At 46.6% G+C, this 71,287-nt stretch overlaps 5 protein-coding genes and 1 pseudogene across 5 annotated transcripts in view; 4 read left to right on the plus strand and 2 right to left on the minus strand.

Moving 5' to 3' along the window:
- The first annotated feature begins 3,148 nt into the window (after positions 1-3,148).
- On the plus strand, positions 3,149-3,745 carry LOC136549020 (secreted RxLR effector protein 161-like). Its single transcript, XM_066540335.1, has one exon. It carries the CDS (start codon positions 3,149-3,151, stop codon positions 3,743-3,745), a length of 597 nt encoding a protein of 198 aa, XP_066396432.1.
- A 10,813-nt stretch (positions 3,746-14,558) lies between these two features.
- On the minus strand, positions 14,559-16,490 carry LOC136550253 (uncharacterized; annotated as a pseudogene).
- An 8,663-nt stretch (positions 16,491-25,153) lies between these two features.
- Positions 25,154-29,274, plus strand: LOC136550250 (chitin-inducible gibberellin-responsive protein 1). The gene is made up of 2 exons (XM_066541749.1): positions 25,154-25,314; positions 27,477-29,274. Exon 2 carries the CDS (start codon positions 27,508-27,510, stop codon positions 29,218-29,220), a length of 1,713 nt encoding a protein of 570 aa, XP_066397846.1. The 5' UTR covers positions 25,154-25,314; positions 27,477-27,507; the 3' UTR covers positions 29,221-29,274.
- Positions 29,275-32,695: 3,421 nt separating this feature from the next.
- LOC136550255 (isopentenyl-diphosphate Delta-isomerase I) lies at positions 32,696-35,759 on the plus strand. Its single transcript, XM_066541759.1, has 6 exons — positions 32,696-32,855; positions 33,758-33,813; positions 33,924-34,015; positions 34,676-34,778; positions 34,868-35,005; positions 35,218-35,759. Exons 1-6 carry the CDS (start codon positions 32,788-32,790, stop codon positions 35,472-35,474), a joined length of 714 nt encoding a protein of 237 aa, XP_066397856.1. The 5' UTR covers positions 32,696-32,787; the 3' UTR covers positions 35,475-35,759.
- Positions 35,760-65,043: 29,284 nt separating this feature from the next.
- On the plus strand, positions 65,044-69,402 carry LOC136550252 (uncharacterized). Its single transcript, XM_066541756.1, has 6 exons — positions 65,044-65,285; positions 65,374-66,076; positions 66,296-66,489; positions 67,482-67,518; positions 67,611-67,675; positions 68,339-69,402. Exons 1-6 carry the CDS (start codon positions 65,191-65,193, stop codon positions 68,832-68,834), a joined length of 1,590 nt encoding a protein of 529 aa, XP_066397853.1. The 5' UTR covers positions 65,044-65,190; the 3' UTR covers positions 68,835-69,402.
- A 298-nt stretch (positions 69,403-69,700) lies between these two features.
- The window catches only part of LOC136550254 (uncharacterized), a 2,289-nt gene continuing 702 nt past the window's right edge, over positions 69,701-71,287 (minus strand). Inside the window, exon 2 of the mRNA XM_066541757.1 lies at positions 69,701-70,143. Coding sequence (XP_066397854.1) covers positions 70,086-70,143 — 58 coding nt within the window. The 3' untranslated portion in view covers positions 69,701-70,085. The remainder of the gene's footprint in view (positions 70,144-71,287) is intronic.

A 71,287-nucleotide genomic window follows, 5' to 3' on the forward strand; every position in this document is an offset into this window, starting at 1 on the left:
AACCTGCTAACTTGCCTCCTGAGGATGAGGCTAAGTTTAAGGCTGATGACAACCTCTTTCGAGGTGCAGTGATTAGCGCACTTGATCCAAAATTTCAGAAAAGCTATATCATCCTTCCTACAAGGAAAGAGCTGTGGGATGCACTTGTGGGAAAGTTTGGAGTTACCGATGCTGGTAGCGAGCTGTACCTCATGGAGCAGCTGTATGACTACAAGATGGTTGAGAACCGATCTGTAGTGGAACAGGCTCATGAGATTCAGGCACTAGCTAAGGAACTTGAGCTCTTTCCATGTGTCTTACCTGACAAGTTTGTGGCTGGCGGTATAATCGCCAAGTTACCACCCTCTTGGAAGGACTTTGCTACCTCACTCAAACATAAGAGACAGGAGTTTAATGTTGAAGAGCTCATTGGTACTCTTGATGTTGAGGAGAGAGCGAGAGCAAAAGACGATGGAAAGAGTGTTGAGACCTCTACTGCTACTGTGGTACAGAAGAAAAACTCTGGATTCCGCAAGTATAAAAAGAAGAAAAACCAAAACAAGCAAGAGAACACAACTAAGCCTATTCAAACAGCACAGTTTAAAAAGAAGAACAACAACAAGAGAGATGGAGGTTGCTTTGTTTGTGGCAGTGAACAGCACTGGGCAAGTGAATGCCCTGAGCGCAAGTTCAAGCAGGAAAAGAAATCAGCAAATGTTATCACTACTGATACTGGAGAAGGAGCATCTAGGTATGGTAATTCTTTACCATTTGTTCTTTTAGTATGTAATTCACCTGAGTAGTGGATGGATAGTGGTGCAAATATTCATGTGTGTGCTAATGTTTCTCTATTTTCTTCCTACCAGGTCGAGAGGTCTGGCGCCTTGTTGATGGGAAATGGGTCACGTGCTCATGTTCTTGGTGTTGGTACAATCATTCTGAAGTTTACTTCGGGAAAGACGGTGCCATTGAAGAGCGTGCAGCATGTGCCCTCCATCAAGAAGAATCTTGTTAGTGCGTCTATGCTATGTCGAGATGGCTACAAAATTGTTCTAGAGTCGAATAAATGTGTTGTGTCGAAACATGGTTCTTTTGTTGGTAAAGGATATGATTGCGGAGGCTTGTTCCGCTTATCACTGCATGATGTGTGTAATAAAATGATGAATTATGTTAATATTTCTGATGAGTCGGATTTATGGCATTCACGTTTCTGTCATGCAAGTTTTGGCTGTCTTATGCGGTTAGTAAATCTAAATTTAATTCCTAAATTCAATTTGGTCAAAAAGTCTAAGTGCCATGTATGTGTTGAATCAAAACAACCCCGCAAGCCTCACAAGGCTGCTGAGGCGAGGAATTTAGCACCTCTAGAACTTGTCCATTCCGATTTGTGCGAAATGAATGGAATTTTGACTAAAGGCAGTAAAAGATACTTCCTCACGTTTATAGATGACTCCACTAGGTTTTGCTATGTGTATCTCTTAAAAACAAAAGATGAAGCATTTAATTATTTTAAGACCTATAAAGCTGAAGTTGAGAACCAACTTGAGAGGAAAATAAAGCGGTTAAGGTCCGATCGAGGTGGAGAATATTTCTCTAATGTTTTCGATGAGTTCTGTGTGGAACATGGTATTGTTCATGAGAGGACACCGTCATTCTCACCATAATCCAATGAGATTGCTGAAAGGAAAAACTGCACTCTAACAGAGTTAGTGAATGCCATGTTGAGTACAGCGGGATTATCCAAGGAATGGTGGGGTGAGGCGATTTTGACAGCATGTCATGTCCTGAACAGAGTTCCAACAAAGAACAAAGAGATCACACCATTTGAGGAATGGGAAAAGAGAAGATTAAATCTCTCATATTTGCGCACTTGGGGTTGCTTGGCTAAAGTAAATGTGCCAATCAACAAAAAGCGTAAACTTGAGCCTAAAACTGTTGATTGTATTTTCCTTGGCTATGCCTTTCACAGCATTGGGTATAGGTTCTTAATTATAAAATCTGAAGTTCCTGATATGTATGTTGATACAATCATAGAATCCAGAGACGCTACATTCTTTGAGAATGAATTTCTAATGAAGAATACAACTAGTGAAACAAGTCATGAGACTATAATTCCCCATGAACACGATATGTCTATTCCAATAGATCATGCTGAAGAATCTCATGTACACATCCCTGAGGAGGATGACACTATAGTCACTCGAAAGAGTAAGAGACAGAGGGTTGCAAAATTCTTTGGTGATGACTATTTAGTGTACCTTGTGGAAGACATACCAACCACCATTAGAGAGGCATATTCTTCTCCTGATGCTGACTTGTGAAAGGAAGCAGTAAGGAGTGAGATGGATTCTATTATGTCTAATGGAACTTGGGAGGTCGTTGACCGTCCTTATGGGTGTCAACCTATAGGTTGCAAATGGATTTTCAAGAAAAAGCTTAGGCCTGATGGTACAATTGAGAGGTACAAGGCAAGGCTTGTGGCCAAAGGATATACCCAAAAAGAGGGTGAAGATTTCTTTGACACCTATTCACCAGTTGCTCGATTGACTACAATTCGCACCTTAATTGCCGTGGCTGCCTCTTATGATCTTATCATTCATCAGATGGATGTTAAGACAACTTTCCTGAATGGAGAGTTAGAAGAGGAGATCTATATGGATCAGCCAGAAGGGTTCATTGCGGATGGTCAAGAGAACAAGGTGTGCAGGTTGTTAAAATCATTATATGGCCTAAAACAAGCACCTAAGCAATGGCATGAAAGGTTTAATAATACTTTAACATCTAACGGTTTCTCTATGAATGAAGCTGACACGTGTGTGTATTATCGATATGGTGGGGGTGAAGCTGTTATGCTGTGCCTATATGTTGATGACTCCTGATCTTTGGATCAAATCTCAATGTGATTAAGGAAGTAAAGAAACTTCTGTCGAGCTATTTTGAAATGAAAGATTTGGGAGAAGCTAATGTTATTTTAAACATCAAGCTTATTAGAGAAGGTGATGGTGAGGTAACTCTGTTACAATCTCACTATGTGGAAAAGGTATTAAGTCGCTTTGGTTTTAGTGACTGTGATCCTGCTCCCACGCCTTATGATCCTAGCGTGCTATTAAGGAAAAATCGAAGAATAGCAAGGGATCAACTGACATACTCCCAGATCATTGGCTCACTCATGTACCTTGCAAGTGCGACAAGGCCTGACATCTCATATGCTGTGAGCAAGCTGAGCCGGTTTGTGTCAAACCCGGGAGATGATCACTGGCGTGCTCTTGAGAGAGTGTTGCGTTATCTAAAAGGTACTATGACTTATGGTATTCATTATACTGGACATCCAAAAGTGCTGGAAGGCTATTGTGATGCCAACTGGATTTTTGATGCTGATGAGCTTTATGCCACGAGCAGATATGTGTTTCTGCTTGGAGGTGGCGCTGTTTCCTGGAAGTCTTGCAAGCAGACTATCTTAACGAAGTCTACAATGGAAGCAGAACTCACCGCATTGGACACTGCTGGAGCTGAGGCCGAGTGGCTTCGTGATTTCTTATTGGATTTACCGGTAGTTGAAAAACCGATACCGGCTATTTCAATGAACTGTGACAACCAGACTGTGATCACAAAGGTCAACAGTTCCAGGAATAACATGAAGTCCACAAGGCATGTTAAAAGAAGATTAAAGACTGTTAGAAAGTTGAAAACCTCTGGAGTTATAACGTTGGACTATGTTCACATGTCGAATAATCTGGCAGATCAATTCACTAAGGGACTGTCATGAAATGTGATAGAAAGTGCATCGAGAGAGATGGGTATGAGACCCACGTGAAAGTCTACTGTAGTGGTAACCTGCTCTATGTGATCGGAGATCCCGTGAAGTAGAGTGGTGAAACAAGCTATAAGTAGATTGAGAGAAAAGTTCCCTACGAACCTATCTCTGATGCATATCTTTCTTTCTGTAAGGCAGGATGGTATTTACCTTAATGTATTTTGAGAGTCTTATAAAGATGAGATGTTGTCCTACAGAACATCTTTTGAGAAGTACACCTATATGAGTCAAACTGCTGGTCACAGTCTATGGGACCTGGGTTATCCCTAAACACTCATGAAAGGCATAGAAGTGTGACTTATATGCTTCAAACAGCGGGGGATGCTTGTTGCAACCTAGTACCAGCGAAGGATTTGAGTGAATCTCACCTCACACAAAACTGTCAATTCAAGGCATAGTCCATTGTTTAGTTGTGACTGAGTGAAACTCTTGTTCTAGGTGGATGTTTAACTTAACAGTCTCCATCGAAACACTGGTATATCAAAGAATTGTGATTCTGGAATTATACAGTTACAAACCCTAGAGTTTGGTGGGGACTGTTGGATTTATTATGGGCTAGGCCCATTTATATATTTAATAAATCAATAACTCTATGGCTTGTAATTGTGGGTATTATTATTTGTACCGGATTGAAAGTTAAAAGGATGTTGACTCAACTTAAATGATTGGAATTAATCCGTTTAATTTGAGAAGTTGAGAAACGGACAAAGGCGTGCCACATGCGCGCGCGCCGCCGCCGCCGTCGGCCGGGCCGGGCTTGGGCTCGGGCTCGTGGCGTGGCAGGCAGGCAGGCGGGCGTGGCGTGGCGTTTTAACTTTTTAGCACCCACTAACCACGGGAGTTTCAACTAAAAGCCGGCCTGACTCCTGATCTCCCGGGGTCTCTCTGTCTTCCCAGCGCATGCCTCTCCGATTTCCCTGCGAGTCTTCCAACTCCAGTTAAAAGAGAGAGAACACACGCATTCCGGAAGATGAATTAAGTTGCTTGATGGCTTTCCTCATCTCGTAACTCTACGTGCACGGAGGAGCGAGAGGGCAGGTGCCTCTGAAGCCCTTGTCGTTCGGGACCTTGCACGGAGGATCGGCAATTAGGTTTTTGGGGAGCGTCTACGCGACTGCCCGAAGAGTCACCGTCACCAGTCACCATACGTCGTCTTCTTCCCGATCGCTGACGGAGGGAACACCTTCTTCTTCTACGGCATGTTGAGGGAAGTTGCTGGAACTTCGGAATTGCGGATGGGAGGGTATGATCGTTTCGTCTTCTCTCTGTTTTACGTTCTACATGTTTCAGTAGTTCATCAGTTTGTTTCATATGTTCAGTCATGTCGGTTCATAAGATATCTCATGTCTGTTCCTGCTAGATATATGCTCTACGTATGTGTTTCCCGTTTACAGTCCTATTGTTTCGTATGTAGCTTTATGCTTGCTGCAGATATGAAATATATATCTTTCCATGTGTTTCTCTTTGTTATGTTTCATGATCTTCATATGTTTCACATGATATATGATCTAGCATGTAGTTTTATCATGGATATAATCGATATCATGATTTCAATGATTAATAATTCTTTATATGTCATCATCATGCTGTTAATTTATGGAATTAAAATGACATGGAAATTGCCTATTATCCTAACATTCATGTGCTCTAAAGGGTGACCTTAACAATTGTACTAATTTCATTTTTGTTCAAGGTAAATTTTTTAATGAATCTGGATAACCATGTTCTCTTCCATTCATGTCTTCATTGAAAACAACGCATTTTAAGAGCATCTCCAAGAGCATTTCTAAATCTCATTCTCTAAATCATTATTTGGAGAATCACTCGCATAAAAATCGCTTTTAACATTTCACTCTCCAATAGTCTTTCTAAATCTTATGCGCACTTTAGAGAGTCATTCTCGTCTTCTATTTTTAGCTAGCGAGAAATCTATAATAGGAGACGGCTATATTTAAATACCGATTTATTGAAGCTGGAGTAGTTGTCTATTCCTAGATTTAGGAAGTATTTAGAGAATCTCAGACTTGGGGAAAAAAAGAAGTCCGCACACGTACGGCGATCTCATCTTTCTGCGAGCCACCGTCCCACGACGAATCTGCGAGCGCACGTACGCACGCAGCTGCGAATCTGCGATCGACCAAGCGAATCTGCCCAGTTTTTGTGTCAGGCCCAGGACGAATCTGCATGTAGCCGGCTGTTCCCAGACGCGGGGGTGGGCACTTGGGAAGTTTCATAGCCCTTGTTTAGTTGCCGAATTCCGCGCTGCCGGATTCACTGTGCGCCACTTAGCGCACTATAGTATTTTGTTTGTATTTGGTAATAATTGTTTAATCGTTGACTAATTAGGCTCAAAACGTTTATCTCGCAAATTACAACCTAACTGTGCAATTAATTTTTGATTTCGTCTATATTTAGTACTATATGCATGTACCACAAGTTTGATGTAACGGGGAATCTTTTTTTGCATAGTGTCAAAATTAGGAGTTGGCAGCAACTAAGCCCGTGTTTAGTTGGCTGAAGTTTGGAATTTGGGCCACTGTAGCACTTTCGTTTTTATTTGGCAATTAGTGTTCAATCATTGACTAATTAGGCTCAAAACGTTCGTCTCGCAATTTCCCACCAAACTGTGCAATTAGTTTTTTTTCGTCTATATTTAATGCTCCATGCACGTATCGCAAGATTCGATGTGATGGATACTGTAGCACTTTTTGGAAATCTTTTTGAACTAAACACGGCGTAAAAAAATCAGCGCGGCTGTTTTCTGATCGAGATAGCAGCGTTTGTCCTTTTATTTCCGTGTACTGGTTCTTGTTTCAAGTTTTCTAAGGGGATCTGCATCTGCATGTACTAGCCGGCAGCCCTGCATTAGTTTATCTGTTGCATGAACAACACATGTTTTCCGTGGGCAGAGGCACCAACCACCTCAGTGGTCACCACGTACGCAACCTATGCCGATGCACGTTGTCTGATTGATTGATACTAGTCATCAGTGGTTTGCATTCATTGTGCTCAGCCACTTGTGACACATTTGAGCTACCCTTTTCTTTTCTTCTTCTTTTTTTTTCTTTTTCTTTTAGAAAATAGACTAACCTAAAATAAATAGTTTATAAAGGTTTAGGTCCTGTTTAGAGCTAGTAATTATTAGCTACTATTAGCCTATTAGCTGATATGATCCAACTAATAAGATAATTGTTAGTTGGATATTAGCTAACAATTAGCTAGACATGTTTAGATTTAAAGGAGCTAACTATTAGCATATAACTATTAGCTACATGGATCCAAACACGACCTTAGACAAATATAACTTGCCTAGAGAACACAACGGACGAGGTACCTGTTATTTAAGGAAAATTTGGTTTCTTTAGAGTCCTATTATGTCTAGAGTCTAAAATTGTATCAATGCCTACCTCAAATAAATAAGTTTTGAGCCCCGTTTAGATCCAATGATCTAATAGCTAGATGCTAATAATTATCTCACTGGTGCAGCAAGGCTTTTTCTCCCGGTTGGAAAACTCCTTTAGTCCCGGTTTCCCAACCGGGAGCATCAATCCGGGACTAAAGGTATCCTCCTTTAGTCCTGGCTTGACGCCCGGGACTAAAGGGACCTTTAGTCCTGGTTGGAAACACCAACTGGGAGTAAAGGGGGCCTCCAGGCCTGGCCAGGGACCGCCACGGGGCAGGACATTGAGTCCCGGTTGGCACCAACCGGGACTAAATGTCCCTCTTTTTTTTTCTTTTTCCGGTTTCTATTTTTGGTTTCTTTTTCATTTAATGATTAGTTTTTATATTAAAATACATTTTCGAATACGCTGCTAATAGTAATATATATGTGTACTTCGCACGCGTAAGTTTTTGTTCGAACTTTGTACATAAATAACAAACGAATATACACGTACATGCATATATATGATGATCATATATATACACACGTTATTTTATGTACATATAATATGTGCATACATACATATATATATATATATATATATATATATATATATATATATATATATATATATATATATTACAAAGGTTTGATATATAAATTGTTTATGTCCTTAGCAATTCACTCCTCCAGATTTGGCATCCGCGTTTCGTTCGGGTCGTCATTGTAGAACTCGCCGTTAGGGTTGATGACCTGGTCATTTAGAAATCCTGCTATAGTCTCTCGAATTGCTTTAAGTTGGTCAAGTCGTATGACTCTTTCCCTCAACCATTCAGTCTTCAATAAAAGTTAAAGGAAAAAGTATTAATATATATATATGTATGTATGTGTATTGCTCATGTAATTACTTATACAAATGAGAGCAATAAAGAAATTGTAAATATACGATCGAAATAATATAAAGGAAAAAGTATTTATATACGTACTTTGAGTTGCTCTTCAGGAGTTCTCTTTGAGTACGCCATGATGAACTCACAAACATAGTATCCGCAGTAGTTGTTACCCTGCTCCTGCCTTAGAACCCACTTTTACGACAAAAAAATCAATTAGGGTGAATTGAAATCATCATATGGTGTTAATTGAATATAAATATGTAGTTATAGTACTTATTTTGTGTGCGATTACACCCAGTGGCGCTTTGCAATGTTTCATTTTTTGTTCCTCAATGAACCTTTTCCAAACCCTGCTCCCAATAAAATAAAAAAATAATTTAACCTTTAATAATTGTTGAGAGATCGGCGCCATTATATATATATGTTGTTATAGAGAAACTAAATTAATTACCCTTGTATAATATCTATCATGTCTTGATACTCCGTTTGCGGTTTTCTCAACGAGTCTAAGATTTTCAATCTACTATTGGCCATATCGATGACCATCAATATCCAGTGATTGCTGCATAAACATATATATATATATATATATATATGTGTGTGTGTGTGTGTGTGTGTGTGTGTGTGTGTGAGAGAGAGAGAGAGAGAGAGAGAGAGGTAACTAGCTAGTAAGGAAATATTGATGTCCCATATATATGATCGACATTAATTACTTATAATAACACTCACTTGAAGTTGTAGGGAAAGAGTATCTTCTTCTTGTCGCGTTGGTTCACTAAGAAATTCATGAGATTTCTCTCAGGTTGAGGCTTATAATCCTTTGGGGGTTTAGGGTGTTTGTATACGACATACGGATCAACGAACCCAACATCATTATCCTTTCTCTTTCTAAGTTCTGTCATCTCATATCTGCATACATGAAAATTGTGAATATATATATTGTGAATATATAATAAAGAAATTGTGAATATAGTAGAAAATAATCATACTTATAGACAATAGCAGCTAATGAGACTTTTGTCGAGAGAGTCCAGGTGGCATAGTTGGTGTAATTCTAGAAGCTCGACATAGATAATGTTATTGCCATGGAAGTAATGGTGGTTTCTAATTCTGACAGAAAGATAGATTTGTCCCGCATCAGACGCCGACATGTACCACCCGTTTAGCAGGTACATTTGCGTACCTAGTTCACCTAATTTCTCTGGGTTGTATAGACTTTGGCCTGGTACAAATTTCTTGTAAGGATCCACTTCCGGAGCAGATGGTCCTTCAGCGAGCACTCTGGCAAGGTTCAAATCAGTGTCCTCATAAAACCGAAGAAACGACTCATAGCCGCCTACCTCCTCCACTAAGTTTAAGTTTGAACCATATTCATTAGGAACGACAAGGGGGGGATTGATTGTTGCGATTGTTGTCTAAGTTGTGCAACACCTTTCCCTACTCTCTTCTTTTTTTGCGCCGCCTCATATGACTTAGTGAGAGAGTGGTCATAGTCCGATATCGGTTGTTTCACGGCGCTCTTAAGAGAATCCTATTTTTTTGTTCCAACTTCTTTCTTAGCTGATCTGGAGGTAGGACGAAGTATGATGGCTCCGGGTTCTCCCTCGCTCGTCGTGCCTATTTTGCACCTTCAAAGAAATCTATCACTTCTTTTTGTACTGCATCCTTTAATTCCTGTTCACTTTTCTCATAAGATAGTTTTTGGGGAATAACTAGATGAGTATTTGCTTTTTGCTTCTTTGCCGGCGGGCAGGGCAACGGCTTTGTTTGTGGGGCGGACCTCTTAGGGGATGGCTTCCTTGGAGGCGGGGGAGGCGTTGGAGACCGCCTTAGAGGCAGTGCAGACTTTGGAGGCGGCGGAGGCGTTGGAGACCTCGGCGGAGGAGTTGTGGACTTCCTTGGAGGCGGCGGAGGAGTTGGAGATGGTGGGGATGCAGCAGTGCCTTCGAAGGCGTCATCATTGCCCTGAGCACTATGATGGTCGGGAGAAGCAACAACTGGACTTTGGTTGGCGGAGGCCCTGCTTTGTGAGTACAAAAAATAATGAGATATAAGTAAATGCTTATTATTAGTCATGCCCATAGAAAATTATCAAAAATTTGTTTTGTTAACTTTTGTCCGCACCTAATGTCTGCTGGCGGTGGAGCAGATGCCCCAGAGATAATGATGTAGTGCTTGCGCCATAGTATATATGTCTTCTCTGCTTCTCCTAGAGTCTTCTCTCCATCACCTCCAGGAATGTCAAGAGCTAGATCCTCATAACCTTTGCTCACTTTATCCACTGCGACCCTAGCATATCTAGGTTGTATTGGTGCCCTATAGATTCTTGGTGTCTTGGTAGGGTCTGGAGAAGTAAAAACACCGACAACAACCTTGATTGTGTCATACCCCCTTGGAACATGTAGCTCAATTGATGTCATTGGAGTAGTGACATCATCCACGGGGAAGCATAGCGCTGCATCATCTTGCTTTGGCAGCTCAGTGGAAGCGCAGCTGCTTTTCAACTGACCAGGGGGGCTAATATTAACATTCATTCCTGGCTCTGATGCCTACCTCTGGGCACTCATTGCTATCTGCACTTGCTTTCTGATTTCTTTCTGCATTCTTGCTTCCATTGCTTTTTCTCGCTCCTTTGCTTCAAGCACCATTTCCTCCAACATTGTCACCCGCGCTGCTTGCTCCTCCTTGCTTCTCTGGCGGCTTCGGTAGGTTTTCCTGTCATTAGGGAAACCATGAACCCATGGAGTGTTGCGTCCTAAGCCTCTGGTTCGGCCAGTGTGTTCAGCAGTCCCGATGGCATACGTCAGCTCACCCTTCTCTCTATTGGGCTTGAACACACCAATCTCTTTAGCTTCTATAGCAAAAGCCAATCGGCGTGCTATTGTTTCGAGTTTTTGCCCATACACTGTCAGACCGGTCTGTGGGTCGAGTCTTCCCCCATGATCGAAAAACTAATTCTTCGAGCGTGGGGGCCACTTGGCTGATTCTGGTTCGATCCCCTTGGCAAAAATGTCCGCTTCCATTTTTTGCCACTTCGGAATGGCAGTATCGTAGCCACCTGATCCCATGTCATGGTGGTATACCTTTTTTCGGGTATTCTCTTGGTTCCTTCTCACCCGTGCCTCACCCTCTGCTGATGTCTTGTACTCTACGAAATCATTCTAATAGGGCCTCTATTTTGAGATCGGGTCCGTAGCAGTATTGAAATTCGGCGTTTCGTTCTTCTTGATGTATGTGTTGTATAGGTGTTTCTTCCAAGTCTGGAATTGTGTGGCCATCTTCTTCATAGCCCACGATCGAACTAGCTCCTTCAATTCATCATCGTTGATATCATCATAATCATCCGCTTGCAACGTGAAATGGGAAGGATATCATTCCAGAGCAAATTCTTGTCAACATCAGAGACAAAACTAACATCAGGCTCGTTGATCTTTTTCTTCCATTCACGGATACTGATCAGAATTCTATCCCTTACAAGGTACCCACAGTGTTCCATGAATTTCCTTTTATGTGGACCAAGTGGTTCACCTGTCTCGATGTTGAATTCCGATATTATGTACCGGCCCTCCAATGGTTTCTTTGGTCCTTGAACATTTTTGCTCTTCGCCGTTGTGGTCGCCGATCCAGAGGGCTACATATAAAAATAATAATAAATAAATATCTTTTGTACACAGAAATATATACAATATTCACATATAATATATATTTAGTATATATACCTCGCCTGTATTTTCTTACTCATTTTCAAGAGCTAGGTATTGACTTCCGTCATCAACATCCTGCTCACCAGCATTGGTAATAATATTCATCATTTCTTCCTCCATGTTGTCTCCCGGGGCATCCATATCTAATAAATTTAACAAAATTTAAGTCAAATATATAAACAAGTCATATATATACAATAAGTCATATACAAATTTATCTAAGTCACATATATATAAACAAGTCATATATGTAAACAAGTCATATATGTACAATAAGTCATAAACAAAAGAAATCTAAGTCACATATATAAACAAGTCATATATATAAACAATTCATATATGTAAACAAGTCATATATGTACAATAAGTCATATACAAAATAAATCTAAGTCACATATATAAACAAGTCACATAAACAAGTCATATATATAAATAATTCATATATGTAAACAATCATATATGTCAACAAGTCATATATGTAAACAAGTCATATATGTAAACAAGTCATATAAACAAGTCATATATATAAACAAGTCATATATGTAAACAAGTCATATAAACGACGAATTCATCCTAGCGAGAACGACGAATTCGCCCTAGCGAGAACGACGATTTGCCCTAGCAAGAACGACGATTCGCCCTAGCGAGAACGACGAATTCAATGGGGCGACGTTGCTCCGCATATACAACAACGGGGCGACGTTGCTCCGCATACAACACAATAAGGCGGTGTTGCTCTGCATACAACACAACGAGGTGACGTTGCTCCGCATACAACACAACGAGGTGGCGTTGCTCCACATACAACACAATGAAGCAGCGTTGCTCCGCATACAACACAACGATGGCGTTGCTCTGCATACAACACAACGAGGCGTTCCTCTGCATATATCATATACAAACACATATCGACGTACGTAGGGGTCGACGGTGACGATCGACGTATGTAGGGGTCGGCGGTGATGGGCGTCCAGAGGCGGTGATGACAAGGGCGATGTCGGTGGCTGGGCCGGGTGGCGTCGGTGGCGACGCGAGCGTCGTGGCCGGCTAGGCCGGGGTGGAGTCGTCAGGGCCGCGCGCGCGGCGTCAGTGGTGGCGTGGTGTCGGGTGCCAGGGGTGGCGTGGTGTCAGGGGCGGCGTGGCGTCGGGCGTCAGGGGCGGCGTGCGTCAGGGGCGTGACGCGGCGTCAGGGGCGGCATGGCGTCGGGCCAGGCCGTAGTGTGGCGTCGGGGCCGAGCGTCGGGGTGGTGGGGCATTGGGACGCTGGGCCAGGGTGGTCGGGGGGGCGGCGCGTCGGCGAGCGCGCTTCGTCAGGGCGTGCGACGTCGGGGCGGTGGGGCGCCGGTGTGCGTGTGGGCGCTAGCGAGGTGTGGCGTCGGTGGCGGATCGGACGAGCGGTGGTGGGTCTGTTAGGGCTTGGCTCGGTAGTGGGGAGGAGGAAGAAGAGGGGCCAGGGCGGGCGCAGAGGCTATATAAGGAAGATGACCTTTAGTCCTGGGCGCCACCACCAGCTGGGACTAAAGGCCCTTTAGTTCCGGGCCCTGTTAACGCCCGGGACTAAAGGTCACACCTTTAGTCCCGGCTGGTGGTGGCACCCGGGACCTTTAGTCCCGGCTGGTGGTGGCGCCGCCCGAGACTAACCTTTAGTCCCGGCTGGTGGTGGCGCCCGGGAGTAAAGGTTTTTGGCGAGCAGCCAAACTGCAGTTTCGTTGCCCGCCAATTCATTAGGATTTTAATATATTTCTTTTTACACAAATGATAAAAGGATAGTTAATTGCATAGAAAATAAAATAAAAGACATAAAAATATTTAAAAAAAATATAGATTCTATTTTGCTTTATTGCACACAGGAAAATTATGTGACCTAAAGTTTTAATTTTTTAACAAGTTTTAAAACACAATATAGTGTTTAAATTACTATTTCGATAATGCAAAAATATAGTGTTTAATTAAATTCAGAAAAACTCTTGTGTTTCGACTGGAAATTTGTTTTCACATCATTTGAACGTGACATAATCCCACCATCAAACATAAATTTGTTTTCACATCATTTCAGCGTGACATAATCCCAACATCAAACATAAATTTGTTTTCACATCATTTCAGCGTGACATAATTCAACATCAAACATAAATTCACAATTATTACATAATATCTCTAATACACACTATTGAACATCAATATATATATCAAGCGGGCACAATAATGAACTTCTTCTTGACGTATGTCCCTTGGTTATGATCGCGCCATAACCATAGAGTGTCCTCATCGTTTAGCTAGATGCTAGGGTCTTTGTTCACTGTGAAGGGTGAAATTCGGTCATTCTTTTCATAATCTTCTGACATGTCTGACTTGTCTTCGATTCCGACGATGTTTCTTTTTTTTGAAAGAACTATGTGGTGCTTTGGCTCATCATTGATTAGGTGGTTGTCGTTTTTCCCTCTCTTCGGTTTTGTAGACATGTCCTTAACATAGAACAGCTGAGTCACATCATTCGCAAGGACAAACGGTTCGTCTTTGTACCCAATATTGTTGAGGTCCACTGTTGTCATTCCATACTGGTTGTCGACTGCTACGCCGCCTCCAGTCGTCTTTACCCACTAGCACTTGAACAAAGGTACCTTAAAATGAGATGCATAGTCTAGTTCCCATATCTCCTCTATGCGGCCATAGTATGTTTGCTTGTTCCCACTAGGGTCGGTGGCATCTATGCGGACACCACTATTCTGGTTGGTGCTCCTTTTATCTTATGCTACTGTGTAAAATGTATTCCCTTTTATTTCGTACCCTTTGTATGTGAGGATATGCCACGATGGCTGCCTAGCCAACAAATACAGCTCCTCAACAATACTCTCATCACCCTGACATTCTTTTCGCAACTAGTCGCTGAAAGTTTCCATGTGCTGACACGTAATCCATGCTTCAGACTTCCCTGAGAACTCAGATCGGAGGAGGTTCTTGTATGTCTCGATATACGGATCTACCAAGGAGGAGTTCTATAGAACTATGTAGTGTGCTTTATTGAAATAATCATCACCTTTACCAATATATGTTTTCTTCCCTAGTGTCCCCTTTTCACTTAGTCTCCCCTCATGTCGTGATTCAGGAACACCAATCGGGTTAATATCGGGAATGAAGTCAACACAGAACTCAATGACCTCCTCTGTTCTGTAGCCCTTAGCGATGCTTCCTTCTGGCCGAGCATGGTTGTGAACATATTTCTTCAGGATTCTCATAAACCTCTCAAAGGGGAACATGTTGTGTAGGAACACAGAACCAAGAATAGTAATCTCCTTGACCAGATGAACTAGGAGGTGTGTCATGATATCAAAAAAGGAAGGAGGGAACACCAACTCAAAGCTGACAAGACATTAAACCACATCATTCTATAGTTTCACTAGATCCATTGGATCAATTGCCTTCTGAGAAATTGCATTGAGGAATGCACATAGCTTCACGGTGGCTAGACGTACATTTGGTGGTAGAATTCCTCTTAATACAACTGGAAGCAATTGAGTCATGAGCACGTGGCAGTCATGGGACTTTAAGTGTCTAAATTTCTTCTCTAGCACATTTCTTATACCCTTTATATTCGAGGAGAATCTAGACGGTACCTTAATGCTATCTAGGCATTCAAACAAGCTATCCTTCTCTTCTTTGCTAAGAGTGTAGCTGGCAGGACTTAAGTACTGGCGTCCATCATCTGTCTTCTCTGGATGTAGGTTGTCTCATTCTTTCAAACACCGCAGGTCCTATCGTGCTTCAATTGTGTCCTTAGGCTTCCCATACACGCCCATGAAGCCTAGCAGGTTCACACAAAGATTCTTCATCAGGTGCATCACGTCGATCGCGCTGCGGACCTCTAGGACTTGCCAATAGGGTAGCTCCCAAAATATGGACTTTTTCTTCCACATGGGTGCATGACCGTTGGTGTCCTTCGAAACAGGTTGGCTGCCAGGTCCCTTTCTAAATATTACTTTCACATCATTGACCATATCGAGGACATCCTCACCAGTTCAGTTGCGAGGCTTGGTCTGGTGGTCTGCATTACCTTTAAAATGCTTGTCTTTCTTTCTTACGGGGTGATTTGCAGGAAGAAATCATCGATGCCCAAGGTACACGACCTTGCGACACTTTTTCAAGAATATACCTTTCATGTCACCAAAACAGTGCGTGCATTCATTATATCCCTTGTTTGATTGTCCTGAAAGATTACTTAGAGCTGGACAATCATTGATTGTTATGAACAACAATGCTCGTAGGTCAAAGTGCTCCTGCTTGTGCTCGTCCCACACGCATACACCTGGCTTGTTCCACAAAAGTAGAAGTTCTTCAACTAGTGACCTCAGGTACACATCGATGTCGTTGGTAGGTTGCTTTGGGCCTTGGATGAGCACCGGTATCATAATAAACTTACGCTTCATGTATAACCAGGGAGGAAGGTTGTAGATACATAGAGTAACAGGCCAAGTGCTGTGACTACTGCTCTGCTCCCCGAAAGAATTCATACCATCCATACTTAAAGCAAACCTTAAGTTTCTTGCGTCACTTGCAAACTCAGGGAATTCTCTATCGATTGCTCTCCACTAGGACCCATCAGCAGAGTGTCTCAACATATTGTCTACCTTACGGTCTTTTTTGTGCCGTCGCAACAACTTTACATGGTCTCTATTTCTAAAAAGATGTTTCAAGCATGGTATTATAGGAGCATACCACATAACCTTGGTAGGGATTTTCTTCTTGGGATGTTCGCCCTCAACATCACCAGGGTCATCTCGCCTGATCTTATACCACGACGCGTGACATACAGGGCATGCATCCAACTTCTCATACTCCGTGCCACGGTAGATGATGCAGTCATTAGGACATGCATGTATCTTCTGGATTTCTAATCCTAAAGGGCAGACTACCTGTTTTGCTTCGTACGTAGTGCTGGGTAATTTGTTATCCTTCGGAAGCATCTTCTTTTGGATTTTTAGTAACTCCGCGAATCCCTTGTCATATACATCATTCTTTGCCTTTCATTGCAGCAATTCTAATGTGGTACCTAACTTTTTCTGCCCCGCATCACAAGTTGGGTATAGCAATTTCTTGTGATCCTCTAACACGCGGTCGAACTTGATCTTCTCCTTTTCACTTTCGCATTCTCTTTGTGCGTCACGAATGGCCTGACCAAGATCGTCAGCGGGCTCCTCCTCTGCCCCTACCTCTTCTTCAGCGGGCTTCTCCTCTGCCCCCACCTCTTCTTCAGCGGGCTTCTCCTTTGCCCCCACCTCTTCTTTAGCTTTCCCCATTGCAGTATCATTGAAGGCACCATATTCAGCAAAAATGTCATCATCGCCCCATTGTTCTTCTTCACCTTCTTCCATTACAACTCTGGTTTCTCCGTGCTTCGTCCAACAAATATAGTTTGGCATGAAACCCGACTTGAACAACTGTGAATGAAGAGTCTTTGAGTTAGCATATTCCATCGTATTCTTACATACGGCACATGGGCAACATATGAAACCATCGCGTTTGTTTGCCTCGGCCGCACGTAACAAAGAATGCACGTCGTCCATAAACTCTTGGGAGCGACGATCAGCATTGTACATCCAATGCCGACTCATCTGCATTACATGACATAAATACCGTATTAAAACCTAGAACATAATTAGTTAATTATACAACATGCATACCACCACAAAAGCTATAAATTTAAGAAAGCCTCGCTACAATGTAGATAATTCCAACTACCACTAAAAACACTAAAGCTAAAATGCACTTTAGCAGCACAAGGATTTCGCGATCAATCCCAACTAAAACAGATAGATCCCCCGTTTGTTCAACATCTTTAGGCTTCTTCGGCTGGATCACTGCCTCATTAGCCGCTATATCTGCCTGTTGTGCAAGATATTTTTGCACAAGTTCAACATACTCTTCCTCCCAGTAGAAGCCTGAACATCCAGTGCCATCCCACTGAAATTAAAACAGAAAATTAGAACTTTAATCACAACCATCATGAAAATAGGTATAAACTAACCATAGTCATTAAAAGACGATAAAATAACTCACATTGTGATCCGGACACTTGTAGAAAATGCGACCCTTGTTGGGAACCTCCTTCTTCACTCGGTACTCCATCACAATCTTTGTCTCATCACAACACTTGCCACATGCAATGAGTGGGAGGCCCGGCCTAAGTCGCTTTGGAAACCCATGAGAGGCCGAGGGCCCGGAAGCAGTTGCCATCTACTCTCTATACTCATTTTTTAATACACTATAAATTTCTCATTTTATAAACAAATAAAATTAAAAAAAACTCTAAAATTCTCTATATCTCTAAACAAATGAAAAAACCACAATAAAGAACCATATATATATAGTGAACAAAATGAGATAAGACAATGGTGAAACATGAGAGTATGAAGTTGGTAACCTGTAGAATCGAAGAATCGACGGAGGAATCGAAAAAAATCGATGGAGGAATCGAAGAATGGATGGAGAAAGAGGAAGAACACTGCTTAAATTTGAACTGAAGCTCTCGGGCGGGCTCGGGGAGAAAGAAGATGGCCAGCAGGATTTATAGGGGGACCTTTAGTCCCGATTGGTGGATCCAACCGGGACTAAAGATCACTTTCCAGTCCCGGGCCACGCCACTAGCCGGGACAAGAGCTTTACTCCCGGTTGAAGCCACCAACCGGGAGTAAAGATCGACCTTTAGTCCCGGTTGGTGGCTCCAACCGGGACTAAAGGTCCCCTGCCACAACGGCCTAGCGCAGGAGCCGTTGGGCAGGGACCTTTAGTCCCGGTTGGAGCCACCAACCAGGACTAAAGATCTCTCTAGTTCCGGGCGCAATATTTTCCGGGACTAGAGCCTGGTTTAGCCCTTGGATCAAAGGTGTGTTCTCTACTAGTGTCTCCTTAGATCCAAATAACAAGTCTAGCGAATAGGCTATCTAATTGTTAGCAAAATACCTAACTAATAACTATTTTACTAGCTAGTTGAACCAAACTAACTAATATTAGTTGTGATCTATTAGTTAGCTAACTATTAGTAGCTAATAGTCGAGCTGCATCTCCTTCATACTCTATTTTAGCAATTTTGACTATACGAGAATGATGTTGTGGCCCTTTTACAACCTTGAAATTGCGGGATATTTTACCATCTGAATTATTTTCAGCTTGATGAACAAGCTAGTACAAAAGGTCAATTTGATCTTAGGGGCAAACTGATGATCCATTGTAAACCCTGTATTAAACCTGAATCGATAGCTTCCGATACACTCGTTCATCCCCTCCAACAGACATATATATAAGATAATATAATAATTACTTTGCGGGCCAGCAACAAAAACCATTGTTAGTTAACATTCAAGAAAAAAAGAACCCATTGTTGTGACAGCAGTCACAGCACTAGCGAAAAGCCATGCGCAGGTCAGTCTCAGATCGAGTTGGCAAAATGATTCGCATGTTTACGTTACGTAGTATATATAAATATATCCATTCTCACGTAGTAAGAAGTACTACTAATTTAACAAATAAAAGCACCGAGAAAGCAAATAAAGGGAAGCACTTGAGGTGAGTTTTTTTTCTTCTTCTTCTTCTTACTTTTGGTAGTACGGTGATGAGCCACTTGAGTTCAGGTGAGTTGAGCGCCTCTCGTTCGCACTCGCGCGCGCATCGTCGAATCGGCATCATCAGCCTGGCGCGACGTCGGCGAGTGGCGCCTCCTCGTCGATCTCATCCGGCAACGCATGCACCTGCGCAAGCCGTCCACTACCACTAGGTAGGCTAGCTCCAACCAAGTTTGGGTTTGCGGGGAAGTGCGCATCGGGCCATCAACGCACGGGCGGGCCACTCCCCTGCCGTTCCGTTCCGCCACGGAGTATGCATGACAGAGGGCGATGGTACGTGGCGACGACGACCCGCACTCGTCTAGCTCTTCTAGAAGGCCGCTTTCTTGGCATGTTCAGACTTCAAGTTCAGTTCAGGGCGTGGCAGCCTGGCATTATCATCTATCAGTATCGCATCCTCCATCTCCAATTTCCCCTTTTCTTGCTCCGATCAGAGGATGATGATGTCCTTCCCTGCGCTGGTGGCACAGTCAGAGACGACCGGGTCTTACTTGGTCATTTTGGCTGCCAACTGAATCTTATTAATGCTGAATTGTTGATGGGACTATGTCAAAAGTATCTGATCATTCATATATATCTGGGACTTACGTACTATTCCAACAAGAGACGTCAGTAGTTATCTAACAAGCTTGTTCTCAAGATTGAATTGGCTCCGTGCATTGTATACTAAGCCATCTAAGCTAGTGGGATGTAAAGTACCAAATCCACGCGCAAGACCTTGTGTCTTGACAAGGGCAACTGATCGATTCCGGAGAGAGAGAGAGGGTCGGGACTTTAGCTGATTTGATTCGATAGAAACGGGAGACCAGATTTAACTGGACTTGAGAGCATCTCTACAGAGTCTTTCTAAAATTTACTCTCTAGATTGTTGTTTGAAGAGCTATTTTTATGTAAAATTCGCTCTACCCTTCAACAATTTTGCTATATTTTGCGCGCATTCTAAAGAGCAATTCTTGCTCTTCGCCTTTGGCTAGTCAGAAATCCGGAATAGAAGATGTCTATATTTACAGAGATCAAATCAAAGAAACGGTTGGAGATTATTTTTTCACCAAAATTTCTATTACAATATAAACTATAAAGATATAAATACGTTCTTGAAGTTGCTTTGATACTATTTTTGGGTTCAAACCCCGTATTACTACCGGGTGTTGTTGAAACCAGACTGTATATCATTATTGTCGATTTTTAGGTATAGACCAACAATGATGAATTATTATCTAGCTATGCTGCCTTTTTTTTCCTTTCAAACTGGTACTGATAATTTATCGCTATCGGTGTCGACAAAATCTGGTCGCAGTCCTCCGAAGGGTATCCCACGAAGATAGATTGATCGGCAGATGTGCGCGTAATCAAGAACAAGAAGGCAACAAAGACACAAGAGTTAGACAGGTTCGGACGGTCTGCACGACGTAAGACCCTACTCCTGTGGTCTGTTGTTTTGTATTGGCTATCGTATAATATTGCGTGTGATCAGATGCCTTAGGCTAAGCCTAGGATCCGTATGGAGATATCGACTAGGGGACCCTTGCCCCTCCTTATATACTCTGGAGGGGTAGGGTTACAAAGAAAGTATCATATTTGGTATTATACAATGGCCCTATTCACTCCTCTTATAATCCGTACTTTTCAACTTATTTTTTTAGTCGGAACAGTGTTTTTCACTTAAAACAAATCAGCCGGAACAGTGTTTCGGCTTGTTTTTTCAGCGAAACGAACGGGGCCATGCATATCTAATAAATCACATCTTCTTGTAGCCTTGCGGTGCACGCCGACCAGTGTCGTGCGCCGCACGCCTTGATCTTGTGGGCTGGGCCACCTCTGATGGTGCGGCCCATGTCTTGTCCTATGGGTACCGGGGGTCATACCCCCACAACTAGTCCCCGAGCGCATTGTATCCGCTGAGCAAAACCGTCTTGAGCTTGTCCGAGCAGTCCAACTTGCTACTAATCATCAGGAACAGGTGTCCGACTAGTTTAACTGGGAACCAAGCTGTTGAAGCGAGTGTCCGAGCAGTTGAACAGGCGTCCGAGCAGTTGAACTGTCATCCGAGCTGTTGTCCGAGCAGTGGGAACGACGTCCGAGCAATTCAATTGTGAGCAAACCCAGACTTACTCGAAGTTGAGGTTTGCCAGAAGGATGTAAGGGGCTCATGATAAAAAAAATTGAAGTCTCCATCTTGGATGAAGTGTGCCCACTTAGGTTTCGGGCGTCGAAGTTAGACGCTTAGCGTCCTTGACTTAGTCAGCGCGGAGGAACTTAGTCACCTTGTAGAAGATTAAGTAAAAAATAAGCACATTCATCACGAGGTGAAGTGTGCCTATTTAGTCTCCGAGCCTAATAGTAGGTGAGGTAGTCACGTGATGCCAGGGTCCAAAGTAGTAGTCTTCAGGTGCTGGCCCAGTTCCCAATGTTGCTGGAAACCAGTGTAGAAATAAATACAGTCATCGTGAGATGACATGTACACACGTAGTCCCCGAGCCTGCTGGATGATTTTGAAGATATCTTGTAGCAGGGTCAAAAAAAAATTAATGAAAGCTTGCCAACATCATCTGTCATGTACTTCACAAGACTCCGGACGTGCTATCCAAGATCAGCACCCTGATCCGAACAGCATGGAGCAACTTGATAGCACACTGATGAGACGTAGCAAGATCTGACCACCTAGGGAGTCCCCAACTTAACTGGCAACACTTGCACAAAAAATCCAAACACCGAGGAGTCCCCAGCGTAGTTGATGATGAAACCCATGCGATGAGCAGTCAAACCAACTAATCGGCGGTGAAGTGAATGCCGAGCAAGAGTGAGTGCCGAGCAGTCTAACCAGTTGGTTAGCGGTGAAGTCCGTCCGATAGGTGATCCGACCACCCGGACAATGATCATCTTGTACAGTCCCTGAGCGTAAGCTCGTTGACCGAACCGTGCCCCTGCGAAACAAATGTGTAGAATGGGCAGTACATGATGTAAAAATAAAATATATGAACTTCGGAGAAGAATTAACAATAGTGATGAAATAGCGTATGTAGCTAGGCGACCAGTTGCTGTGAACACTTAGTGTTATTCTGAAGATGTGTTTATATTTAATATAAACCGTTCGATCAGTTAGTTTGTAGCTGAGTCTTCAGGCCTAGCTAGCCTGTTAACCATAACGCGGAACGCGAAGCACGGAGCTTGTGTGCGTGTAGGAAGAGCAGGGCGTCGCTAAGGAGGCGCTGCCGACCACCCTAACGCAGAGGATAGGCGCTCGTGCGCGTGTAGAGAGAAGCCGAAGACAGGGTCGTCTCTGGGAACATCCGAGCATCAACATGACTGTTCAGGGATTTGCTTAGTCAAAAGCGTGTGTCATCTTCAAGATGGTATACATGGAGAAAAAAGTCGTTTGGAGAATAATTATGGAGAAAACAATTCGAAGAAACATTGGGAGATATATGAAATATTTAGAAAAATAATAAAGCATGACTTAGCTTTAGACAGAACGCTTGGTCCGTGGTGTATGGCGTTATCTTGTTGGTGAATTTGTCTCTTAGGGCATCCTGATAGATGGTGGTCGTATCTCTTGGAGTTTTCCGATAGGCTTCCGATAGATCAGAACCGGAAGGTGGTCGGCGCCAAACCAGAGTGGTCAGAGCCGATTCTGTGAGGGAGAGATAGTCGGCGAGCTTCTGGCTGACCTGCTTCCTCAAGTAGCGGGGAAGCAAGTGACATGTTGTTGGTGAAGACGACCTCGGTGGCGGTTCCGACATCACATCTGCTGTTGCAGACGTTGGTGTGGTCGGCGCAGAATCGATCTGCACCGGCTTGAAGATCTCTCTACCTCCGTCAGCATTGATGACCCAAGAGATCGATCCGACCATAAAGATCTGGCCGGGCTCTGGAGAGGACGAAGAGCTTGAAAAGTGTACCATCTTGTCCGTCATGGAAACAGCACGCACACCCCTATCTGGTGCGCCAACTATCGATGAAATCTGGTCGACAGTCCTCCAAGGGGTATCCCACGAAGGTAGATTGATCGATAGGGGTGCGCGTAATCAAGAATAAGAAGGCAACAGAGACACAAGAGTTAGACAGGTTCAGGCCGTCTGCACGACGTAAGACCCTACTCATGTGGTCTGTTGGTTTGTATTGGCTATCGTATGATATTGTGTGTGATCAGATGTTTTAGGCTAAACCTAGGATCCGTATGGGGATATCGACTAGGGGACCTCTGCCCCTCCTTATATACTCTGGAGGGGTAGAATTATAAAAAAAATATCTTATTTGATATTATACAATATATAATAAATCTCATCTTCTTATAGCCTTGCGGTGCTCGCCGACCAGTGCCGTGCGCCGTACGTCTTGATCTTATGGGCTGGGCTACCTCTAATGTTGCGGTGCATGTCTTGTCCTGTGGGTACGAGTACGAGGGTCATACCCCCACAATCGGTTTTGAAGCAACTAGTTGTGATGCCCTCTTCGCTTGTTTTATGAGCCGTACCATTTCAGCGAATGAACAGTATTTTTCTTTCACAATAAATCAATGAACGGTACTTTCAGTCATGGCTCTTCAATGAAGCGAACATGACCCTAGTCGTTAGTGGTCGCTGTGTCATGTAGTAGTAGGGAGGGATAGACCTTTCATGTTGCTAGGTGTTGATAATTGCCTAGCAACACTTTTAGAAACAACCCCACTATGATCGTGTTACTACGATCGTGTAAAACTTGCTACTATTAAACAGAACACTTTTAGAAACAGTTAGATCAGATTTACAAAGTGATAGGAATTAAGAATTCTACTAGGGATATTGGTAACGTGACTCGTTTCTAAAATTTGTTTTTTAGAAATAATTGGTAAGGTCACCAGTTCAAAAAATTATTTTTCAGAAATTTAAAATTGCCCCAAAAATAGTAAATGCCTTTTAACCTTGAAACAACCCCACTAGATAAAAATAAACAGAGTAGCTAAGATGAACTTGCAATTTAGAATCATATACAAGAATTACCCTGTTGGAAAACGTGGGCTTCAAACGTTATACTATCATAGTAGTATCATCATTTGTCCTGTTCGTTTGGTTGATAAGTCATGGCTAAAAGAACTGTTGGCTAATTTGTTGCGAGAGAAAAATATTGTTCATTGGCTGAAAAAATATGGCTTATAAGCCAAACGAGCAGAGCGATTCAAGGGAAGTTTCTATTCTCATTTCACATATCTTGAGCTGACAAGTTCCTATACCAATGACACGGAGAAGAGGTGCGGTGGCATCGCATTTCCGGGCAGAGCTATCGCCCTATCACGTATCAACTCAGGCCGCCACGCCCACGAACTGGCCCGATGTCACCGTCTACTTATCTTTTCCCCGCTCCCGATCGGACGGCCGAGACGCCCTCGCCCAGGCCGCCGAAGCCATCATGCGCACGAGGCCCCCTCCGATCCCAAACGGACGGTCCCGGAGCGGTTCAAACCCCATCCAAGTCAGGTCAAAGGCGAGACCGCGTGCCCGCACGCCGCGCGTCAGGCGTGTCGTGGCCCCAGCGCCGCTCGCCGGGCACGTGAGCGCCCCCACGTCCCTCCACAGGTTGCATCCAGGCCGTCCGTTACGGGCCGGACGGCGCTGGGTGGTGCCTGGACGTACACAGGAGCTGGCGGGCGGGCCCCTTATGGCGACGCGGGAGCGCTGACCGTCCGGAGGAGCGTGGCCGTGACGGCGTTAGGCGGAGCGGTAGGGGGGTATATAATGCGTGGCGCTTGGGGGCTTCCCTTTCTCTCTTCAATCAAGTATAATTATTATTCGCAGCACACAAAAAGGGGGGGCGCGAGCAAGAGAAGGATTAGGACACGAGAACTAGCACAAGAGAGAGAAGAAAAAAGCTTGAGAGAGAGAGAGAGAGGTGGTGGTGGTGGTGGTGGTGGTGGAGGTGGAGTTGGATCGGGCTGTGCGGATCGCAGGAGGTGAGAGCTCTCGTCCTCGTACCTCGCTGGATTCTGTGCTTGTTGCCGCGCTGCTGGTTTTGCTTCCTGCTGAGTTTTCATTTTGGTTTTTTTTGGGGACTGTTTGATCAGCTTGGGAGGGTGGAGATTGGGGATTTTTTTGCGCTACTGGGGGGAGGGAGAGACGTGAGCATTCGGGTAGCAGATGGGCTCATTCGGTCAATTCGGCTGCCGCGGCGACGGAGCTGGCTATGGGACGGACGGTGGTGGGGGCGCATCCGGCGAAGCGGGGGTCGCGCGACCGCGGAGCTGAGGATGGGGTTAGGGTTCGGCGGGACTCGGGAGGGAGAGCTGGAAATGGGTCACGAGGACTGCTGTCAATTTTCCCGTGCTTAGTCGGTGAATTGGCGCTAATTCTGCCTCGTTTCGTACTTCACTTGGTATAACTGCGCTGGATGCAATTTTTATTCTGTGTTTAGCTTGCCGTGTCGTTCACTCTGTAGAAATGAAATCTAATCTGTGGAATTAGGGAAGAATACAGTAGCTTGCCTCTGTAGTAACAGGTAGTTGATTCTGAACAACAAATACTTTCCGCTGCTGGGACTGAAACTTAGTATCCATCTGTGTGCTTGATTAGGACATGGCTTAGAAAATGTCATCCCTTACCTGATTAGTCAATTTGACTTACTCTCCATGACAATCTATGCAAGAGTGCAAGATTTGGTTCCTGAGTGAAGTACCCCATGGGATTGTGAAGAACATACCGAGGTTCTTCTTGGACATGGAGGTCTTTTAACTATGATTTTAGCATTATCAAACAAGGTCCAGGATCCCGTAAGTTTCAAACCTTCTTACCGGACAGAGTAGAGACTATGCAAATTCGCTTCTTGTTTTAGTGACGAAGTTGACGTTGATTCTGCTTGGTTGATTGGTCAAACTTCTTGTTGGGAGTTCTTTCTTGGGAATTCAGAGGGGAGAAATAGACCGGTAGTCAAACAACAGAGTTGGTCAACCTCCTTCAACAAATAGAGAATCTTAGAGACTGCTTAAGTTTGGTCTAGAGGATTGATTATCAAATAGTGTAGTCAATGCTCTTCCACCAACTAGAGAATGTATGAGTTTGTTTACTTAATGATCGGAGCAGCCATGGTTGTGCTCAAGTAGGTGTAAGATGTTTTGTGATGTTTGGTCTCCAGACTCCCTTGTTAGGTTGTATTTCTTCTATGGGATGATACTTGTTTTCCTGAGAGTACGACAACTTGGTACTTAAACACAATCCTTCGTTTCTTGTGTTCCTCTGTAGAATCTAGTTTGATGCTCTGTTGCTTGATTTTGACATTCTGAATACACAAATTTAATTATAAGAATGCTTTGATTTTGGGGGTAGAATGGTGGAGCCACTGGGACTATTGGAAAGCGATTGAGATATTTTGTAAAAAAAAAAAAGGTCCTGGCTGATTGGCCCTTGGAGTTGCATGACACAGATTGATGATCTAATGAAATAGGCTGGCTATCGCAGTAGCATGGAAATTCCCAAGATACTAATGTAATTTGCAATGATGTTCCATTAAGATTTTTTTCTATATTGTCAAAACAGATTCCTCCACTGCTAGCACTTCATAGTGCAACATGATATGTAGGTAGCTGTTTGGAACTATCTGTATGAGTGCAATTGCCTTTATTTTTTTTTTTAGTATTATTGTTTCTTAGTATGTTTGATTGTTCTGCTCGTAGCATATTGGGCGTAAGGAAACACTGGACTTGTCATTTAAGATCATTTCATATATTCTGATTATTATCATGGAGGATAACTTCTTGGTAATGGCTATTAAGGTCCATTGATTTTTCCTGATATACCTAGCAATAGTTCAGAGCTTCCCACCTAATATGCCTTGTTGCATCTTTTGCATGAAAACCACATACCCCTGCTGTCTGCACGCTGATAGTGTGGTTTTACTTGGTCACCTGAAGGAGTAGATCATGAATTGTCTCGTATGGAGGATTTTGGGAATTCCAAGCTGCATATGATTTTATTAAGCCGTGCTAGTTGTTTGCATTATTTGTTGTTTGTTGCCTGCACCTGTTCTTCATTTGGATTTATATTCTTGAAGTTGAACTGCTAGACCAAAATGTCCTTATTTGAAATAAGTTATTCATACTATCTTATCTTCTGCTGTGTACAGGTCATGATCAACTAATGCCCATTCATTTATTATGGACTTGCACCAGTTCTTAAAGTACAGATTAACTGGTGCTAACGTCTTCTACGAATTTCCTACAGAGAACAACTTAGCAAACACTCCTTGGCCAGCTAGTCCACTGAAGTCTGAGTTCAGCAGCTCCCCATACACTCCTGTTTCATCCCAGCTTGAGTGTGATAATTTGTCTGCTCTTAGCAATACTCCAGATAACCAGAGCTCCACAGAAACCATTTCAGCACAACCAATATCACCACTGGAAGTAGACAGCTCATACAGACAGGCAGCTATCCTTCGGGAGAACACCCAAGTGAGACTTGATCCATTGTACGCAACATCAAGGCATAATATGCAACACACTTTACGGGAGATAGAGACTGTTCTGATGGCACCTGATGCTGAGGATGCAGCCACTAGCACCAAGCATGAATTTGAGGAACATAAACCTGCTCAGCTGATGAGGCAGCGGTCGAGGACATGGAGTCATGAATCAAGGCAGCCATCACCAGGAGGTGTACAGACACAATTTGCATCTGGATACCCCACAGCAAGCTATGAATTCCGCCCAGAGAAACGGCTAAGGGAGTTAAGGGAGGATCCGCAGAGCATGGTGAAGCAGCTATTAACCAAGTGTGCTGAAGCATTAAGTGAGGAGAGGATAGAGGAGTTCCTTAACCTTGTTCAGCAAGCTCGTGGAGTTGTATCAATTACTGGAGAGCCAATCCAGCGGTTAGGTGCTTACCTTCTTGAGGGTTTGGTTGCTAGACATGCAAACTCAGGTACAAACATATATCGTGCTCTGAAGTGCCGTGAACCAGAGAGTAATGAACTCTTGTCTTACATGAAGATTTTATATAATATCTGTCCGTACTTCAAGTTTGGCTATATGGCTGCCAATGGGGCAATTGCAGAAGCATTAAGAAATGAAGACAAAATCCATATAATTGATTTCCAGATTGCTCAAGGGACACAATGGATAACACTGATACAAGCGCTCGCTGCAAGGCCAGGGGGTCCACCACATGTGCGGATCACTGGAATAGATGATCCAGTGTCAGAGTATGCTCGTGGTGAAGGTCTGGACCTTGTAGGGAAGATGTTAAAAAGCATGTCTGAAGAATTCAAGATACCTTTGGAGTTTACCCCTCTGCCTGGTGTTTATGCAACTCAAGTTACAAAAGAATTTCTCGACATCAGGCCAGGCGAAGCACTTGCTGTCAACTTCACTCTGCAGCTGCACCACACCCCAGATGAGAGTGTGGACGTGAACAACCCACGGGACGGGCTACTCCGGATGGTGAAAGGTCTGTCTCCAAAGGTGACCACACTTGTGGAACAGGAGTCGCACACCAACACGACCCCGTTCTTGATGCGGTTCACCGAGACCTTGGACTACTACTCGGCCATGTTCGAGTCGATCGACACGAACCTGCCACGGGAAAACAAGGAGCGGATTAATGTGGAGCAGCACTGCCTCGCCAAGGACATTGTGAACATCATCGCCTGCGAGGGGAAGGACCGGGTTGAGCGGCACGAGCTCCTGGGTAAGTGGCGGTCAAGGCTGACCATGGCCGGGTTCAGACCATACCCGCTGAGCTCGTACGTGAACTCGGTGATCAGGAAGCTCCTTGCATGCTACTCGGACAAGTACACCCTGGAGGAAAAGGATGGCGCGATGCTGCTCGGCTGGAAGAACAGGAAGTTGATATCTGCTTCTGCGTGGCACTGACAACAAGTTTTCAGGAGGACAGAAGTAAACCCAACTCTTACATATATATGAAAATATATATATATAGTGAATTACTTGGTCTGCTTTCCCAAAAAGGATGCCCTTTGTTGTACATTGTACATGATGCTGTACCCTTAGTTTTCCTAAAGTGCAGACCAGAGAACCTTCACCCTGTTCGCTTTGGTTTCAGCCAGGCTTATTCAATCAGCCAATTGTGTTTTTCTCTCATAACAAACCAGCACCAATCAGTCTAAACCAGTCCAGAAACCAACCAGCGAACACGTCGATTGACATTAAATTGTAGCTGTATGGTAATTACAATTTTCTTGTGCTCTTATGTATTCACACCTGTCATAGCCTTCCGGTATCTTCGTTGTACTTCTCTGCTGATCAGCAAACCTTGTTAGTCCCTCGGCTGTCGTAAGCCGTAAGCAGTAAGCTTACGAAGATATTGAAAACAGCTCACGCACACACCGCACAAGCTTAGCGCTGGTCGAAAGCTCTGCTTTTGGATGTGGCAAATTGAACAGTCTTTATTGAGTTGCAATGGAAAACTATATATATACAACTCTATTCATCTAATCATAGTACACAGACATGTCAGGTTGTCATGCTGCTACAGTGACTAGACGTGACAGCAGGAGAGCCTTTCGGCGTCTGCTCCTGCTGTGCCTACAGTGCGGCATGGGAGCTTTTGGACACCTACCCCTGCTGTGGCTACAGTGCGGCAGGAGAGCCTTTCAGCTCCTGTCTCCGCCACGGTTACAGTGCAGCAGCAGGGGAATCCTTTTCGACGTAAATATATGATCTCATCCCTGTCCCCTAATAGATCAAATACCTGTCAGGTATTAGGTATCGGAGGTCCGTTGCCATCTTTATCCTCGAGAAGTACGAAAAAGTGGAAGTACATCCATTTCAACGGTGAGCGCGTTCGGGTGCGGAGGGACGGACCATTGGCATAGTCCCCATTTTCAGGAACGCTTGAACCACATGTTATCAGCACTCGCCCTCCACTGCTCTAGCCTGTGGAGACAAATGAAGAGCGGACGGGTGGCTGGCTACTACTACTGACGAGACAGTGATTTAGGTACTGTAGAGGCATCCAGTGATTGTGATGGTTTAACCTGCATATGTGTCTGTGGAATGATCCCGTGTATGTTCTGATCCGTGTCTGTGAAATCGTGAACCAATTCCGTACCATATCATGCGAGGGACAATACCTGACAGTTGGGCCCATGTCTTGCGAATTGCATTCGACGAACCCTTTCTCTGTTTCTTGCGGTGTTCCGGGGTTTTGTTTTTATACTTGCTCTATTCTTGTGAAGTAGTGATATGTATCGTGCGCATATCGCATACTGGCGTACAGCTATTGGTTCTATCCATTCTTGTGCTGCCCATCCTTCTTCAGCAAATGGTCATGCGAGTTGCGTTCCGTTTGTTCTGCCTGCCACTCAACCCACATGGTGCGTGTCAGTGTTTGGCTGAAGCTTGGGTTCGTTTGAGCCATGCCGTGGCGACGGACCGGACGGTTGCTTGCCGCTTGCAGCCAGAGCGAGTGGCACAAGCACCCGCAGGAATGAGCGCGCGCGGCCTGCCCGTGTCGCTTTCGCCGTCAGCCGTCACCGCTCTACTGGAGGCTTCCGTGTCCCGCGAAACACGATACCTACGGGGGGACGAGCCGTTGTCCTGATCCGGCGGTCGGCGTCAGTTTCACTCGACTCGAGCCCCTCGGTTGCCATCATCTCCCGCGGATGATCTGACGTCGACAGCTGCAGCTCATCTATCCAGTTCAGCCCCCACGCGTCCTCCCGTGCCGTGCAACTGTGCAACCGCATCGCAAAGGGGCTGCGCGAACCGGCCGCGGGAAATCTCCGGGCTCTTGGACGACACAGCGTCTGTTTCTGCCTTTTTCAGACTCTGCTCGCGCTGCATGCGATGCGATGCGATGCGCTAGCCGTGGCTGCCGTTAGAAAATGGACCTGGATCTTGGACGATAGCCTGTGCCAGGAGGTTCAGATCGGATCAACATGAACCAAGATTTTGCCAGATTGTCACGAACCTATTTATCACGCACTTGATTCACTTGTTTTTGCCCTAATCTTATACAAACGGTGCCTGTCACAGGAAAAACAAACACGAAGCCATATTCACTTGCCCACTCATATATGGGTCTCAATGTCTGAAGGTGATCCAGATCCACCACATGAGGCAGCTTAACCATGTGTCTTCCATGTGGGTACACTCTCAGCTACACAACCAAAGAACACGAGGCGGACCGCAGCGCACACTCTCACTCTCTAGTCTCTGGGCCCGGATCACGTGCCATCGGCCTCTTTTTTTTTTATGGAATAGATTGTGACGAATATTTTTGTAACTAATTGCAACCAACATTTGCTAATGTTTGCCTCACAAAACTTTGGCAGCATTGACCGGATTTTAGGAGTGTTGACCAAATTTGGCTAACACTCCATTACTTCAATTGTTAACCGGTCCACAGAATGGTTCACGCAATGCTAATTCAATTCCTCGTATATGTGTGCCTAGCTCATGGTTTTTCGATGGTGACTACCTTGAAATATAATGAGTTTGGAGTTATTATATAAGTCAAACTATCATCAGTTTGACTAAGTTTTCTGAAAAAACTAATAATATTTGTGATATCAAATACTCCCTTCATTCTAAATTATAAGATATTTTGGCTTTTCTAGATATATAACTGTTGCTATGCACTTAAATATACACTATGTCTAGATACATAGTAAAAATAATGTATCTAGAAAAGCCAAAACGTCTTATAATTAGAAAATGAGTAAGTATCATTTAATACCTATTTGAGATTGTAAATATTAACACGAATTTTTGGCTGGCAAAAGATTAGCAGAAAACCAGACGTGGTGGTTTCATTTCGTTCCCTTTCTAGACAATGTATTCACTTTCCCACCCAAGTGACCTAATTCATAGACAATATTAACAAAACTGGTGGCTGACACGCAACCTGTTCGGTTGGCTGATTCATATCGTTGCTGGTTTATAAAGAAATACTGCTAGCTAGTTTGTGTGAGAAAAAAATACTATTCCAACAAAAAAATTTACGATCATTTAGGCCGCATTTAGAAGCCAAAAATTTTTGGTTTTGGGTACTGTAGCCCGTTTGTTTGTATTTGGCAATTAGTGTCTAATTATGAACTAATTAGATTCAAAAGTTTCGTCTCGCGATTTCTCACCTAACTGTGCAATTAGTTTTTTTTTCATCTATATTTAGTACTCCATACATATGCCGCAAGATTCGATGTGACAAATACTGCGTAAAATTTTTTGAGAACGCTTGGAACGCGCTGGCGGACTAGACAATCTACGCCCGCCCGCACGCAGGCCCACGGACACGTGGGGCCCGCCACGCCGTCTGCCAGCCGCCAGCCGATCCCTTCCTGTTATTTATCCCCGGCCCCCGGGTCCCCGCACGCCTGCACACACTCCGCAGTCTGCACACTCTCGCGGCAGCGGCAAACGCCTTCGCCGTCGCGTCACGCTCCTCCGCCGGACGCGAGCCGAGAGAGAGAGGTCGGGATGGCCGCCGCGGTGGTCGACGACGCTGGGATGGACGCCGTTCAGAAGCGCCTCATGTTCGAGGACGAGTGAGACTCCTTTCTTCTCCTCCTCTCCTTCCTCCCGCTACTTCTCGCTCCTCTCCCTCTGTTGCCTGCCTGTCTGTCAGTCTGCGTTCGCGTAGCGCCGATTCTGCTTGTCCCCCGCTTGTTCCGGAACGCGCATCGATATTTGCTCGATTTCTCTGGCGCCGGGGGTGGGGTTTTCGTTCGCGGTTGCACAGCTGCCTGCTCCGCCGGATCTCGCGGCCATCGGGACGCGGGCGCGGTTTGGCTCACGGAGGCTGTTCAGCACTACTGACTCTTTGTGGCCGTGATATACCGTACCACGTTTTGGTCTCACCGTCGCACGTGTTTGATGCGCTCTATGCTCGTGCTGTGGGGTGTGGGGTTAGCCGGTCAGGACTGCGTCAAAGTTCCGGGCATGCCGTGCCTGCCCAGTGCGCACTCTAGTCTAGGCTCAGTAGGTCGATGTAAGGAGGTAGGTACTTTAACTGAGCTGTTTTTTTTTTTTTTGCATCTGGAATTCAGGTTCAGTAAGTATTTCTTTAAAAGATGATCTGGTTATGGATGTCCTTTATGTTTAATTGATGATGGGTAGACGAGTAATTCTTTATGAGCCATGTAAGTTGTGGAGTGGATAATTGATGTGAGTAGTGTTCAGTAAATCCTGGATGGTGAGTGCTTTCCAAAGTCAGGGCAATGCTATGTAAGTGCTCTTTTAGGAAGTTATTATAGTACTTACTTATAAGTGGAGTGTGGAGATTCGTGTGGGTGAACATGGATCGAAGAGAAATCTGTAGAATTTGTGGATCTGTTCCTTCCATTTTTCTTGTGATATACTCCTAGTTATTTACATGATCATTTCGTCATATTCAAGTCATTCACTGACAATTCTTCTCGACAATGCTTGCTTGATTTTTTTTTCACAGATGCATTTTGGTGGACGAGCAGGACAATGTTGTTGGCCATGAGTCAAAGTACAACTGTAAGATTCTATTCTGCTCTGCAGATTTACTTAATTTCTGTGCCCTCGTTAATGTTGTTTGAACTGGTTTGTGGGACAGTACTTGATTTGTTATTTGTGTGTCATGTTAGGCCATCTGATGGAAAAGATCGAGTCTGAGAATCTGCTCCATAGGGCATTCAGTGTGTTCCTTTTCAACTCAAAATATGAGCTGCTACTTCAGGTTTTTTTTTACTCTGCATTTCTATGATTTATTTTTGTCTATTTTATTTCATACCTGGCAAATGTTTTAAATTTCCAGTGATTGTTTTTCCCCCTTATGTTTGAGATGGAAAGTCATGAGTCATGAAGTCCCAGGTTACCTGGTAGTGCCTTGTAATAGTAGATCTCCAGCTGGAAGTTAAGGCTCATTGAATCACCATCAATGAACTACCATTGCTTAGCATGCTACTTTAAAAACTTGTAGATGCTGTTTCTTTTGACAGCATATATGACAGTTAGATTTGAAGTTGCGACTCCCAGTTTTTTTTTTTTTTGAAAGAAATGGCAGGAGTTCTGCCTTTCAATTAAGGTAGTGAAAAAAGATGTTTATGTACAAAAGAGGGGAAAGCTGCTGTCACACAGCAGGGCAACTGGATGCTCCACACTAGGAACTTTACTCCCAGTATTATTGGAAGTACACATTTCATAAGTCCACGTGCTCCATGAGACCAAAAATAGTGAGTAGCTATAGTTAAATGTTTGGGCCTTAAGTTTAGAATCAGCACAATTACCATTGTCCTTGTTCAATGTTTGTTCGGTTTTTGAGCAACACATTCAATGTTTGTGACTGTCCTATTCTTTTCAAATTGTTTCTGATAAGTATCACATTCTACTCATGCAGCAAAGGTCCGCGACAAAGGTTACCTTTCCTTTAGTTTGGACCAATACCTGCTGCAGCCATCCTCTGTACCGTGAGTCTGAGCTTATCCAGGAGGACTGCCTTGGTATGTTATGGGACAGCTTCTAGACTAAAATTATGTTGTTACCTTTCTGTCCTTATTGCTCTGATCATTGGGAACTTATCCTTCTCCAGGTGTGAGAAATGCAGCACAGAGGAAGCTGCTGGATGAGCTGGGCATCCCAGCAGAAGATGCCCCAGTTGACCAATTCACCCCTCTCGGTCGAATGCTTTACAAGGCACCATCTGATGGAAAATGGGGGGAGCATGAGCGTAAGTTTCTGTCACCTCCTCCTCATCTACTTGCATTCAGATATTGTTTGAGTTGCAAATTGGTCGATGATATGGAAGCTATGCCTTCAAAGAGACTGTTGACACACTAGAATAGAATCCTCCATACAGATTAAACTGAACATTGTTGCTGGAAGATATTTCGCCGAGACTACTGACTGCTAATGCTAGTTGCTCCTTTTTCTTACCATCAGTTGACTACCTGCTGTTCATCGTCCGGGATGTGAAGGTGCAGCCGAACCCGGACGAAGTCGCTGATGTGAAGTACGTGAACCGCGAGGAACTCAAGGAGCTCATCCGAAAGGCAGACGCCGGCGAGGACGGCGTGAAGATCTCCCCCTGGTTCAGGCTGGTGGTGGACAACTTCCTGATGGGCTGGTGGGACCATGTCGAGAAAGGCACCCTCGCCGAGGCTGTGGACATGGAGACCATCCATAAGCTGAAGGAGTGAGGGGCCGCCGGCCGTCTGCGATGACCTAATCGCCTGTGGCTGCTGCTGCACTGCATGTTTATCAGTTATCGCTCTTACCCGCGGTTAGTGAGCTCCGACTCTGTGTTGTGTTGCCGGGGTGGAAGTATCGTTGTGGACTGATGATGAGTGCTGCTGCGGAGGGGTTTGTTCTTGTTTGTTTGTTTGTTCGGTGACCGAATGGCGAGCAGGACGCCTGTTTAACCCGTGCTTATACATCGTCTGAGTAAACAGCAATAAGAAGGACATCCGCAAGCTCTTTGGACCTGTTTGACTGGTATTAAAGCCGGTTGATAAGCCGGCTGAAGCTGATTTATTGTGAGAGAAAAATATCGTAGATTCTAGCTGATAAGCCGACTGATAAGTTCAAGCGAACAGGATTTGACTGGTGCATGTAACAGTAGATTTTGGATGATTCTGGATGATTCAATAGTGTTCTGTGAGAGAGAATAAACTGAAACGATTCAATCCGAGACCTGGACAACCCAACGGGCGGTGAATTATTCTTGTAGGAGGTGGCCTGTGAATGCTTTGCGATTAGTCTGCTAATGCAGGTCTGCTGCAGTTCCATTGCTTCCTAGAGCATCTCTAAAAACCTTTTTAAAACCTACTCTTTAGATCATCGTTTGGAGATTTATTTAAGTAAAAATCTTTTTCTATATTTTTATACTCTTCAATAACTTTTCTATATCTTGTGCGTAAAGAGCCATTTTTGCTCTCCATCTTTGGCTTGGCTAGCGAGAAATCTGAAATAGAGGATATCTATATTAGGATATCCAATTGAAGAGGCTGTTGGATGATGGTTTTTTACTAAAATCTCCATTACTGAAAATTAGAAAAATATAAAGGTCTTGCACAAAATGTTCCAGAAAGCAAGCAGGGATGGAGTGCTCAGGCGGATGGAGCCACGTGAAGTGAAGTTCCAATGCAGTATCTATGCTGATGATGTGATAATTTTTATCAGGCCTTCAGTGCAAGAAGCAACAGCAGTCAAGGAAATTCTCCGCATCTTTGGCGACTCTTCCGGCTTAAAAACAAACCTTGCCAAGTGTTCCATCACCCCAATCTTTGGCGGAGAGGACAAGCTGGCGGACGTTGTCAACATCCTTGGCTGTCAAGTTCAGAACTTCCCGATCAGATACCTCGGACTACCACTGAGCACCAAGAGCATCCCCAAGACGCATTAACAGTCAGTGGTTGAAGCGGTGGCGCGGAAACTGCCGCCATGTCATGGCTCGTTAATGGCTAGGAGTGGCAAAGATGGGTATGGATAAAGTCGGTCCTACGCGCAGTCCCGACCTACTCAATGATGGCAGAGAACCTACCGCCCTGGGCTAGAAAAGAAATCGATGCCATATGCCGCAAATTCTTCTGGGCTGGACGAGACGCTTCAATCAGAGGCAAATGCTTGGTTGCTTGGGAGACCGTATGCAAGCCGACGAATCTCGGCGGCCTCGGTGTCAGAGACCTCAAGCTCGCTGGATACACACTGCAAGCAAGATGGCTGTGTCAGCTAATCTACTATTACGTGTCAGAGACCTCAAGCTCGCTGGATACACACTGCAAGCAAGATGGCTGTGTCAGCTAATCTACTATTATCTTGTATGAACACAATCTTTCTGTTCGCTTGTTGGTTTCAGTCAGACTTATTCAATCAGTCAATAATATTTTTCTCTCACAACAAACCAGCACCAATCAGCCTAAACCAGCCCAGAAACCAACCAACGAACACGCTGAATAAGGGAAGGCGACACCGAAAGGCTTCCTGCTGTAATACTGTAGCCGCTGCAGGTGCAGGCGCCGCACGGCTCACCTGCAGCACTGTAGTCATGCAGTGGCCGGCGTAGAGTCAGCCCTGTCAGTGTTATCTAGTTACTGTTACAGCATAAGGGTTGTACTAGGACTAGATAGATAGAGTTGTATAAATAGACATACACGGCAACTTAGTAAAGAGAGTTCAGATTTGCCATCTCACAGATAGGGCTTCGGCCAACGCTGGTGTCTTGTATTATGCGTGCTTGCTCTGTTCTCCCTTCTTCTTCTAGCTCCAGACATAGTGCGTAGGACGGACAACGCCTACTCGTGGTCGGCACGACTAGTGGGTGCTCGGTAACACTAGCGGGTGCTCGGCAAGACCGGCGAGCGCTTCACTCGCCTGAGCCGGTGATCCTGTGGGCCAACAAGTGGTATCAGAGCCGTACAAGTGCCGTCGCCAATCTAACCGAGGGCGACGACGGGCGGTTCTGAGTTGGGCAACAGCAGTGGCACTACTGTGGCTGCCCAGCCACGTGGGGAGGTCGTTGTTCGCACGGTGCGGGAGATCAGTGGCACCAGTTGGCCGACGCTGACTCGCACCAACTATGAAGAGTGGTCGGTGACCATAAAGGTCAAGCTCAGAGCTCAACGGCTCTGGAATGCTGTTGACATGGGCACCGACAATGAGGAGGATAACATGTCAGCGTTGGAGGCTATCCTCGCTGCTGTACCGGTGGAGTACAGGGAGCCGTTGGGGACGAAGAGCTCAGCTAAGGAGGCGTGGGAGGCTATTGCGGCGATGCGCGTCGGTTCTGACCACGCAAAGAAGGTGATGGCCCAGCTTCTGAAGCAGGAGTACGCTATCCTCAAGTTCAAAGATGGTGAAACGGTGGAGGACTTCTCCCTCCACCTGCAGACGCTCATCAGCAAGCTGAAGAGCCACGGCGTCACCATCGATGAAGAGGAGGCGGTCTCCAAGTACCTCCACTCCGTTCCGGCAAAGTACATCCAGATCGCTCTCTTCATAGAGACGATGCTGGACTTGTCCACCCTCACCATTGAGGATGTGACAGGCCGTCTACGGACGGTGGACGAGCGCCTGGAGCAGGCGACAGCAACGAAGGACAGCGAAAAACTCCTGCTGACGGAAGAGGAGTGGGCTGCTCGGAGGAACTCCGGGAGGACAACCTCCTCCAGTCACGGTGGTAAGGGCAAGCACCACGGTAGGGCTTCTTCGAAGAAGAAGTAGGTCGACCCCAACGCCTGCTGGTATTGCAGGAAGATAGGCCATTGGGCACGGGAGTGCCCAAATCGTAAGCAGGAGAAGAAGGTTTAGGCTCACCTAGCGTAAGCCGATGATGAGGATAAGGCCACTATCCTAATGGCGACGTTCTGTGCACTGCATGACGTTGATGCCGAGGAGAAGGAAGAGGTGATGACGGTGGAAGGACCTGGGAGGGCCTTGAAGGCCATCAACCTCAACGAAACGCACGCCCAAGTTCACCTCGGGCGTGTGGGCGCTGAACAGGAGCAGCGGTGGTATCTAGACTCTAGTGCCAGCAACCACATGATGGGCTCTAAGGAATCCTTCTTCGAGCTCGACGGCGATGTTACTGGTACGGTAAAGTTTGGTGATGGCTCAAGGGTGGCTATCCAAGGGCGCGACACCATCATCTTTAGATGCCAGAATAGAGAGCACCGCGTGCTAACAGATGTATACTGCATCCCGCAGCTGTGTTCCAGCATCATCAGCATTGGTCAGCTGGATGAGCGCGGTAGCGAAGTACTGATAAAGGATGGTGTCCTTAGGATCAGGGATCGGGAGCAGCGACTTCTTGCCAAGATGAAGAGGTCCCTGAACCGATTGTACCTGCTCGACCTGAAGGTAGAGCAGCTGGTGTGCCTGGTGGTAAGGCACTCCGAGGAACCATGGATGTGGCATGCCCGGTTCGGACATCTCAGCTTTGACATGCTTGGTCGGCTAGAAAAGATGGTCCGAGGGCTACCCCACATCAAGCACGGAGGTGAGCTATATGATAGCTGCCTAGCCGAGAAGCAGAGGAGGCTACCTTTCCCAAAGGCGGCCAAGTATCGCGCGAAGGAAGCTCTCGAGCTCATTCACGGCGACCTCTGCGGGCTGATCACGCCTGCTACATGCGGTGGTCGGTGGTACTTCCTCCTGCTCGTGGACGATTGCAGTCGCTACATGTGGCTGCAACTCCTGACGAGCAAGGACAAAGCGACAGCGGTGATCAAGAAGTTCAAGACACGCACGAAGGCCGAGAGCAGCAAGAAGCTCCATGTGCTGAGGACTGATCGCGGTGGTGAATTCACTTCGGTGGAGTTCGTTGCGTACTACGTAGATCAGGGTATGGGGCAACACCACACCGCGTCGTACTCGCCACAATAGAATGGCATGGTGGAGAGGCAGAACCAGACGGTGGGTGGCATGGCCCGATCCATGATGAAGGCCAAAGGCATACTGGCAAAGTTCTAGGGAGAGACGGTGACCACGGTGGTGTTCATCCTCAACCGCGCTCCGACCAAGGCCCTGACGAGCAAGACGCCGTTCGAAGCTTGGTATGGGTGCAAGCCGAACGTGTCATTCCTCTGGACATTCGGTTGCATTGGCCATGTCAGGAAGATGAAGCTGAACCTCACCAAGCTAGAGGACCAAGGCGTACTGGCTCTACGACCCACGAGGAGACAAAGTGCTTGTCTCGCGCGACGTCTTGTTCGACGAGAAGGCGGCTTGGGACTGGAGCAGTCCGAGCATGGGGGAAGCTGGCGGCTTCACCAACACCTTCGTCGTCGAGCACTTGGTCATCCATGGTGGTGGAGACGTTGGGGAAGAGGTGCCGAGTACTCTGAGAGGAGCACCGAGCACTCTGGCGGTAGAGTCGAGCACTCCTGGGGTAGTGCCGAGCACTTCGGGAGGGATGCCAAGCACTCCGAGAGGAGTGTCGTGCACTTCTAGAGGGATGCCATGCATGCCAGGAGTGGTGCCAGGAGGTTCTGCAGTGGTGGCGACCACTTCAGGACGGGTGCTGAGCACTCCCGTGGTGGAGCCAAGACGTCTTGCAGTGGTGCCAACCACTCCAAGACTGAGGCTGGACACTCCTATAGTGTGGCCGAATACTACAGGAGTTATGATGAGCAGTCTAGAAGCAGTGCCGAGCACTTCAGGTGCTATGCCGAGCACTTCGGCGGAACAGGGAACTCTATCGACACCGATCAAGTTCGCTTCACCTCCAAGTAACATCACTGAGTTCGTGGATGCCTACCACAAAGGTTAGGAGGTGTGGTTCCACAGGCTGGATGACATCGTCGGTGGCACAGGTCCCTCAAGTCTAGCGGGCAGGCTGCTCAACGACATAGAGCTAATGCTCGTTAGTGCAGAGGAACCACCCACATTCGCGCTAGCCGAGCGTGATGGAAACTGGCGACGGGCGATGCTAGAGGAGATAAAGGCGATTGAGGAAAACAAGACTTGGCAGCTCATCGATCCACCTCCAAGATGTCGTCCGATCAGCCGAAAGTGGGTATACAAGGTTAAAAGGGACGAGCTCGGCGCCATTATCAAGCACAAGGCGCACCTCGTTGCCTGGGGCTTTGTTCAGCGCGAGGGCATAGACTTCGAGGAGGTCTTTGCGCTAGTAGCGTGCATGGAGTTGATCCATTTGCTACTTGCCTTGGCAACAGCAAAGGACTGGCGCGTCCATCACTTGGATGTTAAATCGGCCTTCCTCAACGACGAATTGGTAGAAATGGTCTTCGTCAGGGAACCCCTAGGTTTTGCCATCAAGGGAGAGGAGCACAAGGTTCTCCGACTGCACAAGGCGCTCTATGGGCTATGGCATGCCCCCCGAGCATGGAACGCCAAGCTTGATGCCACGCTGGGTGAGCTTGGGTTTCAACGGTGCGCAACCGAGCACGCACTCTACACGCGACGATGAGGGAAGGAAGAGCTCATGGTCGGCATGTATGTGGATGACTTAATCGTCACCGGTGCGCGCATGAAGGACATCAATAGCTTCAAGCACGAGATGGCGGCTCATTTTTGAATGAGCGATCTTGGCGCACTCTCCTACTACCTCGGCATCGAGGTGAGATAGGGGAAGGAGGAACTCACGCTCGGTCAGAGTGTGTATGCCTCCAAGCTGTTGGAGCGGAGTGGCATGGTAGAATGCAAGCCATGCGTGACTCCAGTGGAGGAGCGGCTGAAGCTGATGAAGGGCAGCACCGCGGCAAAGGTGGATGCAACACTTTATCGAAGCATCGTCGACAGTCTACGCTACCTAGTCCACACGAGGCTAGACATTACGTTCACCATGGGCTACGTCAGTTGCTTCATGGAGGATCTCAGAGAGGATCACTGAGCTACAGTAAAGTGACTACTGCGCTACATCAAGGGGACGGTGAATCATGGGATCATATTCCCAAAGACTGGCGGGAGTAGGCTATAGCTCACTGTGTTCAGCGAGGCAAATATGGTAGGGGACATCGACGGACAATGAAGCACCTCTAGCGTGCTCGTCTTCCTCAGGCCGGCCCCAATTTCATGGCTGTCGCTGAAATAGAAGGTGGTGGCGCTATCTACGTGTGAGGTAGAGTATGTAGCGGCAACCACAGCAGCATGCCAAGTTTTGTGGCTACGCTGGCTGCTGGTGGGTGAGCTTCCACGCCGGTCAGCTCGCCCAGCAGCCGGCGTAGCCACACAACTTTGCACGCTGCTGTGGCTACCGCTACGTACTCTGCCTCGCACATAGATAGCGCCACCACCTTCTGTTTTAGCAATAGCCATGAAATTGGGGCCAACCCGAGGAAGACGAGTACATTAGAGGTGCTTCGTCGTCCGTCGATGTCCCCCACCATGTCTACATCACTGAACACAGTGAGCTACAGCCTACTCCCGCCGGTCTTTGGGAAGATGATCCCATGATTCACCATCCCCTTGATGTAGCGTAGTAGCCGCTTTACTGTAGCCCAGTGATCCTCTCTGGGATCCTCTATGAAGCGACTGACGTAGCCCACGGCAAACGCAATGTTCGGCCTCATGTGGACTAGGTAGTGCAGACCGCCGATGATGCTCCGGTAGAGTGTTGCATCCACCTTCGCGCTGACCATGAGTGGACAACCAGCCCACCATCACCCTCGCAAAGAATCCAGTTCTGCATGACCAGAGCAAACATATCGATGTAAAGTTCCACTTCCTTAGGGACTGTGTCGATGGGGGGCAGATCATCATCTAGTTCGTTGAAACTAGTCAGCAACTCACGGACGTCCTCACCAAGCCGCTCGGACGACTTCGACTCACGGAGCTAAAGGAGATGATCGGCATGGAAGGGGTACAAGGGTTAGTAGTAGGATTAGGGGATGATTGTTAGCTAATCTACTATTACCTTATGTGAACACAGCAATGGAAGGCGGCACCGAAAGGCCCCTACTATGATACTGTAGCCGCTGCAGGTGCAGGCGCCGCACGGCTCACCTGCAGCACTGTAGCCATGTAGTGGCCGGCGCAGAGTTAGCCCTATTAGTGTTATCTAGTTATTATTACAGCATGAGGGCTATACTAGGACTAGATAGATAGAGTTGTATAAATAGACATACACGACAACTTAGTAAAGAGAGTTCAGATTTGTCATCTCACAGACAAGGCTTCGGCCAATGCTGGTGTCTTGTATTGTGCATGCTTGCTCTGTTCTCCTTTCTTCTTCTAGCTCCAGACAGTGTGTACGACGGTCAACACCTACTCATGGTCGTCATGGCTAGTAGGTGCTTGGCAACACTAGCGGGTGCTTGGCAAGACCGACGAGCGCTTCACTTGCCTGAGCCGGTGATCCTATGGGCCAATAGGTTGTGGCTGTAGAAGTGTGCCTAGAGTCAGTTGCTGATCAAAACTAGTCTTGAGGTGTAAGCGTTCTTCAAAGCATCGACGTTCACGGTAATCAGCGATGACAGTCTTTTCGCAGGGTTTATCAACTATGATATATTATTTTTCTCTTACAACATACCAGCATTAGCTAGATTTATTAGCCTAGAACTTTGTTCTAGATGGACAACTAGCTCAACAGTGATTCCATCAACGACATAGCACCGCATCTATCTCAGTCGGTGTTGTGCTGAACTCGGAGTTCATAGACAGTGCGTGATGCCATGATAGACAGGCAATGGGTACATAGCATCAGAGGGGGCTATCGCTATCCGCCATCGCTAAATACTTGACGTTATGCGACTATCTGGAGAATGTCGAGCTCAATGATCAGTCGGATCAGACAGTGTGGTGTTGGACATCTAACGGCAGGTGCTCACTCCTTGATTTGGAAAACATGGGCGCTGACGAGATACTAACATATAGGTATGTTAAGCTTCAGGTTCAGTGGTTCCTGAACAAAGAAGACCCCTGACTGACCTCTTCAGAATCGCCCGAGGGCTCAGGGACTATACCCATCGAGTATGCTCACGCGCACCCTATGGCGAAGAGACCCTGCCAATCCTGACTATGACGTGACCTCCGCTTTGGGCTCAGGCTCCTGATCTACGATGACACTTCAGCTCAACCCTTGGCTCCTGTCCCGCCAACGACGCCAACCAAGGCCCAGGAACAAGAAGGCACGCCCCGAGCTATTGAGGCTCGGGGGCTCCTCGGCGCTACCCCTTGGGTACGGCATTGCGACCACTTTCTTGATAAGGTCACGCACAGGATGTGACACAAGAAGACAAAGCTTTCCCATGGCTTCTAGGGGCTTAGAGGCCCCTAGGCCCATGTGTCAGCCCCTGAAGCCGACCTCCTTCACCGCTAAGAAGACTCTAGAAGGTCCACCTAGGGGAAGCCGGTCCAAGCCGACATAGCTTGACACATAGAGTGTCAGAACAGAGTAGCCGAACAGCGCCCAAGGCTTCTTCGGCTCCATGACACCGCCATGGTCCACAGCGCGTTGCTAGAAGGCCCTCCTAGACTCCGATGCACGTAGACCATAGACTAGTTTGCCCCAACCGCCATGTACCCGACCTATCTCCTTATATAAGGGATATGGTTGGACGACCTAGCGGGGGGAAACCAACAATGGAGAAGAAGATAGATCATTCCATTCCTTGGCCTCGGCTCAGCATTGAGAGCAAGGAAACCCAATGAGGGGCACCAAGAGCTCCTCCACCACATCCTGTCATCTTCCTCCTCTTCGATGAGGGGAAAGCACCATCGGTGGTGAGTCAACCTTAGGATTAGCACCAAGCTAACCTCCTACCAAATCTCTCTACAACCCTATCATAACCCTCTAATTTTAGGTGCTTTTGAGTATAAGGATCATTGGCTGCTGGACGTAGGGCACCGATTGGCCCGGACTAGGATAAACCGTTGCATTCTCTTTATGATTCTTGTGTTCTTGAGTCTACTTGAGCCACTAGGGACCCATACTGACACCAACTCAAATAACAATGCTTGCCGTGGTTTCGACCCTACGACAGTTAGCGCGCCAGGAAGGAGGCAGTGTAAGTGCGATTCTGGCTCTATGGTGGCTGGAGCCACTCGCCTCATCGCCGAAGCAAGTGGCACTACCCCAGACAGCGATGTCCGCTTCCTCAGCAAGTTCTCTATCACGGCCAGGGGACTCCTGAACATAGGAGCCTCACATGAAAAGGGGCTCACCCGGTGAAGGGACCTACATGCTAACTCCGTGAATAGCTAAGTTCCCTGGCCGCTAAGCTCTTTTCCATACATTCTTCACCTCTCAAATTTCCATTTGGGAGCACGCCCACCCCGCTCGAATCAACCCGCCTTCAGGCCATGAACCTCCTTGCCCCAATCTCATGGTTGGGGAGCAAAGCCGCCATGTTCTCTCTCTTGACCACCAGACGGGATAATCTAACGCCCTAACGCCGTGTGGGCACGACCTAGGCTAATGGAGCTAACAGCTGAGGACCATCGGACTTAGAAAGGGGGGAACAAACGTTGGGGATGCTCCCCATCGAGATGACCAAAGCATGGAGTGGGAGTGGCAACAAAAGCACAAAGATTTAATAGGCGGGCACGCCCTCAGTGTCATGATCGTTTGAAGGGGAACATAAACCCTGAAATATAGCAACAGGTTTTATAGCCTAATCCTTGTGCAGGTCATGGGGATACTAGGGGATCCATGGGTGCATCCTCCTCTTCTAGATACTTGTTGATCAGCAGCAGCCTGTTGTCGACAATGCCCACCGTGGCAGCGACCATGGGTGCCACCGAGCTCTTGGCTTCTTTGAGCTCCTTGTTGGAGGTCTCCTTGGGCACGCCTAGGGCCACTGCACCTAAGTCAGCCTGTGGGAGCTAAAGCTTTGTCAAGGTTAGGGCCATAGTGGCCCCCTGGCAGACCGCACTCCTGATGACTAACGGAACGTGCACCATGAGGGAGCATACCTATTTGACGAGGTCATGCTCCCCCTCTAGGGTCATCTGAGAGAGCAGGGCATCACATGCCTCCTGCGTGTCGATGGTGAGCCCCTACAACTCTGCTTGCACAGTGTCCAGCTCGCACCCATGCTCCGCTAGGGCGGTCTGATCGTCCATCGACATCTTTACTTCAGCCTGTAGCTCCTTCCATAGGCAGTCGCACTCCACACGCGCCTTCTTCACCTCCTCCTCCAACCAAAGGACCTTGCTGCCCTTGTCTGCGAGCTCCACCCACAGCATTATGTCATGTGAAGAAAGGAGAACTGGGTTCATGGTGGCACAAAACGAAAGACCCTACCCCGAGGGTGAGGGAAAGAAGGAAGACAATAGGACGCACCTGTGATAAGCTGCTGGGCCTCATGGAGCTTAGAACGGGCAGCATACCTCACGGTCTCCAATAGGCCTAGGGAGCCCCTCAGCTCCGTGAGGATACCCTCAACCGTTCCGCTGGTCTGCTCCGCCTCTGCAACCTTCTACTAAGACACCTTGGCCCTCGCCTCTGTAGCATGCTTGACCTCTCATTCCACCACCATCTCGAAATCTAGACGCGCCATGGCGCTGCGCCCCATCGCGCTCCATGATGAGTGTGTCCGTCTATGACGCCACCCGCTCACCAGGTGGACGACAGGGGTTGGGGAATAAGGCAGGCAAGGACCTCTCACCCCCAATGGAGGCCCAAAAAGTGCCTACAAAGCAGCCTTCTCCCACTCCTAGATGAGGTCTTCCAAACCATCTTGGAGGAAAATTCGACGTCGAGGTTGCGGTAGAGTTGGCGTGGCCTTCCTTGTGAGTCAAGCTGAGCCTCGGCCATCGTAAGGGCAGCCTCGTTTGCTCGGTGCTATGCACGGTTGATGTTCCTATTGACATGGGTGGTGCGGTCCTCCTCGGTTTTCCCTTCCCACGGGGGCTATCGACACTAACATTGAAGATTGCGCCACCATGGAAATGTGGGAGAGAAAGTTGTTCGGCGGTGGTCTCGGCGACAATCTTCGTAGAGCCCTAGGACTCAGAGTCTAGATTTTCCTCCAAGATGGTTTAGAGGGATGTTCCAGGGCATCGACCGATGTGTAGCATGTTGATAGCCGGTGGGAGCTGGTCAGCAATCTAGTCGGCGAGAGGATGGACATCTCCAACCTGGATGGTGAATTTGCCCCATAGGGCCTCTTGATAAGTGGTGGCGACATTGGTGATCTCGAAGGGCAAGGCCATGACCCCTAGAGTTTCCCGAGCAACCTCCGATAGATCTAGATCAGAGGGTGATTGGTGCTAAACCAGAGTGGTCAGAGTCGATTCTATGATGGAGAGGCAATCGGTGAGCTTCTAGTCGACCCAATCGATGGATGCGATCAGATTGTCATTGTTGATTCACCTCCTCTAGTAGCGAGGAAGTGGGCGGCGAGTTATTGATGAAGGCGACCTCGAAGGTGGTTCTGAGATCAGATCTATAGTCATAGGTGTTGGGGTGATCGATGCAAAATCGATCTGCGCTGGCTCGATGAGCTCTTTGACTCCATCAACATTATCCATGAGATCGATCCGACCGTGAAGATCTAGTCAGGCTGTGGGAGGGACGAAGAGCCTATGGAATGTACCATCTTGTTTGATATAGAAACAGTATGCACACCCCTACATAGCGCGCCAACTGTCAATAGAATATCATCGGCAGTCCTCCGAGGGGTATCCCACAAAGATAGATTGATCGACAGAGATGTATGTAATCGAGAACAAGAAGGCAATAGAGACACATGAGTTAGATAGGTTTAGGCCATTAGTATGACGTAATACCCAACTCTTATGGTCTGTTGGATTGTATTGGCTATCGTATGATATTGCGTGAGTTTGGAAGGGGTCCCTGCCCGCCTTATATAGTCTGAAGGGCAGGGTTACAAGTCGGTTAGATCTAGGAGAAAACCAGAAAGTAATAATAGATTACAAGAATCATGGGATCATACATATCCTAACAGATCTCGTAGTATCTTTAGGATATCTTCTCGATGTCTTACGAGAGGTGTCGAGTAGTGTCGTGCTTTGCAAGGCTTCGTCTTGTGGGCTGGGCCACCCCTAGGGCATAGCCCATGTGGTCCACCATGGGTATTCGAGGTCGTGCCCCCCATAGACTTCCTCCAGGAGAACTAGGGCAGCGCCTGCAACAACGACAATGATAAGGAAGCTCAAGCAAAACCGCAACGTCAGCTATGGTGTCATGACCGTCTAGTCGATTCTCACCCCATAGGAGTCATATATCCCCTGCTAAAGACCAAAGAACATCCTTGCATGGCCCATCATCTCTACGAAGGAGTCATAGAAGAAGGTGCCTAGCTTGTCGAAGGCACCATGCCGCTTCATCAGCTCCAACCACGCGTCCACCTCAAGGCCATCGTCCAGCATGTGCGGCCCCCATGCCGATGGTACAAGAGTAGCCGGCACAACCGCCGATGAGGAACCAGCCTCCTCATGTCTCGGAGTCGAGGGAGACCAGTGGCGGCAGTGTCCCTCGGGTCTGCCTCTGCTTCGGGGGGAAGGTCCCCCAAAAGGGGGCCTCTCCCTAAGGCATCAGAACTCTTTAGAAACGCTAGGGCCTCAACAACCGGCCCCTTCATAACGGTGTCCAGCCTCAACACCTCGCCCACTCGGGGCGACAACAATGGGTGATGGCGCACCTTCAGCACCAACGGCTAGAACAGTGCTGCTACACCACCCAAAGCCCCCACCGATGAAGATTCCCTGCAGTCAACATCCGTGTCGTCAAGCAAAGAACATATGGCCTTCAGACAATGGTGGCTTAATTGACAAAAGTCTTCACCTGCCACCCGAAGAAAGCCTCAGAGCAGAGCGCCTCTTCCGCGAAGGCGCCCCTGCCCTAGAGGAACTCGAACAGGGGTGCTTCCTAACGGCCCGGCTGGAGGGAGAACCTCCTAAGGATGGGCTAGGGGATGTGCCCCCTGGTGGTGTGGAAGAACTCCTAGAGGTGACCTCGGCCCCCTGCCCTTTGGGGTTAGGGGAACAAAGACCGCCCCCAGATAAAGGAGGTCGACAGGTCTCGGCTCGAACACCAAGAATAGGGCTAGGCCTTCATGGACCGTCAGCTCCCCCGATGTATTTCTAAGCACCATCCACTCGATCCCCATCATGGACTCCTTTAGGAGGTGACCCTCCAGCATCGCGGACTGGTCCCCTAACTCGAGGTACTCACACATTGGGGCCGGCCTCGCCATTAGCGAAAGGATGCGGTAGAACAAGAACACCCGGAGCACCGTCTGGCCGGTCAGCCCTGCATTCCTCAGGGCGGTGACCCAGTCCAGCAAGCCCTCGGTGACCTTGAGGGTAGGACCCTTTGGGACCCTTTTCCAAGACGGTGGTGCCACTGGCCCTAGATAGTCAGGGGAGTAGGTCGGTGGAGACCCGAAAGGATCCAAAAGATAAAACCATTTCGGGTGCCACCCCTTCATGGAGGTGGGGAAGGAAAGCTCTAGGTATTGCAGATTTAGGTTGTTGCATAGCTGTATGGCAGCGGTGCTGATCCATTGTATGTATCCATCGCCGTCCTTGTTCAAGTTCAGTCGGAAGATCCTCCTCCACAGGTCGAAGTGGGGCTCGATCCCCAAATAACACTCGCAGAGGGTGACAAACACCGCAAGGTGGGCCACCCCATGCGGTGTTAGGTCATGGAGCCATAACCCAAAGTAGTGGAGGAACCTCCCCATGAATGGATGCACGGGGACCCCAAACCTAGCAATGTGGAAGGAGATGACTTACAACTCCCTCGGCGCTAGCTTCGATGCCTCTAGATTCGGTAGATCCCATCTAGAGTGGGGAAGAATTAGCCATGCCTAGGCCACCTCCAGCATCTCGCCTTCAGCCTTTAAAGTGTCCCACTCCATCATTGTAGACCAGCCAAGGGCGAACGAAAGTGGGATCAGAGGCGCTAGGATGAAGAAGCGATGGGGAGTAGAAATGAAAGGTACGCTCGCTCTTCCCCTAATCTAGCATTTTCTATGACCCAAGCATGTAGGAGTGAACGCAAGCCAACCCACATGCATCGCCCACTCCATGCATGCCTCCTCGTAGGACTTGAGGGGATCCGACTCTCCTCGGGCCCATCGACTACCATCAACGACCTAAATCTATGCACACCAAGTGTCGTGGCTCCCCCTCCGCTAGATTTGCTCCATGTGGCCCCATCGTCCCATCTCCTAGACAAAGTGGGACAGTGCTAGGGTGCATGCCTTAACTCTTCCACTAGGCATGACAGTCTAGACGCCATCAACCATCTATGCAAGACGTCAGCATAAGGGACATGCTTCGAAGTCACCACTCCCACTAACAGAGTGACAGGGAGGCCCCACAATGGCCTTGGGGGCTGTGCTAGCTCCCCAGACAGAGCAACCTGACCCCCTGATCGATGGGCACTCAGGTGATGCATCCCCCCAAAACTAATCAAGTTCCCTGAGTTAGGGCGGGAGCAGCTAAGCAGTGGGCCCAATGAGGGCCCTGTCTAAGGCTCGGTGCGCTCCCCGCACCCTGATCTATGGCTATAGAAGGTCAGCCCCAGAAGGCTAACTTGATAAGATTGGGACCTGCTACTGCAACCTTCAAAAGGGTGCGGTGCTCCGGATGATCAGATGGCCCTAAGCTAGAGCCTAGACGCTCTCGATCACCCAACCCATGATAGGCTCCGATAAAAAGGAGGGTGCCTCTGGGCTCAAGACCGGCAACTCCTAAACGAGTTCACTGAGCCCTCACCTGGGTCGAAGACCTATGAGACATAGACTCATGAAGGGATGAGCACCATCATCGCCTGGCCCCAATAGCCGAGCAATACCCATCGCATTGGAGAAAATGGCCCCAAGCTAGGCACAACACCCTTGTCAGCGGAAGCCACCCTGACCAAGGAAGGTTCGGTCACCAGAAGATTGAATTCAACCCTTCGTCGCCATCACACCGAGTGAGGCCACGAAGGGCTCGGGGGCTCCTAATGAGATTCTAACATATGGGTATGTTAAGCCTCAGGTCTAGTGGTTTTCGAACAAAGAAGACCCCCCGACCAACTCCTCTAGAATCGCCCGAGGGCTCAGGAGTTATACCCATTGGATATGCTAGCGTGCACCCTCTAGAGAAGACACACTGCCGATCCTGACTATGACACAACCTCCACTTGGGCTTAGGGGCTCGCCTGAGCCCGTAGGCTCCCGATCTACGATGACACTTTGGCCTGAACCTTGGCTCCTGTCCTACCAATGATGCTAGCCAAGGCCTAGGCACAAGAAGACACGCTCTAAGCTACTGAGGCTCGGGGGCTCCCCAACGCTGCCCCTTGGGCACAACATTGCCAGCCACTTTCCCGATAAGGTCATGCATGGGACGTGACACAAGAAGACAAAGCTTCCCCACGGCCTCAAAGGGCTCAGAGGCCCTCAGGCCCACACGTTAGCCCCTAAAGCCAACCTCCTTCACTGCCAAGAAGACTCTCGAAGGTCCATCAGGGGAGGCCGGTCCAAACTGACATAGCATGATACGTAGAGTGTCAGAATAGAGCAGCCGAACGGCGCCCAAGGCTTCTTTGGCTCCACGACACCGCCATGGTCCATAGCACGTTGCTGCAAGGCCCTCCTAGACTCTAGCGCATGTAGACCATAGACTAGTCCCCCTAAACCGCCATGTACCCCACCTATCTTGTTATATAAGAGATAAGGTCAGGCCTAGGGAGAAAAAACAATCAACAACAGAGAAGAAGATAGATCATTCCATTCCTTGGCATCGGCTTAGCATCGAGAGCAAGGCAACTATGGTAGAAACACCTGAAATAGCACGCTTCCTGAGGCGCTCGTCTTCCACCAGACACTAAGCACCCCGAAAGATAGCTACATCGGATGGTTCCGTCGAGCACACCCCAAGGGAGAACTCGAACAATCCACATTTTTCCTCTAGGATCCAATAATGATAACGAGTTTACATTACTTAGTCCATTTCATAAAACAAAAGTTATCATAAATACATTATTACAGTACCAAGTTCAGAGTATGGAATTTAAATAATAGAATTAAAATAAACATCTATCAGTGAGATACAAGGATCCATCTGTGCCCACTAGAAGAATCCTCCACACAACAGTCATTCCTCAAGCTACACCTACAATAGAGGTAACAAACCCTGAGTACACAATGTACTCGCAAGACTTACCCGACTAGTGGGAATAATTTCCTAACTCTAAAGGATATGATAAACTTTATGGTTTGTTGGGTTTCCTTTTTTGCAAAAAGCCTTACTAGTTGTGCATCCTTATGTATGTTTCTTATTAGAAGTCATCATTAGTTCATTATCTAACCATTCTATGTAAGCCCTTGTTTTACTTTCAAGTAAGAGTTGAGCAATCGGATCCAATTCACCATCTTTCATCTTCCAGTTTTTACTACGGTGCTAGATCGTAGACAAGTCATATCATATTACACATCAATTCTTGAATCAATGTAGCCTAGCTGGGTACCCCAAAACATATGTCCCGCTTGTACCCTAGGCACAAGCAGCACCAACCCACCACTCTCCTATCAAGGGGTCTAGGTCCCCGTCCAAACTTGGACTCTAAGCCCCCACACTTGAGTTCCAGACTCAGTGTGGTGCTTAGACCTCCACCATCCCTGCCCCTAATTAGTTGGTCTGGAAAGAGCTAGAACCCACAATAAGAAAGCAACGAGCCTTCCATGTTCCCATAAACAAGTATGTGCTCAGGATAATGAGTCTGTGACCTGACTAGAATCCAATGCGATGGCCGGTCCTTAACCAACATGGATAGGAAAAACAGTGTAACCAAGCTATGCCCCATTGGTCATGGGACACAACCTCTTACACCCACCAATACCCATACCATATCCCTGCCCGGTCTCCATTTCTTTTCACCATTTTATCATGAGAGTGATAATAACAATCACCTATTATGAGTAACAGCAGGTTACTCACGCTACCAAAAAACCTAAGCATAGTAGCTGCTCGAGCTAAGCTAGTAGGACTCATAGGTAGGTATATCTAAGCATGTAGTTTCCACAATAAGCCTATAATGTAAATGCACATCACATATATGTATTCGGTGATTATTCAAAATAAGGGTTATGCACCGAGGCTTGCCTTGGGTAGATGCGGTGTTAGCTCAGTCAGTCAGTGGTGGTTCAGGGACCTCCTCCTTCATGAGTATCTCCTCCTCATACTACTCGATCACCTCCTCAAACTCATGATCTCCGATGGTCATGATCTCCGCCAATTCATTCTCACATGCATACGATGATGATGCAACACATTAATATTAAGGCAACAATAATTCTTAAAATAAGAATACATCTACTAAGCCACTAAGCTAGCTCTAATGATTAAGATACTAACTACTTATCATTTCCACCAAAAATAGGTATGGATTCATCTAACAGATATTAACTTAGCAACTAAAATGTAATCTTACTCTTATTAGCGATTTAACTTATATTACAACAAGGAGCACCTAACTACGCTAGTACTTAGCATAGTCTAAGGCTACAAAAATTATAGGGAGAACATAATAATACCATGAAGCTACTATAAAATTTCCAAAGCTAAAGCTATCACCAATTTACCACAAAAATTCCTACAATAATTAACTTAATAATATTGAGCACTCTCAAATGATTTAATAGATCCTGGTATCAACAAGTATATATGTGAACTAAATACACTAACTATTAGAGCACAATTTTAGAAACTTAACAAAATTGGTTTCATAATTTTTGGATACCTACATGATTTTATATTAATTACCAAAGTTCAGCTTAGAAATACAAATGAAAAGCTATTTCTATTCTCCACGAAAAAGCTAAACTGATTTCGGCCCAACATGGCCCACACGTGCATAGCGCGCGCGCATGAGCGCATGGCGGCCCGTGGTGCGGCCCACATGGCACAGGTCCACGCACGCGAGGCGGCCGTGATGAGGAAGCCTACGCGCGCTGGCACATTAGCAAAAACGTCCCTAGACTATGAGCAAAACAATCCATAGTCCATGTTACTATTTCTATAGTCAACGACATTGCAACAAAACCCTCGGATCTTCTCCTCTTTACAATGGCAAGGCCCTCGATCATCCCCGCGCGATTTGGCATGGCGAGTGGTGGCACTAGCGCTCACGCCGGCCACACTAGACCCACGCTGACCTATCTACAAGATCGATGCTCACCGAGGGTTCAACGCGAGACTATGGGCGGCGGTTGCATGAGCCGGGATGCCATAGAAGGACATCTCCACAACGGCGGGCACCCTGTGGTAATGGCAACGGTGTTTAGGTCAATCGTAGCAACAACAAGGTGGTAGGGGTAGTGGGTGAGCAATGACAACTCACCAGTGACCTTATCGAGAAGCTGGCTCAGCCAAAGACGACCCGAGCGAGGCTAGCCATGTGCGCGCTGTGAGGTGAACGACATACCGCAAAGGCACAATCGTGTTAGCAGTGAGGAGGCGGCACTAGAGCTACAACTAGCGTGCGCACAACAAAGAGGGAGCCAAGGCGAGCTAGTGGTGTAGAGGAATTAGCGTGGGGTGAAGTGGTGGAGACTGGCCACGGCGCGGGCGGTGATGGGCCTTAACGACACGGAGGTGGGCAAAGCTCCAAAATTGGATCTCGGTGTGACACGAGTCAAGGCGGGCTAGGGTCGGCTGGAGAGGAGACATGAGGGTGGAGATGCGAGCGTGAGAAATTGATGAGAGGTGCTCGCTCTCTGGCTCACCGTGACGTGACCCAATGACGGTGGAAAACAAAGGGAGAGAGAGACGGGGCATGATAGTGGGTTCGATGTGGCAGAACCACCTAATCTAATGCCTCCCAGGAGTACTTGTATTCCATTAGACACTAAGTACTCAAGGGAAGACACCAAAGTACGCAGTTCCATCAAGCACACCCCAAGGAAGAACCCGAAAATCCACATTTTTCCATTAGGATCCATATTTTTCCATTAGGATCACAAATGAGAGAATAAAGCTTACAACATTTTAGCCATTTCTTACATCACTTTTCACGTAACATAAGAGTATAATATTTATTGTTTATAATAACAGAATATGATTATGTTATCAAAGTTAGGAACATTTTAATTTTTAACAGCGGAATATAAACATGTGAACAGAGTTACGGTGGAATTACATATCTACTCATGACATGATGAAGCATTAATATATATAAACTATGATAACCGATTATAAAACTTCTATTTATAAAAACATTTAGTGAGAGTTGTAAATAAAAACTATGATCGCGGAGCAACGAATCCCCTCTGAGCCCACCAGAAGAAATCCACACATAAGAGTCTGCTCTAGCATCCGTCTGTCACCTACAACAGGGGAAAATAAAACCCTGAGTACTCAATTATACTCAGCAAGACTTACCCGACAGGGGAAAAGAAAAGACTCCAAGAATATGCAAGCTATCTAGCTTGTGGGTTTATTGCATCTGCAGGAAGCATTACTAAAAGTACGTCCTTATATTCAATTTTATTAGCAGTCAGCAATAGTTCATTAACCAACCATTCTATGTAAGCACCTATGCTACTTTCAAATAGGTGGTAAGCAATCAAAATCATTTTACCATCTTTCAGTTCTTACTACGGTGCTACACTATAGACAAGTCGTAACGACACGGCGGCGATTCACGAATCAATGAGCCTAGCTGGGTACCCTAAAACATATGCCCCGCTTGTACCCTAGGCACAAGCAGGACCAACCCATCACTCTCCTGTCATGGGGTCTAGGTCCCCATCCAAACTTGGACTCTAAGCCCTCGCTCCTGAGTTCTGGACTCAGTGCGGTGCTTAGACCTCCACCATCCCCGCCTCTAATTAGTTGGTCCGAAAAGAGCTGGAACCCACGACAACAGAGCAACAAGCCTTCCATGCACCCATACCTAAGTATGTGCTCGGGATAATAAGTCTATGACTTGCCTAGAACCTAATGCAATGGCCGGTCCTTAACCGACATAGGCGGAACAAATGCAATCCGAGCCTCGCTCAAATGCCAAACCAAGTCCAGATCCCAAGTATCATTCTGTCCGGTCTCCAATTATCATTCATATATATATATATATATATATATTCTAGGTGATAATAATATAGTAACAACAATAATATATTTCCTATCTCTCACGAGTGACAGGCAATCACTCGACTTCTACCGGAGTCCTGTAGCATAGCAATCTACACGATCCTGCCATACTAGTAAGACTCATAGGATAAAGATATATATATACAAGTGGGTTTTATTCAACTCCTTAAAACTTAATGCACAAACATAATATAAAGTGTAGAAAAGTAGGGGTTATGCACCGGGACTTGCCTGGGTAAAATATAAACAAAAGTTAGCATTCCGTCTTGACGACACGATCTTCAAAAGTACCATTTCATCAATAACTCCCGATGACTCCATGATCCATCGACGTTCCTATTATGGTATGCAATGTGATGCAGAGATGATGCAATAGTAAATTAACAAGACAACAATAACTCTTAAAACAGAGTACATACTATGAACTAACAAACTAGCTCTAATGACTAACGTTCTAATCTACGCATCAACATCGTCAAAAAGGTGTCATTTCCCAATAAGTGTTTTAGTTATACAATTCCTAGGTGTTAACAAGTGTCCTAAAGTACTATTGTAGTAATAATATTCCAAGGACATACATTTTATATTTCTATTTTCTTTTAATTTTATTTCAAGCATTAAACTAGTATTCACAAGCTAAATTAATACTCCAGTCATCTAGTACCTAATGAACATAAATTTTTTACTAGAGTACAAACAAATCAAAGTTATGCTACTGTAAAAATTTCATAGCATTTGGAGCATAAGAACTATTTTAATTAATTACAATAAACCCTAGACTAATTTTTAAGACAATTATTTTGCACTAAAGAATATGATTTTATATGTTCACATTGTAGTACAATCTGTGTAGAGTTCAACAAAATTGGATTTATCATTTTACGCTTTTTATTTGATTTATTATGAATTTTACAAGTTTCATCCATTTTAAACAAAAACTAGAAAAAGAAAAGGGCACCTGGGCCGGCTTCGGCCAGCGCGGCCCACGCTGGGCGGCCATGAGGCCTAGGCACACGTGGCCCTGCCAGCCAGGCAGGTGGCCCACCGACACGCACGCGGCAATGGCCCATGGTCGGCTGCGGCCCACGTGACGTGGCCCACACACGTGCGCGCTTTTTTTATAGAAAGAACCCTACAGTTTTACCAAATCAATCCGCAGTCCAGCACACACTATTCATGTGAGTCATGTTTATTCACCTAGAACCCCATATTAGTTTTTATTCACACTTTCTCACCTTCTCTTCCTCCTTTGGTGAAGCAGAGGAGTAGAGGAGCAGAAGAGCACCAGTCGGCGGTCAATCCCAGATGGGGAAGGCACGGTGGCAGCGGGAAGCTTGCTAGCGAGGTGCATGGGAGCCAGTGTGGCCTCAGGCTGGCCATGGCAAGACCAGAGCTGGCCCCCAGCAGCTTGCCCACATGAGCCATGGAGGCGGGCACATCGGCCACGGCGGCGATGGCCAGGCGGGCGACGGTAAGGGTGCTCCTAGCGTGGGTGGCGGCGCAACGGCGACGCGCGTATGTGAGGAGGAAGAGGAGGGGCACCAGTGCTACACCCAGATGAGCGCTTGGGAGTGGCAACGCTGTAGAGACATAGGTCCAGTGCAGAACCATGTGGGCTCATGCGCACTCATGCGCTCTCACGAGGGAGGGCCAGCGATGGTGTCATAGACCTAGAGCAGGGCGCGTTAGGGTCGGCGACATGACGTGGATCTCCAGCGATGGGAAGGACGGGCTCACAGCGACACTGTGGCTCAGGCGACGATGACGATGCGATGGTGAGGCTGCGGCGTCCATGGCATTCGTAGCACGAAGGCGAGGCAGCTCAACATGGTGTCAACGCCTCCAGCCCATCGTGTGGGTGGATGATGTGGCGTAGGCCGGCTCAGAGAGGGGCAGAGCAGCATGGAGGTCGATGACGCAATGATGGTTGCGGTGCTACGCTTCAGACACGGCGATGGGATGGGCATTGGAGAGGAACAGGGTAGTGGAGTGAGGGCAGGACTGATTGCGATGGATAGGAGGGGAGCGTCGTAGGGGCACAACGTCCTCAAGAAAGCAAGGGCATGGGCGAAAGCAGTACGCGGCAGCAGTAGCTCGAGTAGGTGGGATGAACGGCTACGATTGAGCTGGGCGAGGTAGTTGGGATGAGCAGCTGAGATCGCTTGCTACAGTTGCTGGTTCATGAACAGAGCACCAACAACATGCCCTCAACGCGTTCTAGCGAAGCTCGGTCAATTCTTGCGTGAGCATCGTAACTCTAACGCAACCACGACCTGCACCACGTCCTAGTATACACCTAACTACAACCGATCATGTGAAAACATAGATGTAGTGCTTAACCATTTTTGTTGAAAATCGAGTTCCTAAATGACATTGTCTACTATCATTTCATACTTAAAGGAATTCAAGGTTTCAGTTAGAACTAAAGTTCCTAAGCACTTTTGGTTGAATTTTTAAACGGTCAAAACTTTACCAAACTTCACCAATAACTATTTCATGACTTAGCACACACTTTATGCCAAACAATAGAACTAAAACATCAGGGCGTTATTTAACTATTTTGCATTTTAAATATTGCCAAAAAGTGTACTTTCAACACAACTTCAATTTTTTTGCCGATTCAAACGAAAAGGTCTAATTTTAATTTCCAATTTGATTTTGAGCTATCAAAAATACCATGGAACAACCTCTATTCACCAAATCGACGGTTGCATTTTCATCTACTAACTTGCACTTCAAATTTTATTTAAGTACCAATTACAAGTTATATTTTATTTTTGTTTATAAAAATTATTTTTCATGCTTAATCAAATAAACAAGTCATTCACCATTTATTTGCTATCAGGCATTTTTAAGCACTTTCTTCATACTTTTCCAAAACAAGCCCTAAACAACTTTTGTCCACAAGATTATTTAAAAGTTGTTAAGCACCGAGACAAGTCGACTAGCAACACTTATTTGCTCGTTTTATTCACAAAAGCGAGTCACACAAGACTCATTTATAATTCCTTATGCTTTAAACTTTCAAACCCTAAAACTTGTTTTGCTAATTACTCTTAGGCATTAACCTAGGTGCCAAGCAAGCTCGTAACACCCGAGGTGTTACATTCGGCTCATCCACGCCTTGGCGGGACGCGGCCGACCAGACTTAAGGCATCGTCTGCGCACCTGCTATACGACAATGCGGCCAAACCATGTGCGCGCATGCGGAGGCAGGTGCGGCACGGTAGGTGCGGCCGTAGCGCCATTAAGGTGGGACGACGGCGCGGGGCAGCCCATGTGCGAACTAGGACAAGGCAAGCGACAGCAGCACAGTGACACAGTGGCATCAGTAGCGGTAGCATCCTGACGCGACGGTGAGGTAATGGCGCTGGCAGCAGCTCCGTCGTGGCACGTGCAGGGCAGTCGGCAGCAGCGCGCGGCGGCACCATGCGGCGGGGCCAGCGGCAGCCGAGACCTATCCTGGCCAGAGGCGCCCATGGCCGACCGTGCACAGCAGCGCGCGCACGCACACGTGCGACCAACGTGGCGACACCGAGCGCCCGAGCGCGGAGATCGTGGCCACGCGGCCAACCAGCCCGAAACTATGACACGCACGAATTTTAAAGTGCTCAACACGACCAAACGGTTGCTCCTAAATCTAAACCATCTTCACCATGCTTAAGATGGCACATGAGACTACCAAATCGAGCTATAACACTACACCACTCCTTAACCCTATCTCTCATAATAAATTGCTAAACATAGCACTATCGAACTGTTGGCAGACTTGAAAATTTTTAAGTTTTTGAGCTAAATTTGATTTCATGTTCCCTTTCTAAACTATTAGAAATACCAACTAGTAACATTATTTTTCAACTGCAAGTATTTCACTGTCATCTACAAAGTTTGTACTTCAAACTTTATTAAGGTGACCCATATATGTTCTATAGCATTTTTGCCTAATAAAAATTGGTTTTCAACTTTAAGTGATATAATATGACTATCGAATCAACTTTCGTTTCACAATTTTAGTTGATCGTTTCGAGTTATAGAAATTGATCTATGCACTTTATCACATGCATTAACACATAAACATGATGCTCATGACATGTTTTAGTAAATGATTTACGGTGTAACACCGAGGGTGTTACAACAACCCACCGAGGGCAACCAAGAGCTCCTCCACCGCATCCCGATGTCTTCCTCCTCTCCGACGAGGGAAAGGCACCACTAGCGATGAGGCAACATTAGGATTAGCACCGAGCCAACCCCCTACCAAATCTCTCTACAACCCTATTATAACCCTCCGATTTTGGGTGCTTTTGAGTATAATGATCATCAGCTGCTGGACGTAGGGCATCGATATGCCCGAACCACGATAACCCGTTGCGTTCTCTCTATGAATCTTATACTCAAACAATAATGCTTGCCATAGTTCTGACTCCACAACAGGCGCCCCTACGAGCCAAAATTTTCCTTTGGTTGGCATTCCGTCGATGGCACTGGACAGCAGACCGGCGAACGCGCCATGGACTTGATGCAAGGGCGATATGTTACCTCTACGACCAGAAGCCTGAAATAATTGACCACATCATTGTGGAGTGCTCATTCACAAGGGAAGTCTGGTGCAGAATTCTTTAGGCGCTCAGGAGTCAACTGCCACCGGCGTCGGACATGATCACCGCTGCATGGCGAAGGCTAAGGGCAGGATGGAACGGACAATAAAAGGCCAACATCGACTCACTATTTACGTTGGTGTCGTGTCAAATTTGGAAGGAGAGGAACGCACGCGTGTTTAGGGAGGCTTCCTCAACGGCGTCCGAACTGCTGGCATTGATTAAGGCCGAGGCCGAGCGGTGGGTTCTTACCGGCGCAAATGGCCTAGGATGTTTGGCGACTGGATAGCACACAGTCAACCAATCATCGTGCGTGTCGCCAATTCAAGATGTAGCCACTAGTGTTTTTAGCTGGGTAATCCGGCCTCTTGTAAAAACTGTTCAATCTACTGCTTCTTAATACAATGATACGCATGGCTCATACGTATTCGAGAAAAAAAGAAAAAATATAAAGAGTCTCTTGGAGATGCTCATACTGTGTTTTTGGCACAAGATGCTTGTGCAGCCTATGCTAGAGGCGGCGGGGTGGAGATAGGGAACGGGAGAACAGGAGGTAGGGATCGACTCAACCAGAGTTTGGGATTGTCACCATCAAAAGAGGGAAGTTCATCTTAGGCAGTCTGCTTTGCGGCGATGAAACACCATCCCAACTTCCCCGTCCAGAGCCCGGGTATCCATCCCCTCTGGGCCCATTCAGTTAAGCCATTCTAGGTACAGGAACTATTCCAGGTTTAATTCCTTATACAAATTAAGCTTGAGTTCCAGTTGGATTGTTTCCAGCCAGTTATTCCCTGATAACCGAACATGGCCTCAATCAAAGAGAACGAGGTGTAACGCTGAAAAACAGGATCAGGAGGAATAAGCATAGTCTTGACAGGGAGTTGAGTGTGAAACCTAGACTCCCGGTGACATAGTTCAACGCGGTGTCCGCTTGGGCCAAGGGCCTGGTGACCGGCGGGTGAAGATGCCGCAACCACGCTGGGTGTGCTGAGGATGCCCGTCGATGTGGCAGCACCGGAATTGATCACTACGCGATTCACTGTCTTGCGGAGTGCACCCAGCTCCAAACGAAGGTCGTCGACCGTCGCATCCATGCGCAGCTTCCAATCGTTGAGCACCTTGGACTAGTTCTCCAAATAGCTAAAGCGTTTGCCGATGTTGGTCTCCACCGTCTCGATCTGCAAGGTCAGAGACGTCTGCAAGTACGAGACGGAGCCACGCACCACCTTGAACTCATCTAGGATGAGCTTCAAGTTTGGATCCATGGCGCCCAATTGTTTGTGGAACCGAGTGAAGTAACTGTGGTCGATTTCATGGGGATCTAAGACTGAGTGTCTCTGGTACCACTTGTCAACAAACTCGCTCACTATAACGGCAAGGGAATTCGGAAAAAGAAGAAGCAAGGGTAGACGAGGACAGGTTTTACTTGGAGGAGTTGTTCAGGGTCATACAGCTTAATGATACCACTTGTCAAAAAACTTAACGGCAGGGGAATTCGGAAAAGAAGAAGCAAGGGTAGGCCAGGACAGGATTTACTTGGAGAAGTAGTTGTTCAGGGCTGCAGCTTAATGATACAAGAGGCAGCGCCTCTGCTTTATCCGCACGCAGGCGGCACGTGACGCTCACAGCTGGACTCGCGACACACACCACTGGATCAGCTCGCAGCCCAGTCCGGACCATATACCTTGACGCTGGGTCTTCTGGAACGTTGCTCTCTTCCAAGTGCCGGCCCAGCCAAGGTTTGCCCGTCAGCGCCCAACAGAGGATTGCTGACATATATGCATATGCAAGAATAGCAACCATCATATTCCATCCACTCAAAAAAAAAAACCCATCATATTCCAAATTATAAAACTCAAAAACCGGGATGTGCGAAACATGAGAGCATAAAATAAAATCCGAATGCACGTCTTGAGATGTCAGTGGGCGCAACATTATGCTATTATGCACCTACAAACAATCCATCGCAAAAAGCAAAGCATGCCAGTTGTTTGTGTGAAATAACATGAGAGCTTAAATACCTTGAGTGCACGCTAGTATATGTGATTGTGCAAGATTATGGCCATGTGTTGTTTTCCATGGCAAAACTTTTGTCCTACACTTTTAGCCCATTTTTTTGGCAAATGGATCCAAACAAGTAGGCTAAAAGTGGGTAAAAGGGGAGGCTAAAGTTTAGCCTATTTGCACATTAAGAGGTGCAAAACTGAGCTAAAAGCATTAGGGTGTGAATGACACCTCATTTTGCACTTTTAGCCAATGTTCAAAAAGGCGACGCTAGGTGGTCGCCTAGGCGCGCTTACGCGCTGGGCGACGGGGTATCGCCTCGCCCAGGAGGGTAGGTGGGTACCTAGGCGGCGGGCAACTGTTGGCAGCGAAAGGAGGCTAGATCCGCCAAGGCAGGGACGCGTGGGGGCGACGCGAAGGTCAGGCGACGATGGAGAAGGAGGTAACATGGGGCAACGGCGGCCGGTCGGGGAAGAGGCGTCGTCAGGCGGTCGCAACAGGCAGATCCGCCAAGGCAGGCACGTGTGGGGGCGGCGTGGACGTCGGACGGCGGTCGGGGGAGGAGGTAACATCGACGGGGCAGAGGCGGGGGCGGCGGTAGCCGGTGGGGAAGGAGGCAGCGGCACGGGCGAGATGGCGGACGCAAGCAGAGGAGTTCGAGTCTTCAGGAGGGAGAGAGAGATGAGAGGCCAAGAGAGGAGGGATAAGGGGATAAGGTGTCGGTGGGGGTTACAGGCTTACAATACGAGACTTGGGCTTTTATTTGGGCCTTCTTCTTCTCTTTCTCTCCAATATTGACCACTTGTCTTCTATTTTTTCTTTTCTTTCAAGTATATATGCATGTATTATTCATCGCCTAGCCACCGCCTTGAAAACGCCTAGGCTCTAGGCCATGGACCAACGTCTAGATACCACTCAGCGCCTTCTTGAACATTGCTTTTAGCCTATTTTTTTTCATGGATCCAAGCACCCAAGCAAGTACTAAAGTTTAGTATCAAAAGTTTAGGTTTGCCATGGCAAATAGATCCAAACAGGGGCTATGTGTACAACTCGAATCACCAAAAGCAATACATAAAAGATGATTGTACATATAAATAACTAATTTGATGGAGCTTTGTTTTGATACTCTCAAATGAGAGTGAGCCATTTATTTAATTAGATTATATGGTTAGGATCACGTGAGACGTAATTGGTGAAATATATATTTGTTTAATTTTAAAATTTATAAAATAAAATAATAAATAAAGTTTTAGATATAAAATGTTTTTATATCTAATTAATGCATACATGATCTATGGATATGGAAAATCTTTTTATTTTTATAATTTTGGACATAACTTAATCTAAATTATAATTAGTATGAACTGCGTACTTTTTTACGTACGTAACCCGTGCCCAACATAACGTACGTGAAACTTTACTTGCGTGCATGCCCACCCGTGAAACTTAGGAACAAAAAAAAAAAAGTACGTGAAACTTTACCTATAGCCACTTCACGTGCTCAATGTACCGTGACATCTACGTGTTGTATTATAAATTTTAGACTATAATTAAACAGGTTAATTAAAACAAAATATACATATACCCACAAATTTCAGTCCAAATTAACTTTGGTTGCATCAGTAATAAGCAAAGAAAAGTTCTGACCCACCGAGAAAATAGGTTCAAGTAGTCTATCTGCCGATCATCAGCGCTTCTAGTACTATTGCAAGAAAGTTCCAGGCAAAAGCCATAAGTGCAGACTGCGGAGGGAGGTTGAAAATCTGGCAAGTTTTGCCTCACCTGATGCATTCCGGTTCCCAGATCAAGGGGGCTAGTCATTTAGTCAAGCATCGGAGCGGACTCCTCGTCGTCCTCGCTCGCTAAACACCTTCGCGTTCCGCGGAATGTCACAGGACCGCAGCGGACTGCCACTTTGCGCCGCTGCATCATGGGATTCCTATCAGAGCCTGACCATTGCCGGCAGCTCCACCGCAGCGACCGACTAGCCTGCCCGCCGCTTCCATGGAGCCCAGCTCCGTCAGCTCGGATCCATGGCTGTGGCTCTGATTTGGGATTATATCGTACGCCGATGAGGATATCGAGAAAAAATCGGAAAAGAAATTGTGTAATAAGAATCCCCTAATTTCCGAGTCGAGCATAGTACACCGTCATCCTCAAAAATTTTAGGCTCATTTTTTTATGAGCTCTTTTTTTTAAAAAAAATTGTCAGACCTTTTATTATTCATCTGACCCAGCAAAATCGCTGGTCACTAAATCCTCCAGCATGGGAGGAACCCCCTCCCAAGTGTTTTTTATGCCCTCAAACAAAAATGAGCTCTTTTTTGTGTTTTTTTAGCCCTCAAACAAAAATGATGAGAAGAAAACAAATGGGCCCGTAACAAATTTATCTGCTGTTTGTTTGTTTCCTCATAGGTTAAATTGGCCTGGCCCGGCAGGCCATCAACAAACCAGCCCAATTGAACTGGGCACCATAAGGCCATGCCGGAGCCTGACCTTTTGGTCAGGCCTAATCCACATGATATTTGTGCCCACTGATCCCTAGTATTTCATCAAAATTAAACGACACCCTGACTCGCAAGCGCAGCCCATCGAATATTGTACTTGTGCAAAGGGCCGCGGCGTAAAAGTTCCCTAGTCTTCGTTCCAACGCAACACACAAGCCCTTCCCCCCTTCCTCGAGTCCTTCGGAAGCAGAGGACGCGGGCGCGACACACCGATCAGGCGCGCCGAAGCAGCAGCAGCCGACGGTCATCCCCCGGCGTCGGCCAGCTCCTCGGCCACAGCGCCGGCCGCGACCATGTCGAAGAAGAAGGCGGTCACGACGATGACGCTCAAGGACTTCCACGGCGGCTCCATCCCATCCGAGCTCCCGCTCCCCTCCGCCCCCGGCGTGTAAGTTCCCGCCAAACCCTAGCCCGCCGTTGCTCCTCAGCTCCCTCCTTCCGATATGAACTGACCAGGTTCGTCTCGTTTGCCGCAGCACCCCGCGCCCGGCGGACCGCACCGTCGCCTCCGCGTCCCCCGTCGCAGCCGCGGTCGCACGGCCACGCGTGCCGGTCGCTTCGCCTACCGCCGCTGCGGCGGCAGCCGCGATGCCTTCCTTCCTCACCAACCCGTCCCGCATCGGCCGTCACTTCGACGAGGACGAGCGCACCCCCTTCGAGCCCGCCGCGCCGCGCCGTCCGGCGCCGTCCCCGACGTCGTTTGCACCGGCTCCCGTGGTGGCGCCCACCAGATCCGGCCCCGGGAACGCGTGGGGCCCGAGGAAGGAGGCCTCTCCGGCGTCTTCCCCTGTGGGTCCTGCTCCTGCCTCCGCCGGCGGCCAGATCTGGTCCGCGACACGCATCGCTCAGGCGAGCGCAGTTGAGAAGGTCATCTCCGGGAGATGGCACCCGTCGAAGCCCTCGTCTCCGCCGGCGCCAGTGCCAGTGCCAGTGCCAGCTCCGGTGTTGGAGACTCCCGTGGCCCTGCCAGAGATTGAGAGGCCTAGGTCTGTTGGGGTGAGAGAGCTGGATAGTGGGGTGGAGAAGGGCGCGGCACCAGTGAGACCTGCGTCGCATGAAGGAAGGGTTGGGGAAGGGAGAGCCACGGAGGTGCCAGAGAGACCCAGGTTGAAGCTGCTTCCTCGGTCCAAGCCAGTTGAGGCTCCTGAACCATCTCCTACCTATGTTGAAGAGAAGCAGGTTGTTACGATTTGTTCTTTCCATGCCTGTGTTGATCAGATTGCAAATTTTTTTGCTATGTCTTTCATCAATAGCAACAACCAACAGTACAGTATTTGCCTGCTAGATATACCTCTAGGCAAATTTTACATGATTGTTTGCATAATTTTGTGTTTGTTGTGGTTTCTTTATTTTTGGAAATCTAATTGTTTTTCATTGGTGATGTGGTTGATTGTATAGGTGCACCAGGTCCAGGTTACTGCTAACCTCATGAAGGCTGAGGTTAATCATGATGTGCACCAGAATGCAATGACTGCTAAAACAGGAGTTTTAGGAACAGATGCTGAGAGCAAGGTAGCAGAGAGACCACGTCTGAATCTGAAGCCTCGTTCCTATGCAACAGGACAGTCTGATGAAATTGCTGTTAAGGAAAGGTATGCGACAATCCAACAATGTCCGAGCTCCTATTTTGACTAACATTCTACCCCCAACTTGCATATAGCGTCTCTGTTAAGCGATCTTTGGTTACTGCAAAATTAGTGTCAAGCTACTCTCTGCTCTTTCAGTTTTTTGTCCCTGTATGCATTTGTTATGCAATTTAGGGCATGTTTGGATCACTAGTGCTTTACTAGCTGGGGCTAAAAACTAGAGTTAGCTAACAACTAGTTGAAGGCTTGGCTAAAAAATTAATGTACCTATTAGCACTCCTGTTTGGATGCACTAGGGCTGATTTTGGCTAATTTTTAGCTAGCTAACAATTAGCTCTTGTATCCAAACATGCCCCTAGCATAGCTTGCTGCATTGCTTTGGAGTCTGGAATCATATTGGGTTCGAAGATTAAAACAACACCAACTATGTCCTCTAGGGTCAGTGTTTTTGCATCCCTTTTGCCTTATGCTTTTACGCAGGTAATGTTTAATTGAATGTCGTAGGGTTGGTTTTGTTGTCTATATGATTAGATGGTGTTGTTCACCTTCAATTTCGTCAAATAATTAGTGATGACTGAATGTTGCATCACTCCAGTCTCCAACCATACATGGAAAAAAAATTAGTGAAGTCTAAGAAGCAAACATTTTAGTATTTCATTCTATCAATTAAAAAAATTATAATTCTGCTTGTGGTAAAAAAAAAAAAAATCTGCTTTGGATGAGATCTCCAAGAACAGTGGATAATGGTAAAGGAGAATATTGATGGTTGCAATGAGTCGTGGTAGGAGAATGATGTCTAGATTCATAGATTGTAGGTATCAGCACCTCGTTCTTTTCTTGGATATGTCAGAACTTGGATCTTTTTTTCACAATTTATTAGTGATGCTTTGTTTGACAACAATTAGGTCTGAGATCAATATATTCAAGTACTGTGTATGATACATGTAGAGTTAAATAACTACTATTTTGACTTCTTTTTGTTACTTTAAATGCCCTAGGCCATCCCTCTTTGGTGGTGCTCGCCCCCGGGAACAAGTATGTACTCTGTGCCTTTTTATTGATATGCTATTTATTCCTTTTTGTTTCTGGCTGAATCAAAATCTGATATTGTTCTTTTACAAATTCAGGTTCTCAAAGAACGCGGAGTGGATGTTTTGGCCAGTGATCTTGAGAAGACTTCACCAGTTGGCAGGTTGTTATATGTCAGTGATGCTTTATGTTTATATTGATAGATGCATTTTAGTTAGGTTGTGGTGATACAATTTTGATTACAGTTCACAAGTTCTGATTTATTTGTTGGAACTAGATACATAGGTTTTACTATGCACTTAGATATACACTATGTCTAAATACGTAAGTAAAAGTAATGTATCTAAAAAGGCCAAAACATCTTATAATTTGGAATGGAGGGAGTATTTTGTTATATTATTATTACATGAAAGAAATTAGAAACAGATAATTTGATCTTATGGGGACAACATAAGATAATTAATCTCCAATAGGTATTTGCATGGATTTCTGATAATTGAGTGACACTAATGATATTTGAGTAGTGTGCTTCAAGAATCAGTTGGTGCTTTATGTCAAGAGTTTACCGTTCTATTAGGAAAAAAAGGGATCATATTGTGTTCATGCCACAGAAATTCACTAGGTTTCATTTGATGACCCATGGAATGTACCGATGAGGAAAATTATAATGCTTGCTGTGCAACCTTATCAGTTTTTTCTTGTTTTATGGTAACTTGTGATGAAGTTTTTTTTTTCCTTGAAATCGTTTTTTACTTGCAGAGGTTACTGGAGAACAGCATAGGTTGAACTTGTGTTACATTACTGATAGTCTCTCTGTCATTTGTAGGTCTAAAGGTGAATTTGCAAAGGTTGAGCAGAAGGTTGAAGCTTTGTCCATTAACCCTTCTGTTGAAAGAGCTGATGGTTTTCCAGCTGGTCACAGAGGCCCAAGGAGTGTTGATAAGAAAGATTACAAGCGAGATACTGACAGGGCTGATGCATATAGGCCTACTCGTCGGGAGGACAACAGGAGGGTCGCTAGAGATATGGAGAAGCCACAGGAGCAACCACGCCCAGAGCCTGAGACATGGCGTAAGCCAGTGGAGCCTCCAAAGCCAGAGGTTGCAACACCCCGTTTTGGGAAAGCAGCAACTGCCTTGGAGCTCGCCCAGGCCTTCTCAACGTCCATGTCTGATACCGCACCCCAGAGCCGGTTGACCAGTGTTCCCAGTTCAAGAGTTCCTCCTAGCCCAGGTGCTAGGGATCAGTCTGGCTTTTCAAGGCTCACTGACAGCAGGACGTTACACTCCAGCCCTTCCCAGCGAAAGATAAATGGCTACTGATTGCTTGGCACACATATTAGATGTGCCACGATGACACAGCTCAGGTATCATGGCCTCGATGAAGCGCCCTGCTGTATCTTCATACTCAACTGCCCCTGCGTGGAGAAGTTCAATTGTTGCTCTGTCAAATGGTGGCACGCGAGGGGTGCTAATCTCATTGGTAGCAAACAAAAGGCTCCTCTCCCATAAGTTTCTGGTCAGTCAGTGGTTTATAACTGAGGGTTCATTTCCTCTCTTGATAACGAGAGATGTGAATTTGTGAACTATTTCTGCTTATGTTCGCCAGCTGCGATTTATTGCTGGGGAATAATTGCTATCGCTGGGGAATAATTGCTATCGCTGGGGAATAATTGCTACTTAGTTGGATGTGACAGTATGTATCTCTGGCGTGCTTGGTTTTATGATGTTGCCAGATCGGTGGTATGCAGCCTGTGTTAAAATGCAATTTTCGGGCCTTGTCTTCATAAGCTGCAAAATTGGGATTTTATTGTGCTAGTTTTTCTGGAGAAACTATTGGTACATTGTAGTCTTGTACGATTATATTATGATTATTAAAGGATATAACCTTCGATCTTGGTTGTCTAGTTGATGTAAGCCTCGTTTGGATCGCCTGAATTTCATTGGATTCCAAATGGAGCTAGTATTAAAGTTATGTTTGAGAATCCTGTGTAATTGGTGCTATCCAAATGAGGCTCTGAAGCTTTCGTTTCGTTTTTTATTTGATCTCGTGTTCCGTGGGTTACGATTACAATTACATGTGTTGTTCGAATCTGGATGATTCAGGTTGAATTGCCCAATTTGCATCAAAACAAAATGACGTGAAACTGGGAGCACTAGATTCCAGTAGCTGTGGAACAGTGGAAGTAGCCACGTCGCGGTGAAACCAAACGGAGCAAATTTTTGTAGCACTATGGCTGCAAGAGGAATCACAAAAGGCGAGCACTGCCCAGGTTGGGGGAGGAGAATCCGAAACAGCAGAGTTGTGTATGCACGTCAGAGGCACTAAGCTAGGGATCAGCTTTGTGAGCATCGATCAAGTTTGTCATGTTCGCTTGGCTTATAAGCTGTATTTTTTCAGCCAACGAATAATATTTATCTCTCACAATAAATCAGCCAACGGTACTTTCAGCCATGATTTATTAGCCGAGCGACCAGGGTAAAAGCAGGAAAGCCGTCGTCGTTCGTGGAGCCGCACCACCGCACACACGAGGTACACCGCAGCCGTTTTGCTTGCTTGATGCTCGCCGGCGCTCAGAACAGGAAGGCCGTCGGCGTGAACGCCGGCAGCACCGTCGGCTGGCCGTAGTGCCTGCAGGGAGAGAAGATGGATGCACCTGAGTCAGCGTCAACAGTAAAGGCTACTCTAACTACTACTGTAGCGACATAAGCGAGCGAGCAAGTGTTGGTTTTTTTACGATCCACGTCATCATCTACAGAAGGAAGTCACCAGTACGTTAGAGCATTATCGGATTTGGTTTGAAGCTGGAAAGCTTTATTAAGCGCGGGCCGGGTCCTCTTGCAACCTGCAGTGCATTGTGCATTGTGCGCTGATCTTTTCCAGGTACGAGTACGATGATGCTTGATGCCCAGTGGACAAGTGGTAGTGGTAGGCCGTAGGCATAGGCATAGGCATCGTGGTCACAGAGTACTCTCTACTCGTTCACAGGTTCAGTTCAGTCATGCAGCAGAACTGCAGAAGGCAGCAGCTCAGCCTTGTGCCTTTGTTGGGGTGGCCAGCCAGACCGGGTCACCAGCCACCAGGGCATGGCAGCGCAGCTTGAGTTTGACTACGGCCAAAGCGAGCTGGGAAAAGGTCTCTTTCTGACGCATGCACTACCGATAAAAAGGGAGTACAGTGGAAACTAGTATGGCATCTGGAGTTGGGCTGTTGGAGATGGACTGATGGCTCCGGATTCCGATAAGAAGGATAGCGAGCCTGTCCGCCGTGGAGAACCCATCAGGGATGGGGTCCATGGTCCATGTAGTAGAGGCTGTTTGCAGATGGTACTCTCTCTGGTTACTGATAACTAACTAACGATCCGTTCCAAAATTTAAAACTCTGATTATTATTCGTGGTCCAAACATCACGTTTGGGATATGTGTAGATTTGAGAAATGGGTATTAACTAATCTTCCGGTATTTACATCAAAAAAAAAAAATCATACAATATTCAACATGGGGTACACACGTTCTAGCTATTACTAGTAGTTGATAAAAATAAGTTAATGTAGGCTGATTTTAGCCAGTTATTCAGTCCACTTGGAGACGACAATTTGCAAGATGAAGTTGACTGCTCCCATAAGCTACGTACCAAAAAGTAGGTTTCACCCGATCGAGGGGGTCCTCTCCTCTCGTGTGCGCCAAATCTTTAGTGGACTTTCGTGGAGCATCCAACCCAACTAAAATTAGGTGCCGCGCGCGAGTTGATCAACTATCCTATCCACCGTTTCCGT

This window comes from Miscanthus floridulus, chromosome 4 (assembly GCF_019320115.1).
Source record: "Miscanthus floridulus cultivar M001 chromosome 4, ASM1932011v1, whole genome shotgun sequence".
Lineage (NCBI taxonomy): Eukaryota > Viridiplantae > Streptophyta > Magnoliopsida > Poales > Poaceae > Miscanthus > Miscanthus floridulus.

Coding starts and splice junctions, on each gene's coding strand:
- LOC136550252 (XM_066541756.1), top strand. CDS start 65,191: ATGTCGAAGAAGAAGGCGGTCACGACGATGACGCTCAAGGACTTCCAC. Junction 67,519..67,610: donor GTGCTCGCCCCCGGGAACAA/GTATGTACTCTG, acceptor TTACAAATTCAG/GTTCTCAAAGAACGCGGAGT. Junction 67,676..68,338: donor AAGACTTCACCAGTTGGCAG/GTTGTTATATGT, acceptor TGTCATTTGTAG/GTCTAAAGGTGAATTTGCAA.
- LOC136550250 (XM_066541749.1), top strand. CDS start 27,508: ATGGACTTGCACCAGTTCTTAAAGTACAGATTAACTGGTGCTAACGTC.
- LOC136549020 (XM_066540335.1), top strand. CDS start 3,149: ATGTACCTTGCAAGTGCGACAAGGCCTGACATCTCATATGCTGTGAGC.
- LOC136550255 (XM_066541759.1), top strand. CDS start 32,788: ATGGCCGCCGCGGTGGTCGACGACGCTGGGATGGACGCCGTTCAGAAG. Junction 33,814..33,923: donor CCATGAGTCAAAGTACAACT/GTAAGATTCTAT, acceptor GTGTCATGTTAG/GCCATCTGATGGAAAAGATC. Junction 34,016..34,675: donor AATATGAGCTGCTACTTCAG/GTTTTTTTTTAC, acceptor CTACTCATGCAG/CAAAGGTCCGCGACAAAGGT.